The following is a 69296-nucleotide window of genomic DNA, read 5'->3' on the forward strand; positions in this document are numbered from 1 at the left end:
CCACCTTGTCCTACCCCAGCTCCCTTGACGCCCCCCCAGCCCTGTCCCTCCATCAGTGAAGACGCATTTCCTGCCCAAGTTCTACAACCAACCCCCAGCCGATGCCTTCAGGGCACCAACTTGCTCTGCGGTGTATCAGGCTTTGTTTTTTTTCTTTAAGCTCTGCTCTAAAGTATCTAATCATAATAAAATGCAATCAACAAGCATTTACTGTGCACGTACTATGCAAAACACACTGTGCTGGGTGCAACAGGAAATTCCAAAATGACTACAATTGTAAGCTGCTGACCTCAGTTTGTTATGTAGTTGGAGAGATGGGGCATAAATGATTAAACAGTTAACAAACAACAGAATGTGTTACAAGTTCTTAGGTGCTTACTGAATAAAAGTTAGCCAACAAGGCATTGTAACAGGAGCGCGGAAGGGGAGAGGGAAGGAGGTGCAAGCCGGACAGGTAATCAAGGAATAACAACCCAGCTCCAATCTACCCAGTGCTGACACTGAGAAGCCCATGTGACTTACACCATGCCTCCCCACCTCTCTGCCTGATCATGTGTCTCTCCATTCAGCAGCTGAAAAAACCCAGTAACCCCCCACCGGGCCCTCAGCTTTGGGATTTCAGGCTAGAAAGTGACAGAATTGGGAATAAAATCCAAGCGTCTTCACAAGGAAGGAAATCATGGGGCAGCTCCCAAAGGGGATGAAGGGAGAAGGGGTTCTGTCCTCTGAGCCTGCTCCTTGCCTTGTCGCCAGGCACACCCCTTCTTCCGTGAATGGCAGGGTGCCATGCACAGGGGAGGGGAAGGGCAATGGGTGTGCTCCTGGTGTGTGTCCTGCTCTATCCCTCCAGGGAAATCTCTCCACAGAGAAGTCTCATTTGACCCAAAGACACTGTGTTCTAATTGATGGAAAATTGTCCACTGCTTGTCAAGTTATTGTTCATTTCCTGGTCCTTAATGACTGATTTTCCACCAATTAGCCTAGAGTCCCATGCCCGCCACCCTATGGACAAGGCCCAAGTCTCTGAGTCCCTAAAAGTGACTGCAGGGGGCCCTACAAATATCTCCCAGGGCCCAGGCCCGCAGCCAGCCTAGCACCAAGCAGGGCAACTGGGTTCCGCCCCCAGTCCTAAGTGCCCTCCACCTCATAGCCCCTTGGGATGGTTCCCCACACAGTGCATGGTCCTCTACTCAGGGCAATATGGTAAACTGATAAAGCTCCCCCCCCCCCCCCCCCCCCGCCCCCTGGCTAAGAGCCTCCCTTAAGGGGTGTGTGTGTGTGTCTAGAGAGTGTCTTGAGGGTTCCTGGCACAGTTCATTAAGATATCAACCCTTAATGAAATATTTCTTTGTTTAAATCATCATTTATCTTGCGGAACAGAGGCCTTTGTGGCAAAGGAAAAGGCTGCCCCCTCCCATCCCTCCCCCACCTCCACCGAGCACAGACCCGGGGTCTTTCTGAGTCAGAAAGACTGGGAAGCAGGGTGGGGAGGAGCAGCTGGGAAATGAGGAGGGGAGAAGATTCCAGAGTGGAGGAACCACAGGCGGAAAGGGGAACAACTTGATTGAGCAGGAGGCAAAGGAGGAGAGAGAAACAGAAGGCCCCCGGGGGGTGGGATGGAGGAGGGGAGGTGGACACAGAAGGAAGCCCACTGCAGTGTGACCACAATGGCCAAAGGTTGGAAACAACTCAAATGTCCATCACTGGGAGGCTGGGCAAGGAAACCAGGGCACCTGCTAGAGTGGAATGCTCTCCACCAGCCTTTTCAATGATTGACCTAGAGATATATGTAGCAAACCTAAATTAATCTCCCCCGCATGGAGTTCAGTAATAAACACCAAGAACAAAAAGTAAAAGCAAGGAGCAGAAAGATACCTTCTATTTAAAATTTCACGATACCCAAGCGACACTAAATGATGAATAGTATAAAACTTAATTTGGGAGGGCTCCCTCCAACTTCAAGGAAGTGGCTACCTCTGGCAAGGGTAGGATAGAGAAAGACTAAAAGGGATATGGAGAGATCCTCAATTCTATCAGCAACAACGCTGAAGCTTTTTAGTTGAAGCATGAAGAAAGGCACGCAAATCAGAAGGACACATCAGCTCAAGTAATTTTCACACAGTGAGCAGAACCGTGCCACCAACTCCCAAATCCAAAAAACCCCGAACAGGGGCATCTGGGTGGCTCGGTCAGTGGAGCCTCCGATTCTTGATTTCGGCTCAGGTCATGATCTCACGGTGTGTGGGTTTGAGCCCCGCGATGGGCTCTGTGCTGACAGCTCAGAGCCTGGAGCCTGCTTCGGATTCTGTGTCTCCCTCTCTGCCCCTCCCCACTCGCGCACTCTCTCTCTCTCTCTAAATAAATAAATAAACATAAAAAAAAACAAACTCAGAACATGCCCATGCCCAGATCCCCCCCCGAACCCCTTTGTACCCTCTCCCAATCATGTCCCCTCTCTCCTGAGTTCTAATGTTATCAATTCGATCAGTTTTTGAATTTCAGATAAATGGATTCACACTGGCTGCTTTCTCTTACGGCTTGTCTTGTTCTTATGCACAACATCCTGTGCGTGAGATTCGTCCACGGTGCTGTGCGTGGCGACAGCTTATTCATTCTCCTTGCCAAGTACTCGCCCGTGTATGAGAATACCCTGATACGTCTACTTATTGCAGTGCTGCTGGGCACATCCTTGTGTACGTCTTCTGGTGAACATGTCTGCATTTTAGGACTGGAGTTGCCGTGTTAGGCTGGAAAGTTTAATTCCACAATAAGGCTGAGGGAAAAAAAGTTAAGACCCAGTCGGTCAGAGGAACGGAAACATAAAGTATCTGGGCCTAGATGTGTTGGGACTGTGGGATTAACGAGAATACTATTTTTGGACACACACCCACCACCACGCAGGAGCGTCAGGCTGGTATGAGGAATGAGCTCAGCCACTAGCCCACTTCATCCCCACAACAGGGAGGCAGTGGACCCCGGGGGAGGAGCTTCTGCTTGGGAGCAGGAAGATCTGGGAGCCCACCCCTGCTGCAATACCTCCCAGCTGTGTGGCGTGGGGCAAGTTGCTTGACCTCTCTGAACCTCAAGTCCCTCACTTATAAAATGAGAAGAGCCACCATGTCTGGGGTGATAGAGCTCAAAAGCATGTGAGTCAAGTGGCTGGCATGCAGCCAGCAGCTAGTAAGGATCAACGGCTGTTGTATGCATGATGTGCATTTTTGTGAGGTCGGAATTCTGCATTTGAAGGTGAGGAAACTGGGATTTACAAAAGGGAAAGGGAGCATTTGTGGAAAGCCGGATGATTTGCCCGTGCCCTCTCCTGCCAACCATCTAAGGAGCCATTCTCTCAGTGTTGTGGACGAGGAAACTAAGGCCCAGACATCACGTAACTTGCCAGGGTTACGCTGCTGGCAAAGACAGAGGCTGAAGTTCAACCCAAGGCCGCCTCACACCAGCCCAATCTGAAGCCAGCCCCAGGCTCTGAGCTGTGAGCACAGAGCCCGACACAGGGCTTGAACCCACGAACCGAACCGTGAGATCATGACCTGAGCTGAGGTCAGCTGCTTAACCGACTGAGCCACCCAGGCGCCCCCAAGGGCTACTCTTTTGAACCTTTTCTCAGAGCTCTTGTACCAGAAGGAAAAGCTTTGAACTGGCTGCTTTGATTTCACGGTGTTAATTCTGTACCTTTTTCTGGTGAGGCCTCGCCTTCCTCACCAAAATGCCCTTTAGGGGAGGATAAGACAGGATCTTTGCCTTTCCCGTGTCCCTAATGTGACTCACAGGGTGCTGGAAACTGAGTTGGCCTGGAGATGACCGGTAACCTGAAATGAAAGCCAAAACAACCCAGGGAACTCTATTGGGGCAAGGGAGCCCGTGTGGGAGGTACGGAGGGCTGCTGCAAGAAAGCCATGTGGAAAGGACTTGTTGGGGCTGAGAGCCAGAAAAGAGGTGGAGAAGCCCACCCCACCTCCCCTCTGCAAAAATCCCTTCTTTTCCACTGAAAGTCCTCAGATGTCACCCCACCCCAAGCCTCTGCAAAAATGATGGGAAGGAGGCCTGAGGGGCACGGCCACTGCCCAGCTGGGCTTACACGAGGGCCTGCCAACCCCAGGCCTGGCCCAGACCTGTCCACCCATCCTGACTCCCACCAGAACTGACTCCCCATGGAAGATAAATTGGATCACGTTATCAAGAGCTTCCTTCCTCTGCAACCGCACTCCTCCTCAGGTAAGACCCCAGCAGTACTGCTCTAGAAGCCTCCGTGAGGTTCCTCCCTGTCCTCATGGAAGCGGCTCCGGTTGGAATCCTGCTTCACCACTTACCAGCTCTGTAAGCCTGGGCAGATGACTTCATCTTTCCGTGCCTCAGCTTTCTCCTCTGTAAAATGGGCATGACGGCACTATCCACCTCATCAGGTTATTGAGAAGATGACACGTGTCTTCTGCCTGGCCTGTGGCAGGACTCGAACATTTGCTGTGGTTATTGCTACTGCCATGGCTGTGCTGGGAAGGACACTGTGGCGCCCACATGAATGACCCTTAGAACACTCCTTCCAACAATCTCACACCTAGATACCCGGATGGTTCCAGCTGGACCTAAATATGCCCATCACGCCCACACAGCAAGGCAAATACATAGGATTCTGGACCTGGACAGGCACCACTAACTTACAACTACTTCTGACTATTTGTACCCAACAGAAGAGGGATGGAATAATTGATGAACAACCCAAAAGGGAGCCTTCTCTCCTGACATCCTTTTCTTCCAAGCCCCATTGGAAAGACTTTCTCCTCTGAGAAATCCTTCTCTCCCCAGGCCACAGGACTGACTCACCCTGAGGACCCCCAGCTCACATTCCACAGGGGCCTCAATGTGCCTGCCCTATCTCCACCTGCCTCCTGTGATTTGGACCAGGAGAGCCTTCAAGAACCACCGTCTTCCTGCCCTCCTCCCGCAGCAGGGCCCTCCCTCCCTTGCTCACGGGCACTCCTTGAAGATCTCTGGGGGCGTCCTTCGCCTCTCCCCACGCGCAACACGGAGACAGGAGATGTTTGGGGGGTGTTAGATTTATTCAGATTTCCACGGGTCTCTGAGCAGAGCGGCTGCTACCAGCAAACCCTTCTGCGTTGGAATTCGGGCCTTTCCCCATCTGGACTCCCCCCACCCCATCCCTGCCCCCACCGAAACCCAACACACGCCACTGCCTCCACCACTCTCTCTCCAGCCCCCCACCCCACCCTTCCAGCCCCCCAGGCAAAGGCTCTGCGCTGAGCTTTGTTTGTAATCTAATTTGCCCGGATAACTGCCTCGACTTTGCACCTCGCTTCTCCCGCGTGTATCCGGCTTTGGGCCCCTTCTTCACCGGTTCGCAGAGCACTTTCTGGGAAATTCCCCTTCCGGAAAGGGAGTCAGCGCTGGCCGGGGGTGAGCGTTCACAAAGCCCAGAAGGAGCCTCCCCGCCTCCCCCACCCCCGGGTCAGAAAGCTCACCTCCAGCCCCCACGCAGTGGCGAGCAGGAGGGAGGCCAGGAAGAACCCGGGCCGACACCGGCCCCGGGCTCCGAGCCCCCGGCCACTCCCCGCGCCGAGCGCAGCCCGCTGGGAACCAATGAACCGTGTGGGAGCAGGGCTCGGCCGTACCTCCAGACTCCAGGGAAAAGCTGGGGTTTGCCAAGCGCGCCACAGGATTCGCCAGGGCAGAGAGGATCCCTGGGGTCTCTCCACCTCCCGGCTTTCTCAAGTCCGCAGTCCCGTGTCTTCTCCCCAAGTCCCCACTTTCCTTCCCCTAAAGTTCGCTCCACGTGGTGTTCTCTCGCCCGCCGCGGCGGCCTGGCCGGGTGAAAGCGGCTGCACCTGCTTTAGGCGAATTATGGTAGCGCTAGAAGTTGGTCTCCCCTCCCTCCGCCGCTCGCTCGCTCCCTCCTCCTCGGCTCTCCGCGCGCTCCCTCCTTCCCCCTCCACCCCGCGTCCCCCGCCCCCTCCCGCCCCGCCCGCGCGCCGCCCGCTCGCAGCCACTCGCAGCCCGGGCTCAGTCGCAGCCCCTCGGAGTCCAGAGCCGGCCGCCCCTGCGGACCGGACAGCGCGGCCGGCGGCCGGGACGGAGCCCCCAGCCCGCGAGGAGGGCGCGGCGCAGGCGGCGGCGCGGCGGGGAGGAGCCCGGGCCGGAACCAGGGCTGGGCCGGGGGCGGGGACGCCGGGGTCCCGGAGCCCCGGAGCCGGAGCGAGCGAACGAGCGTCGCGGGAGGACCGGGAAGGAGGAGCACCGCCGGAGCGAGCCGAGCTGCCCACAAAGTGCGATGCCCCGGCGGGGCTAAGGCGCGCGGCGGCCGGCGCGGCGCGGCGCGGAGGGAGGACGCCCGGGAGCTGCGCGGCGCCGGGCGGCGCGGAGGGGCAGCCCCAGCGGGCGGCGGCGGGCCCGGGCTGCGACCCGAGCGAGCCCCATGCCCCGCGCGGGCTGACGGGCCGGAGCCCGCACGGAGCGGCCGGGCCGGACAGGTAGGTGGCGGGCCGAGCCCGGGGACGCGGGTGGGGGCTGGGCCGGCGACCAGACCAACTCCCTAGCTCGCGCACTCTCTCCCCGCTCACTGGCTCACTTTGTGTTTGCAAACTGCCCGCCGGAGACGCGCCGGGCGCCGGGAGGAGCCGGGCCCAGGCCGGCGCACTTTGTTCCAGCCGGGGCCGGCTGCGGCGCCCTGACCCCGCGCCGCCACCACACCCCGCCCCCGGCCCGGGCCCCCGCGGCCCAGAGCCGCCTTGGGAACAGGTGGGGGCTGCTGCGCGGCGGCGGGAGGTGGGGGCAGCCGGAGGTCGGCTGGGGCGGGGGTGCTGGCTGGAAAGGCTACTGAGGCCCGCCCTTCCCCCCCAGAATCTGGGCCCCGCCCCCTCCCGGCCTGGCCGCTGGGAGTGGGGTGTAAGGGGGCGCGACCCCCCCCCCCCGGTCCCCCGCCCGAGTCAAACAAAGAGTACTTCCCGGCCCGGACTTTCCAGAGCTGGGGAGGGAAGTGGTAGCGCCAGCTCTCCCAACCCCAGTCTGTCCAGCACTCCCCGAGACGCGCCGCAGGCAGATGGGGGGGGGGGGACCTCGGTGGCACCCGCCGCGTCGCCTCGAGTGAGAGGCAGACTTGTTTTTCTTGGGGTCGCACCTTGGAGGCTCCGGGGCCAGTCAACCCCTTTCCTCCATCGCTCGGTCAGCTCGGAGATTGAGCGGAAAACTTCTTGGGGACTTGAGAACGTCTGGAAACGGCCCCCGTGATTTTGTGCGCCTGTGCTGGAGGGCTGGGGACGGACCCGGCAGATACCTTTATTCACCGCATTTAGGGAGAACCACCCCCACCCCCCCTCCACCTCACCATGGTGGGGAGAAAGGGAGGATGGCAACAGGGTTCTTTCCAGGGAAGAGGGTTCCCAAGTGACCAAGCCCAAGCGGGACGACCCCCCCCCCCCGACGCCTCTCTTTGACCGGCGGTCACCCCGTGGCGCTCTGGCCTCGAGCTCCCCATCAACGCCAAACAAACTAACTTGGAGCTGAGCCCGGGCAAAGCCTGTGGCGCTAGAATGCGGGGCTCCCTGAGCGACCCGGGGTCCCGGCCTCCCCGGCAAAGAACGGTGTGATTTCGCGGGACGCGGATTCTGAGACAGAGGCCCTAACAGCTGCGGATTCCTTCTCTACAATTGGGACACCTCGTGAACACGTCCGCGTCTCACCCAGACTATCTAGGTTGGGGGAAGATGATATGGGCATGCGGCCCCCCTGAGCCTGCAGAGCGACCGGCTCATCCCTTCTGCACCCCCGCTTCTCTTGCCAGCCCCCGCCTGGTGATTTCCTCCCTCCCTGGGCCCTGGGGTTTAAGGCGTCTGGAGATCACCTCGTGCCTCGCACCCTAGCACCGGGTCTCCCTGCGGATTGGCCGCGGAGGCTGAAGCAGGGGTTCAGGTGGGGACCTGAAAGAGCAAACCGGAGTATGAAGCTGTCACGCAGTGGGGGGGTGGGGGGGGGTGTTCCTGAGAAAGCCCAGAAGCGTTTTGGCCAATGCGGGTTTTTACTTGAACTTCAACATCTTTATCCCCCGGCTTAAAGCACCACCTGGATTGTCCCAGGGTGAGCTGTGTTGGGTCTGGGATTAAGGCCCCAGGAGTGAAGCTTGAGGGGCAGCTTGGGGTTGGAGCCAGAGACTGGCCAGGGTGCTCCATCTCCCACGCAGGAAGAAGGGGCAGCCGGCAGTCTATATGGCGTGTAGCTGCTAGAGGGTTTGACCAGTCCCACCGGGCAAACGGAGTGGGTAACCCAGGCTTGAACCCAGAAACTCACTTTCAGCAGAGAACTGGGACTGAACGCTTCCATGCTGAGCATTTCAAGCCCCTGAGTCTCCTGGTGAGCTAGCGGGTGGTCGCAGGGGCCGGAAGGCAGGGATGGCAGTGTCTCCAATGCCCCCCAGAGAGAGACACTGGCTTCAGACAGCCCCTATCCCAGACAAGCCTCGCATGCTACCCCGCAGAAAATTGCTTTGGGGATGGGGGAAGTCTGCAGGCTGGCTTTGTTTTGTTTTAAACTTAAGAAACTTTGTCTTGCCGGGGGTTCTGGGGCTCTTTGTCACCTGGCAGGCTGGAGGGAGGGTCCCGAGACTGTTGTAGGCACCTGGACAGCTTGCTTGCTCTGGCTACCTTAGATCTGAGCCTCTCAAAAGCAGGGATGTGCCCTGGCGGGGGGAGGGGGGGTTGGATTCCCTATGGGGTGTTAGCCACTCTTGTCAACGGGGCAAGGTAGCATGGGGAGGAAGCGATGTTGTGGGTGTCCTGTCCCCCAGACATACTCAGGACCCCAATAGGATCTGAATCTCCTCCCAGACCCTCCGGCCACTACCTTACCCTGGTCCCAGCCTTAGCACTAAGTTAGGGGAGACCACAGGAACCTTCTCCTTTGGCACTAAGCCGTTGGGTCTCTGGGTGGGGTTTTCTATCCTTCTTCCAATCCTGGGCAGGTTTCCCAGGACTTATAGAATTGGGGAACCAGTGAGTCCTGGGGAGAGAAAGGTCTGACACCAGTCCTGGGGTATGCCAGGGGTAGGGGCAGGTTGGGCTCAACTTGTGACAGCCCCTGTCCCTTTGTGGGGGTGCCCTTCTCACACCTACACACCAACACCCCCGCCCCCTTTCCTCCGCCTTTGGCCAGAAACTTCCTTTCTGGCTGCCGGCAGGTAGGTCCCTTCTTGCCAGGAATGTGCATATCCTGCTGGGCCCCTACTCCAAACACACCTCTTCCTTAGGGGGAAGAAAGCCGGAGGACGTGGGGGTGGGGGGCTTCCTTCGATGCAGTAATACCCTAAGTGTTTGCTGAGCCCCCCTACTCTGTCCGGCAGGTCCCAGGCTGGGCACTAGAGTGCCCAAGCCGTGAAGGCTGGGGTCTGCTCTCTGATCCTCGTATTGTCAGGGTAGGAGAGACAGGTAAGGTATCACATCAGGGAGAGGAGAGTGGGAGCAGGGTGTCTGTTTCAGAGGAGAGGTGTGAGACGTGAGGGGAAGGAGGGGTCATTTCCTCAAGAAGACTTCCCTGCTCCGCCGGCCGGGTCTGGCAATGGCTGCACCCGCCTTTCCTATATCCTAACCCTTCACTACACCACCCCACCGCCTTGGTGGTTTGCTTGTCTCTCCAGCTGAAATCCAGGCCCCTCCTCACCTATCCTGAGCACAGCGTCTTTATTTTCCTACTAGCCTAAACTGTGCAAAATACTAATTTCTTCTACCCAAGGAGCTCCACGCCATGTCCCTTCATGATCTTAGAACTCTCCCAGCTTCCCTAGACCAAGGCCAGGCAGATGCCACTTTTGACAGGATTCCATTGGCTGAAATGGTTTCCTTGGACTTGGTTCCAGAACTCTGGATCCCAGGGCAAGGAACTCAGGGCCTGCCCAGGGCAGACCATGGGTCAGAGTGGAAAAGGCTTTGGAACTGGCCAGCAGTGACGGGACTCTGGGGAACTCAATTAAGCTCTTGGAACCTCAGTTTGCTTATGTGTAAAGTGGGTCAATAATATCCACCTTAGAGGATCCTTTTGGGAGTCGAACGGGAGAGTGTATGTAAAATCTGTACCACGGTGCCTGGCACATGGTAGCGCTGACCAACGGTGACTTTTATCATTAGATTCCCAGCACCACCAGCCTGCACAGTGGACAGCATGTTGGAAATGCTTGAGTTTTAACCTCCATCTCATGGGCTGGGAAAATGAAGCCCAGAGAGAAGAAGCAACTTGTCTGATGTTCCACAGCGAGTTAGTGGTGAAGCTGGCAATAAAATATGGGGCTCCCAACTCCTGGTGCAGCCAGTACGGCTTGGGGCTCTGCCATGGGGAAGGGAGAAAGGAGGGGATGCGGAGGGCCTGTCAACTCCCCCCTCACCCCTTTACAAACTCAGGCCTGGGCCGCCCCTCTCCCCTCCGGTGACAAGGCTATGTTCTCTTCTCCTGCCTTCCCTTTAAGCGGGGAGGGTCTAGGTTCAGAATCTGGCATTTCCCACCCACACACAACCCTGGAACAGTCCAGTCATACATTACCCCCCACCCCCCACCATGCCCTTTTAAGGTGCTCATAGAGACAAATAAGAAACGGGAGGGAGAATTCCCCCGGGGTGTAGAGGAGGAAAAAATGGCTGGCACTATCTCTCTCCAAAAAGGGAGACTTCTGGGGCTTGGAACCCTAGCCTACACAGTCTTCTGGAAGTTTGGCCACCCATCTGAGATCAATTTGGGACCTACTATGGATGGATCATCTCAAAGAAGCAAAAAGAAACTTCAACTTAAAGCTTCTGGCTTTTTGCACTGCCTTACTGGATTGTCCATGGGAACGCATACCTTCTTTACCCATTGCCAGTCCCACCTTGCCAGGATCACAGCAGGAAGGAACCCTGTGACTCCAAACCTTGTGGCTGCCGATGCAGTGGTCTGGGCAGGTCCCTCAGGAGTCTGAGCTCGGGGCATGCCTGCCTGAGCTAGAAATCTAGAGCTCCCAGCACAGAAAGTGCACATGTAGACAGGGCCATGGGATGTTGGGCTGTGAGACCAAGCGTCCTGTGCCTTGAGAGGGCCATCCAGGCCTGGGTCTCGTGGAGGCCTTCCTTCCCTCGATCCTTGTCCCAAATCTCCTCCTTTCCGGGCCTTTGCCAGGCTGTCCCTCAGTCCAGGGCCTCCCAGCACCTTCTCCCCACCCTGACCAGAACCATGCAGCCTGGGCCCAGAATCTCAGTAGCTCTGCTGACCTCACCGGTCATCCTGTGCCCATCCTCTGCCCAGCTGGAGCCTCTAGAGCTGGGACCTGAGGGCCATTGGGCTCACTGGTGGTACTGGACAGAGGTAAATAATGTTTTCTCTCCCACTCAGAACTGATTCCGATGGCACCTGACCTGGGCTGCCGGGCAAATGGGGGCGAGACGGTGGGTTTTCCTCAGACAGTAAGAGTGGACTGGGTAGAATAGCGACCCTCTGGCATTTGTTCAAGGTAGGTGGAAGTTACCTAGAATTCTCACTGACAGCAAAGGAGGGACAAATGATGGTGACTAGAAGGCAGGTGACTCAGGGAGTCCTGGTCTCCACTCCACAAACATTGTGGAGCACTTACTGTGTGCAGTGGCAAGCAAGAGGGTCGAGGGGAAGAGGTGACTCGTCCGTGGCAACTTGGAAAATCAGAAATGGAGCAGGTGCCCCAGGGCTGATCTTGCAGATAGGGACTGTTGTGCTCTGGTCCTGATGCCCCCCAGGGGCGGCCAGCTGCCTGCGTTGGCCTGGGAGAGCCCTCAGGAGGGCTGCACTGTGTGAAGGGGAACTGGAGTGGGGGTGGGTGGGAGAAGGGGGCTCCCATTCTTATTTCCTCAACCCAGTGAGCTCCCTCCGATTGGGTCCCCCAGCTCTGGAGCCCACCCTTCCGGGAGACCGAGGCTGAAAGAAAGTGGTCCAGAAAAAGGGTAGCAGTGTACTTCCTCCTTTCCTTCAAAAGTGCCCTGGGCAGATGTGTATCCGCACCCTGCAAGGAAGGGCGTGCGCAAATCTGGGGAGAGATTTGGGGGAGAGATTGAATGGCAGGATTTGTGGGACACCCAGGGAGTGGCTGCAGCTGTAAGCACTTAGGGAGCAAAGCCGGAGCGCTGGAGAAGCTCCCTATCTTCTCAAGGCTTCCACACCACTGGATCGGAGCAGGAGGCGCTTGGGAAGGTCGGGTCTTGTTAAGGATGTAGAGTTGGTCCTCTTGGGAGAATCCCTCCTTTAGGAAGCCTCCGGGATATCCGCCCCACCCCCCACAACCCCTGAGAGCCAGGGCTACTGGTCTCCCCTCCCCAGCTCAGCACGCTTGCTTTGCGTTGCTTGCCTCCCCAGCCTTTTCCTGAGCTTCTGCGAGCGCATCAGTGCAAGTTGCAGGAAGCTCCTTAATCTCTTAGACCTGAGCTCGGGGATGCAGCACGGAGAAAGAGCCTGGGGCACGGGGCCCACTCCGCCCAGGGCCTGGGGGTCTAGGGAACCTTGGAAGGGGGGCTGCCTGTCTTTTAGCCACTGGGAGGGCGGCCTGTGCCTGCGTGCTGCACTCTACTCTCTTGGCGATGACTTCGCAGGTCTGGGTGGTAAACAAGGTCTGGATTCACCAGTCGTCACACTGCTACCAGCTTCCTAATTCCCTCTAAGACTTTAGGCATGGCCAACTTCTCTCTGGGCCTCGGCTTTCCTAACTGCACAGAGGACGAGGGATCACCCATGGGCTCCTCTCCCGGGCCTCTGCAGGCCGAAACTGCGGGTTGGGCATCGGGCAGAGAAGAGACTGGAAGGTCTCAGTGCACTCCCCCTTTGTTCCCGCGCCCGGAGCCTACTGCCTCTGCCACTCTTTCCCAAAAGGGGCGCTGTGGAACATGGGGCAGGCGACCCGAGGCCCAGTCAGGTCTCCTCCTTCCCAATTAGGCAGCGGAGCCTGATTAAAAGGGGGTGCTGCCCGCCCCCCCTCCTGCCCGATCTCCATCGACGAGATTTCCCTTCATCAGAATCTCACATCCTCCAGAAATTAATTTGATGCCTCTTGTTATCAATTAATTGAATCTCGTTGGGAGAGAGAGCTCAGCAAGGCAGGCTGCAGCTTGGCCCTTGTATGCCGCCGTTCTGCCCTCCCCCTCACATCAGGACAGCCTCTCCCCCCCCCCCCCATTTCTCTGTTTCTGCCTTGCTTTTATTCCACTTATTTTCTAAAACCACCGCTGGGAACCCTTTTGCCCAGTTTGGCTTGGATGGTACCCATGGACTGGACACTCCCTGGGCTTCACCCTTTCTGAGCTGGGGAGGGGGATAGGTCCTCTCTCCTGGGCCCTGTTCCACCCCTCCTTAAATCAACAAAACCTCACCCTTTGGGAATTTGGCCCTGACCCTGACCCTGACCCTGTGCACTCCCGGGGCTGCTGGTGAGAAACTTGGAGAGGAGGACTGGGGAGGGAGAACTGGGGACAGACTCCAAGGAGCTTCTCCCACTAGACACCCACACCCTAGATGGGGGAGGGGACACTGGAGGACCAGGCTAGGGACATGTCAGCCATCAGGATTTTGTTCATTCATCTTTTTTTAGAAGAGGCAGTTAGGAGCCATTGCCCCTGCTAGAGCCGATCACTGTAGGGGGCGAGGGCACAGATGTGTGCTACCTCCTGGCTGCCCAAGAGCTGAGGCAGGCATCTGAAGGAACAAGAAGGTAAATGGAAGATGAAAGAGGAAGGTTCTAGAAGACATCCCGATCTGGGAGGGGGCTGTGGCAGGTACAGGGTACAACTAAGTGGTCACCAGACCCTGACTGAGGAGCCGGGCCTTGCCATTTCACATACTTTCTTGTTCTGATCCTCATAACACCCCTGAGAGATCCTCTAGGCAGTGATACGCATTACTCTGAATTGGCGAGCGAGGGACCCGGGGGTAGAGTGGAAATGTAACTTGCCCGGGGCCACATGGTTACCTGGAACCTGCCTCTCTGGAATGCTGGCCACAAGGGCCGAGGTCACAAATTGACTAACTTTACCCCCTATGAGTTTTTGTTGGCCCACACAAAGTTTATTACAGCGGCACGTTTCACGTAAATATCCCCACTTTAGCCTCTTTTGAAAAACCGGAACCCTGTCAACAGTCAGCCTGCATTTCTGGGTGTGGTAAAGACAGACTGGGATTGAGTGCCCTGCACTTCTCACCTGCCCTCCTAGGTGACCAGCCTTGCCCCTGAGGGCATTTTGGTTAGTAGTTCTGTCTTGGAGATTTCACCCGTCTTCAGTATTCTTCGAGGAAGAGCTGGGGGAAGGGGGGTGGTCTCCGAGACTCTGCAAGCTCTCTACTAGAGCTCAGAGAAGACCTTTAAGGACACCCTGACCCCAATCGAATTCCCACACACCTGTTAAAAACGGATGGTGGGGGACAATTGTCCTGTTTTCTACCATGGCGGGAATTATAGGGTCTTGTGTCTCCAGGAGCCTGTTTGAAGCTAAAACCAGCCCATCCCTGCCCAGGTGAGCCTGTCTGTGAAAGTTATCATCACCCTCTTCCCTGTCCCCCAAACTTTACTTTTTGTTGGGGAGAGGGGAGACTCTCTTCCAAGAATGGAATCTCAGGTGGGGACTAGAGAAGAACTAGGCACAAGTCACCTTTCTGGAACTCATTTGGAACAGGGAAAGAGGTGAGGAAGGATGCTGAATCTTATGTATTCGGATGTGGCTGTGTTTTAGATGCCCCTTGAGTTGGTACCCAAGATCCCTGTAAATGCCACACCTAAATATCGTGAGGGGAGACAGAGAGAGGGCCCAGGGCCTGTCAGGGACAGGTTAGGCCTAAAGCAGTCAAGGCCCCAGGAAGGGCCAGACCAGTGATCTGTCCCAGGCTGGCCAGAGCCCCTCCTTTGCTCACGGGAGCCCCCTGGTGCCAAGGGCACTACCAGAACCAGGCTCCAGATGGCCACTCAGGCCCTGGATGAGTCGCCCCCACCCCTTAACCAGCAGGCCCCCCCACGTAAGACGTCACTATTTAATTAGCCATCTCTGATTAACCAAACTTGGCATTCGGCTTCTCTTGCCCTCATCTTTCCCAGCTCCGAATCAATGGCTTTGATATGCTAATTAGGGAGTAATTTAATTTCAAAAGGCCGCAATTAACAAGGGTGTTGTGGACATGCTGTAGTTAAGCGGAGTAATCTAATTTGCATTAGTAACAAGCAGGGACTAATTAGAAGCTTAATTAGACACTTAGATGGCTCTTATGTTTACTTTCTTAATGAGATGGAGTGGGATCTTTGGTTCTCTTTCTTTTTTCTTTCTTTCTTCCTTTTTTTTTTTTTTTTCCATTGTTAATTCTTCCTCTTGGTCTGGTTGTAGAAAGGAGTGTTGAGGGAGGCCACCTTGCTAGGGCCTGGTGGAAGCATTTTAGGGCCAGAGCCAGGGGAGAAAGTCCACTGTGCAGGGGTGGGTGGGTGGCAATGGTGAGGAAAGGTTCAGATCCCAGGGAGATTGCAGAGTGACTGCCCCAAGCGAGGCTTGCGGCTTCTGAGGTGGGAGGCAGGAGAAGAGCACTGGTTTGGGAGTCAGAAGAGCTGTAGGGTTTCAGTTTGGCTCAGACTTCTAGCAGCCAGGTGACCTCGTCAAGTCACTAGGCATCTTCAAAGAATGGTTCCTTCGTCTGTCAAACGCATGCCAGATTCTATGAAGACGGGAGATGACAGGGGTGTGGGAAAGGGCTTCCAAGGACTCTGCGAGTGGAATGGTTGTTATTAAAATAAAATAGAGTCACAAATTGTGTGCCCAGTCTTCACTTCCTTGTGACTCAGCTTAGAAGTCACCTCCCACCGGAGGAGCCTTCCCAGAGTAGGCTTCCCTGGAGCATTCCCTCCAGGCACCCATAGCCAGCCCCCAGCCCCCCCCCCCCCCCCCCCCCCCCCGCCCCCGTGTCAATTTAACATAACATTTGTAAAGTTGTGTGTTGTATAGAGCAGAGGTTCTCAACCCTGGCTGCAGTTGAAGTTTAGAATACTTGGAAAAGATTTTAAAATTATCCACGCCTGGGTCCCACACCCCAGAGTCCAATTTAATTGATCCAGGGTGGAGCCTAGGTACTGTTTTTGTTTTGTTGTTATTGTTTTAACACCCTGTTTGCCTGCATGTCTCCCTTTCTCCTCCACCAACTGGTAAGCCCCCCAAAAGCAAGGGCTGTGCTTTCTTCCCTCCATATGCCCAGACCCCCCTGTGTTCAGAGGGCCACCAGCCAGCTGTACCCTGTCAACTCACCCAGACTTGACAGTGTTGCGTTTTGAGAACTTTATACAGGATCTGAGAGTCTTCTGGAGACAGACCTGAGGAAAATGGAGGGAAAATGCTGAAAAGGTGAGGGGTTTATAAGTCCTCCAGGATATGGGTGCATTGCTGAAGGGAGGATAAAATTGGTACCAAGTTTTTGGACATCAAGTGGGGAACAAATGCATTAACAGCCTTAAAAAGAGGCAGTTCTACCTAAACATGTATCGTAAACAAATAGTTAGAAATGTAGAATATTCCGTTCACAGAAGGGTGTTTATTGCAGAGTCATAGTAAAAAAAAAAAAAAAAAAATTGGTAACGGTCTAGATATCCAACTCTGGGCGATTGGCTAACTAAGTTCTGGAACACGCAGCCCATTCGAGCAACTATGTGGCCACTAAAAACTGTTGCTTAAAATATTTGATGTCATGTGGAAATGGTTATGATAGTAAGTGGTGAGTGGAAAAATAGGAAAATTCAAACCATGTACAGATTATGACCCCAATTTCACTTTTTAAATGTTTATATGCCAAAGAGGGTGAACACGAAGAGAAGGGGTAGATCCCAACAGGCCAGCTCCCTGGGTGGCAGAATTATGGGTACGACTTTTTTTTTTTGTACTTTTTTTTTCCCCCCCTTCAAAATTTTTCTACCAAAGTGTCTGTTACTTTTACGATTGGGAAATAAAGTTATTTGAAACTCAGAGAACTTGGAACAGCCCAGGATGGCGGCTCACCTTCCAAATCACAGAGGCTCGTTGCCGCCTTTTAGAGAGGCATGTCCTCACCCTGCCACCTGCACGAAGCTCCTCGGGCCCTGAAGTTTTGTGCTGAGAGGTCTTGAATGGTCGCCAACATTGGGGCAGGTGGCTGCTAGTGCGTCATTTAGGGAGAGTCGCGAAGTACAGGCAGGACATGGGCTTGGAGAGGGATTAAGCTTTTTCTGGAACCCAGGAGAGCCCCCATCTTCTTGGGGGGAATTGGCTTAGTGAGAAAGCCAGGTAGTGACGAGACTCACATCATCCTTCTCTGGTTTGGGGACCCATTTTGGAACTATAGAGACATTCTCACCCATGGGCCCTACCTCACTTTCCTCAAATGCTGAACCAAGAGCTGTGGTAAGGGGATGGGCTCATAATCCATAGCCCACTCAGAGTTGAGTTGTAGCAGGTCCTTCTGGGCCCCTGTAATTATACTAACTACCCTTCTCTGAATGCCTTCTTCCTGCAGTGTATTTTATTTGATATCACAGCAACCCTGAAAGGAAGGCTTATTGGTATTAGCCCCAAATCAGGAAACCAAGGCTCAGACTGGTGACCTCACTGCTCAGTGCTCTCATTACAAAGATAATAAGAGACCAGAAAAGGGCCAGCAGGTAGGATGGCAAATGAGTGGCTAGCAAAGGAGGGCCAAGGCCAAAGGTGGCTGCTGCCTGAACGAACCCTCAGCTCTTCCAGTAACCTGAGCCAGTAGGCCTTGGGGGCCTGAGCTGAATGAGGGAGGGGGGTCCCAGGGCCTTTGGATGACAAATTGGGAAGCATCCTTCAGTTACTTGTAAGGTCAGTGCTTATTGCTCTGAAAACCCTCTGCTTTATGTCCCTGACACAAGTAAGATCTGATAGTAGGACAGCTAGAAAAAAAGGAAAAGAAAGAAGGAAATATAAGCTGTCTTCATGCTCTGTTCCCTGTGGTACCCACGTCTTTTTATGTAATCTAGCAGTATGTCCATTTCAAGGACTTGTAGCTCTGGAGAAGTCTGAAACTGGCAACCTCTCTTATAAAATAAGGGCCTTTGCATATGCTGTTTCCCCTGCATTCAGTGTACACTTCGCCTGGCCAACACCTACTCATCTCTCATTTCTGAGCATAAATGCCATTTCCTTAAAAAGAAGGCCTTCCTTGCGCCGCCCCCGCCCCGTTTAAATTAGATTCCCCTGTTTATTCCCTGTACTCAGCATTCGATAGAACCTACTTTATTTGAGCCTATCTATTTATTTGCGTCCTTATTTATCATCTGCCTCCCCTCAAGGGAACCATAAGCCCCAGCATAGAAGGTCTGCATACTCAGAGCATGGCACGCTGTAGGCGTTTACCTATATGTGGAACCAGTGAACGGATGGAGGGTCATTGCTGGTGAAATACGCCCCAGGCCATCCACCGGAAGAGAGAGAAGAACTCCGTTCATGGCCAAAACTCTACTAGTGGCTAAATGTTCAAAATGACAAATGCCTGGGGCCCCTGGGTGGCCCAGTTGGTTAAGGGTCCGACTCTTGATTTTGGCTCAGGTCATGATCTCATGCTCTCTCTCAAAATAAATTTAAAAATTAAAAAAACAAGGGGAAATTCTGGAAAAAAAAAGACAAATGCTAGATTTACCTAGTAAAAAGGGGTGCGGGGAGTAGGACCCCCGTTATTACAAGTTGCCCTCGGAGCATCTAGGACACTATGCTGGCCACTACTGTACCGGCTTGTTCAAGATTTTTATTTTTTATTTTTTAAAAACTGTTTTTTAACATTTATTTATTTTTGAGAGAGAGTGAGCAGGGGAGGGGAAGAGAGAGAGGGAGACACAGAATCTGAAGCAAGCTCCAGGCTCTGAGCTGTCAGCACAGAGCCTGACGTGGGGCTCGAACCCACGAACCATGAGATAATGACCTGAGCCGAAGTCGGGCGACTGAGCCACCCAGGCACCCCTTGTTCAAGATTTTTAAATCTGCAAAGGGCAGGGACCAAATTCCAAGTTCCTTCCTGAAAAATAGATCCTCACTGTTTGTCTTTTTATTTATTTTTTTTAAAGTAAGCTCTTTACCCATTGTGGGGCTCGAACTCACCACCCTGAGATCAAGAGTCACATGCTCCACCAACTGAGCCAGCCAGGTGCTGCCCTCAGTGTCTGTCTTAAGCAAGCACTAAATCCCTATTGAATGAATAAATGGCCTTGGAGACGATCATCTCATTTTGGCCACCAGGCAGCTCATAAACTAAAGTCAGTGGCCATCATCGGGGACACCCGTCGTCTTGGATGAGCGGCCTCAACATTTAAGTGGAAACTTTTTAGAAATGAAAATTCTCAGGCTGCGTCCCAACCTACTGAATCAGAAACTCTGGGCCTGTGGCCCAGTAATCTGTGTTCTAACAAGCCCACCTAGGTAATTCTGATGTATTCAAGTTTGAGATCCTCTGGCTTAAGGTTTTGGTCCATTCGTTCTCCCTTTCTACTACCCAGTGACATTGTATTTTAAGAAGCTTCATCCGCCTTTTATTGCAGTCTGCTTCCTGACCTTCCTTGGAAGCTGATAGGGGTGTACATTGTAAATAGATAGCTGCATCTAGTCTAGTTTTCCCCGTTATACAGAGGAGAAAAGAGGGGAATGAACTTGGCCCAAGTCACACAGCAAGTTAGTGATACAGACCTGGGGCTAAGATGCCGGGTTTCCCAACTTCCAGTCTCAGGCTTTCAGCTGTCTCTCCGCCTAGGTTATGGGTTTGCGGAGCGCTGGAAACCGTGTGTACTTATTTCATCTCAAACCGCCACCATTGCTGTGGGTACAGATTACCTGTGGTCACGCCCCCACCGGCTTTGCTCCGTTTAAAGCTAGGAGTGCCTCCTCCGGCTGTCCAGCTGCGCGCATGCACGTGTGCGCTGGGGTCTGCCCCGCCCCCTTCCCTCCCTCCCTCCCTAGCGGGTAAACTCCGGGCATCCATCAGTCTGTTAATTGCACTAATTAGAGATCGCGGAGGTGTTAATTGGAAAACCCTGGTATTGTGCCTGTTTGGGGAAGAAAACGTCAATAAAAATTAATTGATGAGTTGGCAGGGCGGGCGGCGCGGGTTCACGGCGAGGCACAGGGTGTCGTGGCAAATGTTACCGCTCAGATTAAGCGATTGTTAATTAAAAAGCTACGGTAATTAATACTCCCTTCACCATATGTGCCCGCGGGAAAGGCATAAAGGTTTCTCCGCGTGTGGGGCTCCCCGGCCCTCTTCGTCTCACCCCAAAACACCCTAGTCCTTGGGTTCTCCTTTTAGCCGCAAGGTGGGTAGAACTAGTCACTTCCGGCCTGGGAGGGGACAAGGCGGACCAGGAAAGTTACAAGGAGGCCTCCCTTGTTAAGTGCCCCCTGGGGTTCTTCGAAGGGCCAGGAGCCTCAGGGGAAGTGGGAGCCCCCAGGGGCCCGCTGCCTCCCCCAGAGAGGAAGAGAAGGCTGCGGCTTTGACCCAGCTTCCTTCCTTCCTTCCAACAATGTCTGGGGGAGTTTCGGGGCTTGGCCCCAGGCTGAGGTGCCCGGGTTCCCCAAGGGGTTCCCTGAGAGGACACAGGGAGCTGCCTAAGGGCGGGTCTAGAGAACCAGAGAGAAATCCTAGGCCACATAAAACGACCCGGCCTGAGTCGCTTTTCCCTGCCCCCAACACGTGGTAGAAGAGGGGTCAGGGAAGGCGGAGGGTGGGGGATGAGGGCCCCATGTTTAGCGAATCCTAGAAAGATCTAATTTCCCCCTTACTTGCTGTGCGAAGGAAGAAAGACCAACCCAGTGACTTGGGCAAGGGGCAGTGACTTGCCCAAGGTCACAGAGCTGGCCCTTGAAACCAGATGGTCTCCTTCCCAGAGCTTCTCTCCTCATCTGCAGGTGTCTGCTGCTCTTTGCTGAGGAAACGGGTGACTGGGGGAGGAGTGTGTGGAGAGAGAGGGAAGGGCCAGAGTGAAAAAAAGAGGGGGCCCCCCACCCCATTACCAGAGGAGGAAGCCCAGGTCGACGTTGGGTGGAGCCCTTCTTTGGGAGAGGGACCACAGCTGTAATTCAAATGGACCCTTGGTGGCTCCCACCGGCCCTAGAACACTGTGGCTTCAGGTGCACCTGCTGGAAGAGGGAGTTTTACTCCTGGAGCTTCAAAGTTAGATAAGACCTTCAAGACCACCTCTCCATGCAGAGAGGGGGAAATTGAGCCCCAAAGGAGGAGGAAGGCAAAGGATTCACAGCTGGTTGTGGCTGGGGCCAGGCCCCTGCCTTAGCCAGAGTCCGGGCTCTCTGGGCATTGCTGTAAAGGCCTGCGTCTGCACCCCGTGCCTGGCTGTCTGGCCCTCTGAGCCTGCTCACCCACCATGCAGGGAACACCCCAGTGCTGTTGCAATGCCCAGCGGAGAGATGGGCAGGAGGCATGAGGCTGCTGGTGTGCTCATCTTCAGAGGGCAGGGTGTCCCAGGGTAGAGGAGGTGAGGTTGCGGAGATACAGGGAACACGTGCAGGTTTGGGTGTATGTTGGTGGGCGGGTGGGAGCATGGAAGGAGGTGAAAGCCCCGGGAGAGGGCAGAGCGTGCCACATGGGAATTAATGCCATTCATACACCCTGCGGAAATGACTTTTCAAATGCATATAATCTCAAGCATGCAAATGAGAGGCTTGCTTCACCCTGTTTAATATGAATGATCGGCCCCTGAATAGCTATTATTACACGCCACATTGCAGCAATTATGTTGTTCACTGGGTGTCGCTCTGTTACCCCCCCCCCCATAAAAAGACGGAAAAGAAAGGGACACCTCTGTTAGGAGCCTCCTTCCTTTTTTCCTCCCTTTTTCCAAACTTGCTGTCTGATCTACAACTTTATACTGTGTGTGTGCGTGAGTGCTGGAAGGGGGGGCACTCTCCTTTACCCCAGGGAAAGTGCTGGATTCTCTTTCCTTTCTCCTTTGCACACACACACACACCCCTGAGGCTCTAGTCTTTGTCCCCTGGGGCCCAGGAGTTCTCAGATCTCAGAGAAGCTAGACTTGGAATCAAGGCAGGCAGCTGCTCTCCACCCCGAGCAGGGCCAGGATTGGGGGAGTGGAAACAGAGTGGGCCTCTGCTGTCTCCCCATCCCCCTTATGTGTAGCTGGGGCCCAGGCCTGAGTGGGGGAAGGTGCTCTGTAGGCCGATGGCAGGGATCAGGGTGGGTGGCTCGGAGGAGGGGGCTGGGGCCCTGTGCTCTGACGGGTGGAGGATGGCGCCCACCCCATCCATCATTTGGCAGCCACTGGCCCTCGGGCTGACATGGCCATTAAGGCCTGGGACCAAGTGCTCAATCTCTTCCGAACCATCGCCCCCAACCTCACCCTCGCCCCTGGCCCACCTCCTCTCGGAACTCAGGAGTGGGAGCGGCCACTGGGGGTGGGCGCTAGGGAGACAAGCCCTTGGAAACACACAGAAATGCACAAACATGGGACACACTAACAGCACAGGGTCACCCAGGAAGCCACACAGATCCATCCACTAGGACAAAGAAACCTAGAGTCACAGATGGAGAGGGGCCACAAGAGCAGCGATGTGGCACACGTGACCGGCGGGCTCCCCGTGGACCCCTTAGCACCTCTCAGTCCCCCCGCCCCCACCAATCCCTCCAATACCCTCACATGGCTCCCAACTCTGCTTCCAGCAGGGACAAAAACAGCAAGTGGCCCAGCAGAGCGAGGGAAAAGAGTTCTTCTGGAGTGAAGGGAGAGAATTTTCGGGCCAAGAGAGATCCAGAGAAATAATCCAGTCTCTCCCAGCAGCTTTCTGGTCTGCTTCCTGCAAAGGCCCTCATCCACTTACCCGTGGGGAGTCCCATGTGGTTGTGGGTCTGCCTAGGCCAAAAAGGGATCAAGAAGGGAAGAAAGAACACTGGCTGGCTTCCATAGCCTCCTCAAGCTCTATGTGGTCTTGGCCTCTCTAAGCCTGAGAGTCTTCAGCCTTACAAATAGGGCAGGTGGAGAAGGGGTGGATTGGAGTGGACACCCCTGAGTGGTTTACGTGTGCTGTTGTATTTCCTCCTCACAGAACTCTTAAGAGGCTGAAATTAATAACTTTTACAGACAAAGAAACTGAGGGTTAGGGCTGAGTTTTTTGTTGTTTGGTTTTTTTTTTTTTAAGTAATCTCTATACCCACTGTGGGGCCCGTTGAGATCAGAAGTCACATGCTCTTCCAACTGAGCCAGCCAGGCGCCCGAGGTTTAAGGGAGTTTAAGACCTGAGTCAAAGATCAGTGACGGATACCAACCAGGTCCCTTTTAACTGCAATCCTCGTTCCTCTCAAGGGGCTATGGCTTTGGGGATAGCCGGGGACTGGGGACACTGCAGACTTTGAAAGCAGCCCTGGATGCTAAAGCCCCCTATCTGCGTCACAGTGTGCTCCTACATGCCCCCTGCCCCTGCCCCAAAGATGTGGGAACCTTCTTGAGTGGTAGAAGGAAGCTCGGACCTCCTCCTTTGCCTGGCTACCTTTGACTGCTCCAAACATTCCCTCTCTTTCTGGGAATGTTTCCACCACTCGTTGAAAAGCAGCTAGGGATGGGGCGCCTGGGTGGCTCAGTCGGTTAAGCGGTTAAGCGTCCGACTTCAGCTCAGGTCACGATCTCGCGGTCCGTGAGTTCAAGCCCCGCGTCAGGCTCTGGGCTGACGGCTCAGAGCCTGGAGCCTGCTTCCGATTCTGTGTCTCCCTCTCTCTCTGCCCCTCCCCTGTTCATGCTCTGTCTCTCTCTGTCCCAAAAATAAATAAACGTTTAAAAAAAAAAAAAAAAAAGAAAAGCAGCTAGGGAAGGGAGGGAGGGAGGGCACAGGATTCAGGCCTTGACTCTTTGCCCCGAACTCTCTGGACTCTCAGTTTTCCCATCTGTAAAAGAAGGAGCCATGGTGCTTGTAGAAACAGTGAAGGTTATTGGGTGTCTACTTTTGGCCAGGTGCTGGGCTGAGGGCTTTAGAATGGAAGGTCAGAGACGTGGGACCACTGGCTGCCTTCCCTGCGCACCTCCAGGCCCACCTGAGTGGCTCCCAGTAGGTGCTGGGCAAAAGGGCAACCATTTTTACTATGGAACAAACATAGATTAGAGCCTTTCTGGGTCCTGGGGAAGGAGACCCTATAAGGAGGCCCTGCCCTGGTTGGTCTCTATGGGGAACATACAGAGAGGTCATTCATGTTGGTGGGGCTGGGGTGCAACCTATCCCTTTGCTATCCTAGCTGGACCCTAGCTTCCCCAAGGCCCTGGCCTGGAGGGAGAGGCCAAAACAGGTTTCTGACACCACCTTCCCCAGGGGCAGGGGTGAAGGCATCACCTCCCCTTTCCTGCCAAGGTCTCCTGGAAGTCTAGAAAATGTGGGGGAGGAGGGCAGTGGGGCAGCCTCAGCCTGAAGCTGCCCCCTCCCTGGGGCCGAGGGGAGAGGGTGACATTGGGGGGGGGGGCGCCCCCCAAGAGGGTTCCCAGGAGCTGCTTCCAGGAAGTTGAGGAGGAGGCGATGCCCTAGGACTGGGGAGGATGGTGGTAGTGTGATGTTGGGGGGGGTGGTGGTTAAGGGGCTTTTTGTTGGTGTTGAGGGGTTTCGGTGGCCGCCCCTGGGGTAGAACCCTGTCCAGCCTGGAGTCTCAGCCCCTCCCCCACGTCTCTCCTCCCCCACTAGGTCCCGCTAGAGCGACATGATGGTGGAATCCGCCTCGGAGACAATCAGGTCGGCTCCGTCTGGTCAGAACGGCGTGGGCAGCATCTCCGGGCAGGCGGATGGCGGCGGCGGCAGCGGGGCCGGGGCTTCAGGCACCGGCGGAGGCGGCGCGGGCAGGGACACGGCTGCGGGCGCCGACAGCAACGGCGAGATGAGCCCCGCGGAGCTGCTGCACTTCCAGCAGCAACAGGTAGGAGCAGCCGCCCCTTCCCGGCCACCGGGAGGAGAGGGGGCTCGCCTGGCCTCTTCCCTCTCCCTCCTGACGACGACGTGGGCCCCAGGCTTCCTGCCCAGCAGCCTCACTTTCAACCTTCTTGAAAAGAGCCAGCCCTGCAAGGACTCCTGCTCCCTCGAATTCTAGTGGCCACCTTGGGGCACGCAGAGGGAGGGCGGGGGCTCCCAGGAGAAGTGGGACCCAGGAGGCCCCAAGGTCAGGGAGCTTAGGGCAGTCTCAGAAAGACCCACGAAGACAGATGCCTGGGCAGTAGGTTGGAGAGTGTGCATCTGGGATGGCTGGGCGCCTGGGCTCTCCTCCTGCACACTGGCTAAGTGAACAGCGTTGGGAGAGGGAGACCCCGCTTTAGGTGCATGCCCCTTGGAGGAAGGGGGCTGTGTATACACCGTCTTCACTTTATTTGTATTGTAAAACATTCCCCACCTCCATGTCTGCCTGGGCCCCTGACCCAAGCTGTGAAGAAATTAAACTTCCAGGCACCAGAGTCCAAAGCAGCTAGGAAAAGGCCAAGAGCAACAGGCAAAGTCAGGCCTCCATTTTTAGGGCTCAGACTGGGGATCCCTATCTGCGTCCCCCTTCCCATTTCTCCCCTTCGTCATTCCCACCCTCAAATGCAGAGTTCAGGAGTTCAAGACCAGCTGCTGACGTTCCAGAGGCTCTGGGGTGGGGAGCCTGGTTGGATGATGACAGAGCAGGGGCCCCAGGCCCTGGCCCCATGGCCCCACCCCTGGAAAAATGGAGAATCATGCTTGACAAGTTCAGGAGAACCGGCCCAGCCAGCCTCAGCCTTGGGATTCTCCTTCTGTCATTTGACTGCTCAGCCAGGCACACTGGCAGCACAGCCCCTTGGGGGCTCTGCTGGGAATGTGGAAAAGTCGGGTCTACATGTAGTCCCCGCCCATGCCTCAAGCGTGCACAGATGTGTGTACCCATATTGCCCTCACGCTGTCTCCCAGGCTCACGCTGGGGCTCCTCCCTCAACTGCATAGCCCCTAAGGGGCCCTTTCCCACCACACTTGTGGAACCCAAGGTCAGACTGGAAGCCCAGCACCCTGTACTGAGTTGCTCAGCTATCACTAACACAAACTGAACAAACCCAGGTTAAGTCCCAGCCAGCCTCTTACAGCAGTGTGACCTTGACCTAGTCATGGGCCCTCCGAGCCTTGGCCTCCTTGACACCCTAAAGTACAGGGTTTTTAGGATCGGGTGCAATTTGAGTGTGAGATCCCTGCACACAGTGCGTGGTTGATGTGGATACTAACCGAACTGAGGACTTTAGAAATCACTTCCTCTTGCAAACTATGGACAGGGGAACAGGAAGGACCTGTCACCTTTCCCTGGGGAGATAGCAGTGGGGAGTTTGCTGGCATCTCCCAAGACTTCCTAAGCAGGATCTCTGCGGAAGAGACCCTCAGAGTCTGTGCCACCTACCGGGGACAGAAGGTCAAAGGGCAAAACCTACCCCTTAGGAGAATAACAAACACACCCCACCGGAAGTCTCCAAGGCCACCCATTTTATACAGCCACCTCTTCCCCTCCCTCACCTCTATGCACACAGAGCTAGGAAAGATTTGAATGTGGTGGGGGATGGGCTGTGGGGGAATACTGAAACTGGAAAGTGTCTTTTAAAACAATTACTTAAAACTGCAGAGTAAACACAGATATCTCTATAACTGGGGAGATGTGTAGGGCAGGGAGAGACAGAACTGTCTGTACTGATCAGGTTTCTTCATTCTGCATTGCACACAAGCCATGTTTTGCCATCTATATTCCACGTTCTAGTTATTCCTGTTTGTTTTGGGGACTATCCCAAAGTCCTGGAAAATCCTATATCTGTTTCACAAATAACTGGGGTGGAGCTTTGCAGGCAGGCGGACGGCTGTTTTATCCATTTGGGCTCACTATGGGCCTGGGGCCTGGGGCCAAGGAAAATATTTGAGACTTTAAAAAGGTTCTATTGGCTCCAGACTATGAGAGAACCCTGCAAAATTACAATTATAAATGTTTCAATTAAAGGGAAAGTCTGTGGACGGTCCTTCTACCCCCGTACGAGCAAGGCTTTGAGGAAAGCTTCAGGGGTAACACTCTCTGGTACCCCCAACAACAAATGTTCCTGATTGTGGAGTAGAATAACTGTAGGGAAGAAAGCCTGGCCCAACGGGTTCCTCCTCCCTCTCCTCCATCCCATCCAGGAAGTCCTTTGAGGACAAACCAACAAATATCTTGCCTCTGTTTGGTGCTTTGCGTCTTTCTCCTACATGGTGTCATTTAACTGCCTCCCCAGCCCTGGGAAGTGGGTGTTACTATTATTCCCATTTCACAGGTGAGGGGGGCACTGGCTGGTCCAGGTGACACAGAAACAGCTGCAGCTAGACCTCAGGTCTCCCAATTCCTAGTTCAGGGCTCAACACAGCCTCCTTTTGGCTGCTGCCACCTCACACAGTCCCTTGTAGGAAGTGGAGGGAGTAAGGCCTGGAGCATAGTAGGTGCTAAACTAAACGTCTGCTGGTGAGTGTATGAGAGGACTCTATTCCCAACCCTAAAAGCTCTTAAAATAAACAAACAAAAGCAACACTGCCGGCCCTAAGGAGCCACTGTAGAGGGAGGTTGGGGCTGGGTGTACAGTCTGCATTAGTCCCATCCCGCCTCCTTGGGCCGCCAAGCCCCATCTGCCTGTTGGTCTCTGTCCCTCCACTCTAGGTAAACAAGCCCTGGAAGTGCAGTCTTAGCCTTTGGGAGTAATGAGTTGACAGAGGAGAGAGAGATAAACAGGGCAAGTCAGAAGTCAGGCCAGTGACAGGACTTCAGGCTGAAACAAACAGTACTAGAGACGGTGGCCGCATCACTTTGGAACAAGATCAGGCACTCGTTTCCATGCAACAGCAGGCCGGGAGCTTGTTTAAACAGAGGCTGGGGGGTGGGAGTAAGGGGGTGACATGGCGTGGCTGCCAGGCCCCATCTGACTAGAGAGAGGGTCCGTGGCTGGCTGCCCCGTTTCAGCCATCAAGGCCCCAGCTTCCGGCTCCCTCCTGTCAACCCGCTTATGGATGAGTGATAGAGTCACACCACCTCCACTCTGTCCTTGGGGCTTTCGTGGGGTCTCCAATCTCACCCCCTTATGGAGAACATTCCCTGAGAAGAAGGCCTTGGAGTGTGCATTCATTCAGCAAACAAGCATCGAACCTTATTTGTACCAGCACCCTGCTGGCCAGCCAGCTGGAGGTGATGATCCCCAGCAGCTATTAAAGAATACCCTGGACCCAGCAGACCTGCCAGCCACCTCCTGTTGCCGTCCCCTTCCTTCACCAAGGCAGAGTCTCCTTCCTCATGGCTCCTTCCTCCCTTATTTCCCTCTGATGGCTTTTTTCTTTGAAGGTTGCCCTTGCATTTCCTCCTATTCTGGTTTCACCTGTATGAAATGTTCCCAGTGTGTGGGGGCTTTCCCCAGGGACTGCACGGATACCCTTTGAGCTCTGTGATGGGGGGCAGTGAGGGCCGGGACGAGTGTGGGAGGTGGAGGGCCTACAGAGGCCTTGGGGACGGGCCAGGCCGCTCTGGCCCAGGAGAGCTGGACCTGGGGCCCGCAGGGCTGGGCCAGGCAGGGTGGGGGCTGGCAGGGCTGCTGGCGGCTGCGCTGAAAGGCGTCCTGGGCCTCCGGAGCCTGCACTTCCATTGTCCTCGGGTTTCGGGGGTGACAGGTCAGCGAGGGTCACAGGAGGGTTGCCTAGCGTCTGGGAACTCCCACCGCAGTTGCTGTGGCAACCGAGGCCAAATCCCACCCTGTTCACATCCTGTGAGGAGATTCAAAGACGTTGGGGGGCTCTGCACATTAATGGGCTTTTAACTCACCCCCTCCTAAGAGATGGTCGGGGTGGGGGGACGTCAGGGCGAGGAGGAAAAGAAGAATGGAAGACATTTTTGTTTCCTTCCCCCATCTGGCTATCCTCTGCCCAGGCTACTTAGGGGGATGGGGTGGAAAGGGGAGCCTTCTAGGGTGAATTAGCACAGACACCCCCCCCATCTCACACAGTCCTCAGTGGTCTTCAGTCTTCAGGTCTGGGGCCCATTTCTCCCTGGGACTCATGCCCCAGATTTACTCTTCCTCTCTGGTCCCACACCTTTTGGACTCTTCTTTTGGTAGAATGAGCTCTTCCCCAGGAGGCGCGGGACGGCGGGGGGGGGGGGGGCTGAAGGGAGAGTTGGGGCCCCAGCGCCCCAGAGAGGAGACTTAGGAACTTGTTAGTGAAGCCCTTGACTCTCCAACAGCTGTAGCATAGCATGTGGAAACTACTTTCCCACCGCTGCTGGAACAGAGGGCCGGTGAGTAGGGCCCAGCAGGAAGGCATTCTTTGGGGTTGTGCAGGGAGAAGGCCTTAACCCCCTTCTTATATCCTTCCTGGGTTACTCAGCCAAAGGCCACCCTGTTTTATGTGTCTGCCTCCAATTCCCAGGAGGGTGCTAGGGCAAGAAGGGTGGAAAAGGCAGAGGAGAGGCCCCGGGCCCAGGAAAAGGGGCCCAGGTCCTTGCTTTGCTGGGACTGGGAGGGAACCAGCCCACTCTACCGCTAGCTAGCCTTCCCTTCTGGTATGGAATTCTGAGACTTCCTCTTTCCCAGGCCAACCCCCTTTTATGCCAGGGTTCTTGTCCTTACTCATTGGGAATTTGGAGACAGAAGGGAGAATTTGGGGGAGGGGTGGCTGAATGTGGAGGGGTGGCTGAATGTTTCCTCTTCTGAGTGTGAAAGATTAAAGTGGAGAGGGTCACATTCCAGGGCCACCCCTTGGCGGGCCAGCTAGTTTTGCACCAGGGGAGCCCCTTTATTCTGAGAAGCCCGGTGAGAGTCCTTGGGAAGGGACTCACATGCCCCTACATGTCCCGCTCTGTGCCCCACACTTGAGCTCCCTATAGAAGCACTAGTGTGAGGGTAGCAGCTGGGCGCACAGTGGCTCTGATCCCAGACCTGGAGAGACACCCACTTCCGGAGACCCCACAGCTGCTGTGGGACTGGGAGGCGTCCCAAGCGATCAAGCCCCCCCCCCCCCCCCCCCCCGCAGAGCCAGGAGGGAATGAGGGAGCCACAGAGGAGCCCCTTAACCGCTTCAGAGCAGTTGGGGTCACTTGTTAATTCTCATCTCCCGGAGGTGGGAGGCCGGCCATTCCTGGTGTTGGTGAGAAAGGGGGCCTGAAACCCGGCTGTGCACCCAGGCTCTGAGTCTCCCACCCACGTGGGCTGGGCCTGCTTGTATCAGTGCGTTGCTGGTTTTCATTTTAATGGTTCTAATTTGAGAATGCGCCGATGTCATTTTTACGAGGTTGGTGTAAAAAAAATTTACAGCCTTTCCAAAAAGCTTTTTTTTTTTTTTTTTTCCAAGGGAAAAAGGTGTAGAATCACTTCGGGGGTTTTATGGTCTCCTCTTCCCCATCCTCCTTGCCCCCCTTCTCTGTGTCATTTCATTTTTATGTCTCTGCTGGAGGACAAAGCAGGGCTGGTAGAGAACCTGGATCTCTCTAGGTCAGTACCTTTAGTGGTTGGGACCACTGACCTCTGACCCTTCTCCCTGGGCCCCTTTCCTCCACTCTCTGGCCTCAGAGGACTTGCATTTCAAGCAGTAGACCAAAAAATGCTTCCTATTTAATTCAAATCAACAAGTTCTTATTAAGCACCTACTGTTTACTAGGAGTGGGTTATGTATCTACCCTCAGAAATTATATCACTCCCTCCTTAAAATCCCCTGGCATTTTTTTCTCAAGCATAAAGTATTGCCCAGATGCAGTGAGTATCTGACCCTTGATTTCGGCCCAGGTCATGATCCCAGGGTTATGGGATCGAGTCCCCACGTAGGGCTCCACACTGATCGTGGAACCTGCTTGGGATTCTCTCTCTCTCCCTCTCTCTCTCTGCCCCTCTTCCCCACTCACACACACTCTCTCTAAAATATATATATATATATGTATTTTTTTTTTAATTAAAAAAAAAAAAAAAAGAAAGAAAGATGGGGCACCTGGGTGGCTCAGTTAGTTGAGCGTCCAACTTCAGCTCAGGTCATGACCTCATGGTTCATGGGTTTGAGCCCCACATCAGGCTCTGTGCTGACAGCTCAGAACCTGCAGCCTGCTTTGGATCCTGTGTCTTCCTCTCTCTCTCTCTCTCTCTCTCTCTCTCTCTCTGCCCCTCCACTGCTTGTGCTCGTGCTCTCTCTCGCTCTCAAAAATAAATAAATAAATGTTAAAAAAAAATGTTTTCAAAGAGAGAAGGAAAACCATGGTCCCTCCATGATCTGGCTCCTGCTCACCTCTGGGACTTCCTCTTAGGTCACTCAGCACGGCTGAACTGGCCTTCATAGTTTATAATGGTCCCAGCTGAGTCCCACGTCAGGGCTCTTTTGTTCACCGCCAAGACTGTCTCCTGAAAGGGTTCCCTCCCCACCCTCACAGCGGCCTTCCCTGGCCACACGACCTAAGTAGCCAGCCAGCCAGCCAGCCTCCCTGTGTGACGCTAACCACCATGTCTTCACCCGCTTGGCTTTGCTTTAGTATATGCTTCATCCCATTAGAATGTAATCCCCGTTAAAGCAAATGCCCCGTGTCCCCGGTGTCTAGGACAGTGCGAGTGCCCCGTGGGGCTTCACACATACTTGCTAAATTATCGATAAGTGAATAGAGAGCCCTACTGTGGCCATGCGGTGGGGGGGACAGGTGATGCACTTTCCTGGGGCTCTCTTTGGGTTTGGGATAGGCTAACCCGCCCCCCCATCACCTCCTCATGCCCCCTCCCCTAAATCTAGCCAGCCCCAGTTGAAAGTAACTATATCAAGATAATTTCTCTCTCGGTTTTGCCCAAATTAGCTATCTGCAGACAAAGAAGTTTGGATTTTATTTTGGCCGCCACTCACCACGATCCAAACGGAACCAGAATTTGCTAGAAGGTCCTCCATCTTGCCTGGCCGCTCCTGGTTCCTCTTCCCTGCACAGAGCCCATTCAGGCTCTGCTTCCACTCCGGTGTGGCTTCGGGCATGTCGCTGCCCCTCTCTGTATCTCCGTCGCCACCTCTGTGAAGCGAACCACAGCTATGCTTCACAAACCATTTAGCTTAAGAGCTACCGTAAGAGATACATTTTACGTGGAGCCCTAGCACACACCATTCCATGAAACAATACTTCTGCTTACCCTGATAACTCTGATGCTTTCTTATATACGGGTGTATGTGTCCCTATTTTTTGGACCCCCTACATTGATATTATGACCCACCATTAGCTCATGACCAGCAGTTTAGAAAACACGAGACCAGATGGCTCTAACGCTTCCAGCCTGCCAGGTCTGGGTGATTCTGCCGCTCCATTCTCAAAGTTCAGCCCTTCAGGCTTGTCTCTGAGCACCCCATCCCCGCCTTCCTAATCCTCAGCCTGGGGAAGGGGCCAGTGAACAGCCCTGCACCTGGCTCCCATGGAGAGGATGCCTGTCCCTCCCCGCTGAATTCCCAGAGACAGAAATGAGGGTGTGGTCTCATCCTGCGGAGCAGAGACCCTACTGCTCCGAGACTTGTTTTTCTTTTCAGAGCGGGCCCCCGTGGCCCTCAGAGCTCTGGCTTGATTCCCCTCCATCCCAGCCGCCCTCCCTGGATGCCTGTCCGTTATAAGCCATTTGTTCCTAATTGTGGAGATCCTGCTAATGACTTCTGAATGGGCGGTGGGGGGAGGAGAGTTCGCCTTCATTAGCAAGACCGTTCTTAGGCTTGAGGGGGAAAGGGGGGCGGTGTAGCCCGGAGGAGGTTTGGTTAGCAAGTCCTGCTGGGTGGCACTGGACAAGTGACCGGGAGCTGCCTGGGAAGGTGGCAGATTAATAGTAACGACAAAAGTTGATGTCCGCTCAGGGCCCGCTGGGCGCCAGGCACTGTGGTAAGTGCTACATGTGCCTCGTGTACGCTTCACAACAACCCTGGGGGTTAAGGACAGGGTTCTTCCTACTTTGCAGAGACAGAAGCTGAAGCTCAGCGAGGTGAGGTGACTTACCCAAGGTCACCCAGTGTATGGTGGAGCCGGGATGTGCATCCAGATGTCCACCAGCGTCCATGAACTGAATGGCCCACCACTGCCTCCTTTTGAGGAAAACTAGACCTTATCCGCCCAAGTCCCCCAGAGTTGAAGATTAGGTTTTAGGTCCAAGGGGTGGAGAGAGGGGATTTAAGAGGCCAGATGACTCCCAGTTTTCTATTCTGCCCCTGAGCCCCCTCTCCCTCTCCTTCCCTCCCTCCTAGGTTTGCCATGATGGCTCCTCCTTGGTGTGGGATTCTGAATGCCTTTTGCCACCCAAGGCCATCTTCGGATATCTCTGGCCCTCAGGGAAGGGACATTGAGCCTGGCTTTCTGAAGAGTCCTGCCTTGGTCGTGTCTACCGGCCTGAACCAGTTTTACCTCCCTTTCACACGTAGACATCGGAAAGCACACAGGCTTAGGGGAGAGATTCACAGGCCCTGAGAGACCATGCACAGCATCGTGAAGGCCCTCCAGTGGGTGAAGGGAGCTGGGACATCAGAGGTGTGTGGACTCCATTTCCTGGCCGCAGGACCTTGGGTCTCAGTTTCCTTGTCTGTAAGATGGAGACAGTGACCCGTGCTTCAGCAAGATCTAGAAGGCCCTATACCGATGCTAGCTAGCTCTTTGTCCACCTGCCCTGCCAACCCTGTTCAGCCTAGACCAAAGTGAATTTCGCAGGGGTGCCTGCTGCTGGGGAGGGGCTCACAGGTACATTTCATAACATCGGTGTCTTCAGGGGGGCTATGACCTGGTCGGCATCAGCAGAGAAGGTGGGGCTGGATCTGTCCAGGGTTGGGGGCCATCATTGCCCCCGGCTCTCAGCAGCAGGCAGTGGCGATGTCATCAGGCCTCAGGGCCAGCAGCCAGTGTTGAGGATGCCTGGCATGTCAGAGTGGTGGCTAGGAGTCAGGCGGGGCTTTAGAAAGTCTCAGCTCTACCTGATCCCTTGGGTGACTGCCCTGGAGGAGGGAATCCTGGGCCAGAGGGACCCCCTAGTTTCCAGAGTGCTGTCCCCAGCTGGGGCTCTGGATGTGTGGACGGTGGCGGGGAGTGGGGAGTGGAGCAACACTGGAGGACGCGGCAGTCAGGGCCTTCCTTGTCCAGGCCATCTGGGGAGGGGAGCTTGGGCCCCAAGTCCAGGGTCTGCCCATCACCCTTAACCCTGGGTACGCACAGCGTGACTTTTAGATGGCACCCATGCCACTCTCAGTTGGGTCAGGGATGAGCTCTGTAAGCAAATTGCACGAGACAGCCCTGTGTACCTCCCTGTCTCCTCTGAGCACAGGGCCTGTGCAAGGTGGGTGGCCACGAATGTGAGAGACTGAATGAACGAATGAATGAATGAATGAATGAATGAATGGAGTGCCTGCAGGTGCTCTGACCCTAATGACCTGAGGGCCCCTGTGGGCTCCTCCAGCCTTTCCTGCTGCCAGCCCAGGAGTGATTTCAAGGTCCCGGGACTTGCTGGGCCATTTCACTCCTCTGTACGGCGGGGGTCGCTATGCCAGCCTCCTGTCCTCCTGAGGAGCCCGCCCTTTGGGAATCCAGGCAGTGTAGCCAGTGCCGCCGCCTTCTCCGGGCTGTGGTGCCCTGTGCTCGCCTCTACTCAGGCTCTGAGGGGCGGCCGTTGTCACAGCCCCGCAGCCACGGGTCCTGGGGCAGGCTGGCGTTGGCTTCTGTGTGTCTCAGCACCTGGCACACAGCAGGCGCTCAGTAACGTGAAGGAAGAAGTGAGTGGGGCTGTAGCCAGGCTCCCTGTCACCTGGCCTGCAGGGGAGGCCCCGAGTGGGAGGAGGGCACGAAGGCGAGTGAAGGGCCTGTCACTGATTGAGACTATAAGGCCTGTCGTTTTTTCCTACAAATCTTGTAATTTCGTGCTCCAGGGGACCACAAAGCAAGAGAGTCTGTGGGGAGTGAATCTAACTCCCCCCAACTTCCCCTGGAAGTCCCTCCCCTGCAGCTCCCCTCTCCCCACTCTGGGTTGCCTTGGGCTGGCCAGCTTCTCCAAGCCTTCCTCTTCCCCCAGCTTGCCCCCTGACCTCTGACCTCCTACCTCTCTATCCCACCTCCACTTTTGGAGGACAAAGAGCATCTGTCTGACTCCCGTAGACCTGGAGGAGGTCACTAAGGCAGATAGAGGCAGGGGCTCCTTCCTGATGACCACGTGGCCACCTCCCTTCCTTCCCTCACCCCATCTCCCTCGTTTCAAAGCCCCTCAGAGACTTTTGACTCAGGTCAGATTTCTACTTTCTGAAGTCAATCTGGGAGAAGAAAGCCCAGGCCACCTCCCTAGGGGAACGGAGGGGGTGCTGGGGAAGGTCTAGGACCTGGGGGACTGGGGAAGGCATCTGAACTCCAGGTTTGCTGAGGGGCATGTGCCCCGAGGTACACAAGTGAGTATTTGGAAACCGTGCCAAGGGGAGCCTGGCTTAAGCCTGGGGGTGGCTCAGCTGTTCAATGGCAGTTAAGAAGGGGCCGCGAAGGACGCGTATATATGTGCAGTGGGCCCCCCGTGAGCATTCGCTGGGTGGGGAGTGTGTATGAGCGTGTCCATATTGCACTGTGTAAGGTTTGCCTTGGTGGTGGTGGTGAGGTCAGAGAGCAGAAGTCCACACGGGGACAAACAAGTGTGTGTGTGGATAGAGGTGAGGGAGCTGCGGTGAGCATGCTTCGTTACATAAGTGCGCTGGGCAGGAGGCTGTGCTGGGGACTGGCCGAAGGAGCCAAGGGAGAGAGCCCAGGAAGAGAACCGAGATTCCCGAGAAGGGAAGGGGGCAGACGCTTCATGATGCCACCCGATGCCAGGCAGGGGTCCTTTCATCCCCCTGGTGTTTCAGAAATGGGTAGTGTCCTGGTTTCACAGAAGAGACCGAAGCCCAGGGAGAAAGTAATTTGCCCGAGGTCATACTGCTGGGAAGCAGCACAACTGGGGTTCAAACCCAGGTCTGTCTGGTGCCAGAGCCCCCTATCAAAGGCCGGGACACAACTGCCTGGGGTGTCGAAGGAGATCTTTGTGGAATGTGGGGGGAGACAGGTGTTGTGCTCCTGGAATGTGGATTCAGGACAGGTCCCCACATCCCCTGCCTCTACCCCCTCTCCCCCCCCCCCCCCCCCACATAGTGACTCAGAGTCTGGCAATGGAGGGCCTGGCCGTCCTTATGGATGGAGAACTTCCTACGGCTGCCTCCCTGACCCCCCCACTCTCCCACCAGACCTCTCGCTGCTCACCTTCCAGGCTCACGGATGGGCCGGACCTGCTCCACCTGCAGCCTCCACACCCTGCCGGCCCACAGTCCTGTCCAAGCCACCAGGGCCTCTGAGCCCGACTGCCACAGTGAGGTCGGAGCTACTCGCTGGTAGTTCAGACACACCCTTGAGGATTTGACCGAATTCCCCCATACCACGAGGGCCTGCACCCAGATCCCCCGACTCAGAAAGCCACACAGTGCTCGGACCCTGAGATTCCGCCCTCATGGCCGAGTGACTCCGAGTCAATGCCCCTCCCATAGCCTCCAGACCGTCCACCCAGCCAAGGCTTCCTGGGCTCAGATCCTGTCTCTGACACCCGGCTGTGTGATCCTGGGCACGTCCCTTTACCTCCTGGAGACTCCATTTCCTCAGCTGTAGAATGGAACAGATAATCAATCCCTGGCTCCCAGCCTCACAGGAAGGATTCAACGAGATCTTGTGGGTGAAGGGCCTGACTCGTAATGGATGTTCAGCGAGTAGTACCTATTGTTAGTACCTGGGGTCCAAGTGCTGCATTTCCCCTGGAGTCCTTTCGTGGCCGCTGTCCCTTCCATTTGCTGCCCCCACTGAGTCCCAGTAAAACCTCTCAGGTCCTAGAGTCAGGACCTAAAGGCTCTGATCCCCATGCCCTGGCGGCTTCTCTCAGGGACTCCTACTTTGGGCCTTACCTCCAAGCCTAAGTGGGCCCTGGGACCTGGTCACTCACCCTCAGGACCTTCCACCTTAGCCTGCCCTCGTCCCCTTTGCTGCCCCCCCGACTCTCCCTGAAACCCAGGTCCTGCACTGACCCCTGACCACCCCCTCTGGGCCCTTCAGGCCTTTGTTAGAGCAGGGAAACCTTGCCCTGACAGGCCCCTATCTTGCAGGCTCTCCAGGTGGCCAGGCAGTTCCTGCTGCAGCAGGCCTCGGGCCTGAGCTCCCCGGGCAGCAATGACAGCAAGCAGTCTGCGGTGCAGGTGAGGAGAAGGGTGTGGGCTGGGGCCGGGCAGGTCGGGAGGGGGTGACTGGGCCCGGAGGGAGGGGTAGGGCCAGCAGGAGGATTGCTCTTGCCAGTCCCCAGTGCCACAAAGTGCACAGCTTTCCAGAAGCAAATGCAGCAGTGCAGGCGTGGGGTGGAAGAACTTCTCTTTCTCTGGCTTCACCTGATCAGCCAGGCCTTCCTCAGCTCAGCCTCTTTGTGTCTGTGGCTCGGAGTTTGTGGCCGTGCGCTGCAGCTCTCTCTCCCCTGGCTTCCCTTCCCTGGCTCTGCCCTCAGGGTCCCCATCCCTTCTCAGCTTTCTGCTTCCCCATCCTTGTGAATCACTCAGCCTGTCCCTTTCTCCCCAGCTCTCTCTTAGAGGCTGCTCCCCATCTCTCACCCACCAACTCTGTCTCCCCCAGTTTCCTGTCTCTTGGTGTCTCTCTGTCTCTTTTGTTTTCCTTTGCACAATCTGCCCTTTTTTTCCCCCCTCTCCCTTCCCCCAGCTTGCCGGCCCATCTGGCTGGCTGGGGGAGGGGAGATCTGTGGGAGGTGGGGAGGTGGGGGGGTGGGGGGGTGGGGAGGGAAGCCGGGCCTTCTGTTTACCTTTTGTGTCACAAAGAACTTGGGAGAATTGCGGTCTGAGTCGGGTGGGTCATGATTCGGGCAGCCAGCTCCCCTCCCCCGGGCCCTGCAGCCTTGTTTCCCGGCTCCCCTACCCCTCCCCACAGCAGCAGGGGAGGCTTGGAATTGGGGAGAGGATTAAGCAGGGCTTTGAAAGGAAGTTTATCCAGGGGAGGAAGGGTGAGCACGGATCGCTCTGGAGTTTGGGGAGGGGGTGCTGAAGGAAGGAGGAAAGTGAGGAGGTAAGCAGGGGTGGGGTGCACCGTGCTTGGAGGACCCAGGACTAGACTTTGTGGGGGTGGGGGGCGGGGGGAAGATTCTGGTGCTCTGAGGAGTATCTGAGCTTTATGTCAAACAAGCTTATGTTCCGGAAAATGCTTTGAAGAAGTTCAAGGTGACTGACAGATGTGGGGCCTGAGCAGGGGCCCTCTTTTAAAGTATTGAACCTAATGAGACAGCCCTCAAGGGGGAGGAGTTGGGTCAAGATGGGTAGTGGTCTGGGTGGGGAGGTGAGAACAAAATCTGGAAGGTCAGTAATGGGCAGAGGAGAAAGTTCTCACACTGCAATGATGTAGAAGGTTCTCATGCTCGTGTGGTGTCCGGACTGGGTCTCTTTGAATTAGGGATCCCTCAACCCCCCACATATTCCCTGGGTCTGAAGTGGTCTTCAGGCTACTGCTCTGGGTTGTCCTCACCCTGGGCCCAGACTCCCACCTCCTTCTAAGAACAGGGAAGGGTGGGCTGGGGAGCAGGAATGCTCCCCCAGCTAGAGGAGACCTGCTGACCCAAAGGCAAGAAGGAAGGAGCTAGATGGTAGTTGGAGAGACCGAGGTCAGGCATCAAAAAGGACTTTACCGTTGGCCGTGAGGCGTAGGAGATCTGAAATCATTAAGAGGGGAAGGGAGACCATGGAATCTTCCTGAGAAGGGCCCCTTCCGCCAAATAAGGGCGACCCTGGATGGCAGACATTTTGGTCAGAGGGACAGATCAAATGATCCTTTTCTCAGGCCTCCTCTCTCCTTGCCTCCTCGTCCTAATCACTGACTGAGTCATCCATTCATCAAATACTTACTCAGTGCTGACGAAACTAACATTTACAGAGTGCTTACCATGGGGCAGACGCTACGTGCTTTACGAGTGTCCTCTGTCTCCCTCTATCCTCACAACCCTGTGGGGTCTATAGATGCTATTATTATTAGCTGTCTTGCAGATGAGGAAACTTTGGCCCAGATAGGTTAAGTAATGTGTCCAAAGTCACACAGCTAATGAGGGACAGAGCCAGGATTTGATCCCAAACAACTTAGCTCCAGAATTTAAACTTAAATGTCAACACTGTGACATTGTGTGTGCTTTGCACAGTAGTGAACACCAGTAGTCCCCAGGGATGATTCTCTGAGCTCAGGGAGATGGGGTTCATGGGGCCACGTCTGTACTTCCCCAGGAGCCTGGAGCTCTGACTTTGGTCCTCCTTCTCCCCCAACCCTGGATACCTTCCTTGCCTCTTCTCTCTACCCTTAGGTTCATCATCTCTAAGGAGATGGGTCTGACTGGGTCACAGGGCCTAGAAATAGCTTTTCTGTGAGTGAAATGGTTCAAAGAAGGAGATAGGTGGCGGCCCTTTAACAGTGTCCCCCACATGACACTGCTCTGTTCCCCATCTCAAGACAGGATTGGCTGCCCACTCACCTCCCTACCATGTTCAGGACCCCTCTCCTGCAGCCAGCTTCAGAAGTTTCTAGAACCATTGGAGTCTCCACCCCTAGCCTGGAGATGGCCTAGTTTGTGCCCCAGTCTGGGCCCCCAGGCAGGGAGGGGTCAATTATAGAAGGCAGCAAAGGTAGCTGGGAGTTTTGGGGGGTGGAGGGGATGATGGTAGGCTAGGGCCAGGCCCCTTAGCTCTGTCCAGCCTCTGTATCATCTTCTCCAGAATTTCTGGAAGTTCATCTTGGTGCCCCACCACTTCTTTACTTCTTCCTTGCTGCAGCTCCAGCCCAGAACTAGCCTGCGGACTTCCTTCTGGTCATTTGCAAGGGAGTTTAACCTAGACCAAGCTCTGGCCCGTCTGGCCTGTCTGGCCTGGTCTCTCCACCGAGCCAAGGACCTTAGACCCCACTTAAGAGGTTGAATTTGGGTCCTTGATTCTGGCACCAAATCGCATCCATGGGGTGCACAGCCTCCCAACCCTCCGGTCCCAGATAAGCTGCCTCTATGTCAGGCCACCCAGCCCAGCACACTGTAGTCATGGTGGGTGGAGGACTCAGGGGCCTGGGCAGGGTCCCTGAGGGAGGGGCTGGAGGCAGCTGTCGGCATTTAGCCCAGGGCTCGCACTGCCAGGGCTTTAGTAAGCATTTAGCTGTCCTGGCCACTCTCCAGATAGTGACTCACGGGCCTTGCTGAGCTGACAGGCTGACAGTGCCTATCCTGACACATCCTAGCCTGGTGAGGGGTCAGTGGGGACACCAGGGGAGCTCTAACTCAGTTCTCAGAACCCTAAGGGGCATGGGAGGAGGCGGATGGGGTCAGGCAGTTCAGAAGCTCAGCATGCGGCAGCCACTTCGCTGACCTTTCTTGACCCCCTTGGCCCCACTGGACAAGTACACACAAGGTGATCCGTCCACATCTCTGCAGCCGCCTCTCCGGCCAGCTATTCGGCCACTTGGCAGGAATGGCAGAGGCCAGGGAGGCCTTCCAAGGTCATCTCTTCCATTCCCCTGCGTCCAAGTAGGAAAGCCCCAAGGAAGGAAATGCCACATCCTTTCTTGCATGCCACTCACGGTGACTCACAACCCTAGTGGCTGGAAAGATCCCCTGGTGTCTGGTCTGCCTCCCTGCCTGGGCCATGTCCGGCTCTAAATCGAGTCCTCCCTGGGAATGACAGGCCCCAAACTCTGGTCCTTGGGGACCCTCGCCATGCAGTACCCTCCGGGGCTCCAGGCGGGCCTAAGGGGCAGTCATGGGGAAGAGAGAGGGAAAGGGGGAGAAGAGAAAAGAGAAGAGGAAAACCCAGAATGTTTTTAAAAGTAGTTTTCCCTGCATTTGTATGGAATTTGATGGCCTACAAATCACTTTCACTTACCCCTTCTCCCATTGTGCCTTTGAGGAAAGGGCAGGTGATTTGACTCCGCTGGGCCTCAGTTTCCTTATCTGTAAAATAGTGTGAGGATTAGACCCTCCTTCCTCGGGGTTCTGTAAAGATTTGTGAGACAATATGCACAAAGGAGCCAGCTTCAAAAGTTTGTAGAACTTAGGGTCTGGGTGCCTAAAGGCATGTAATTAGCAATTGGAGGTCTGGTAGGAGATGAGATGGGGTACAAAGGATGGTCAGTGTCAGGGACAGGAACTTAGGTCACCTGCCTCAGGAATCCAGGACTGAGCTCAATACCACCATGGTGGGCACCCCCATGGAAGGAGGAAAAAAAGGACAGCTGAGCCACCTCCCAGCTTTGGGGACAGCCTGCAAGGGGCATGGGTCTGTGCCATTGTCTGCCCCCTCGGCCCCGGCCCCTCCGAGGGCAAGGACCAGAAGACCCCTACACCCTGGCTTTCTAGAGTCCCCTCCAAATATGCTTGTAAAAAGGGAGGCTGGCCTTTGGATCTCCAGCCTCATTGACCCCTCAGCTCCCTGGATAAGTTCAGTTTCCACATACTCTTCCAGACCTTCCTCAAGACCTGCTCTGGGCTGGAGAAGGCAGTGTGGGACATAGAAACACCAGGAGCCATGGAGTTCACAGACCTGGGTGTGAATCCCAACCCTGCCATTTAAGGCTCCTCTTTAGAGGCCCCTGGGAGCCTTCATTCACACAGAGCATCACAGCTAAAGAGCTAGGGTGTGCCCCACCCTAGGCTCTTGGCACAGAGATGACTGGGATAAAGGAGAAAAGCCCAGGGCAGGGGCTCAGCCACTAGTTGTTGGTGGGGGGTGGGGGGTGGGGGAGAAGAATCGGGGGCACTGGGACTTCCCCGATGTCCCTGGATCCACCACACTTCCCCTGCTGCTCCTCTATCAGGGAAGCCCCTAATTGGTGGCTTGAGGCTGAGTCCTGCCCCTGCCAGGGATCCAGAAGGGAACCAACTCCTCTCCCTTGCCCCACCCATGAGGCGAGGGGGAGGTGACAGGGCCACAAGTCCCCTGAGGATATAACCTGTCACATCCTGCCCAGGACAAGTCCCTGCAGGATACCCCTCCCTGACTGGGCTGCCCGAACCCCTCCCCACCCCTGGGCTGGCAGAGGGGCCTCTGATCTGCTGGGGAAGGTATTTCAGCTCAGGGGTGCAAACACTCAGTGAGTGCCTGCTGTGTGTGGGAAAGGGGGGGGGGGTTGTGGGGGCGCTTCTAGGGCTTGGCCGTGGGAGGGGAGATTAGACAAGCCGGGCTCAGAGCGGTGGGGTTGGCATAGAGCCCCATCAGGGCACCTGCCCTGCCAAAACAACGGGAGAAGACAACTTTGCAACTTGGGCCTCCCTGGCGATGACTGCCCCAGCCTGGGGATTTCAGGGAGGTGGGGCCGAGAAAAGAATGATGTTATTGCTTTTCCAGGAACCTCTTGCTGGTAGCTAGGTCCTGCAGGCCTCCCACAGAGGCCTAACCCAGGGCAGGGGATAGAAAGCTGCTCTACTTTGAGACTCCTGCACGTTCCTACTGGGAGTCCTCTCTTGTAGTTCAATCCCTGGTTCACGTTTGAGGAAACTGATGCCCCAGAGACGGCAAGTGACTTGCCTAGAGGTCACACAGCAAATTCATTCCAGGGCTAGCAGCAGCAGTGTGCCTCCAAACTCCCTGCCTGGTATTCTTTCCACCCGCGCCCCCCCCCCCCCCCGCCCGACTTAACTACACCTGTGTGTGCCGTCTAGACAGGTATGTGAGAGTCTGTGACGTGTATGGGATCAGAGCCAGAGTCCCCATGCCATGCGGGCCACTTTCTGAGTTTTTCCCATAGCTGCAGACCGCCCTCCTGGCCAGGCCCAGCTTGTAGACAGTGCTGTCAGATTAGACTAAGCAAGAACTGGGAAGGGCCCGGTGTGGCCTGTCCCCTGGGGGAGAAGCATTATGGGTTCTACTGACCGCTCCTTCCTGTTCAGCCACCAGAAAACAGAGAACAGGGAGGTAAGTCACTTGTCGCAAGACACACAGCTGGCAGGTGGCAGAGCCAGGTTTCGAACCCAGGCAGTCTCACTCCAGTCCATGCCGCCATACTGTGGGTGGGATCGAGGTGAGCAGGCTAATGGGGCCAAATCCCACAGGTGCCCGTGTCGGTGGCCATGATGTCGCCGCAGATGCTTACCCCCCAACAGATGCAGCAGATCCTGTCACCCCCACAGCTGCAGGCCTTGCTCCAGCAGCAACAAGCGCTCATGCTCCAGCAGGTGAGTCTGGCCCCGGGGCAGCTGGGAAGTCTAAGAGAGGAGTGGGGGGCAGGGTAGGTGCTGGCTTCCCATCTCCCACCCTGTTTACTGCCAACATCACTGCTGGCCAAAGCAGTGGCAGGAACCAGAGAGACTGCTCAGGCTGGACTGGTCTGCATTCCTCCAGGGCCGCTGGGGACAGGTCAGAGGTCAGGCCTATCCCACAGCAGCACCCCCAGACTCCTCCTCCTACGGACCCCACCTCTATATCCAGAACCCCAGGGAAGGGCAGAGTACTGGAACCTCCTGGCACCTTGTTGTGACCTGTTCAGGAGACCCACCAAGAGGCAGGGAGGGCTCACAGCTGTGGGGTGAAGCCCCCTCTCCCTTCTCCACCGCCTCTCCATCCAGGCCCTGCTGGGGACCCTCAGAGCCCACTAGGGAGAGCAGACATCTCCCTGTGGGGTGTCTGTGTCACCGCCCCAGTGAGACTCCCTCCTTCTGCCTCCAGGAGCCCAGTTAACAGCAGGCTGGGGTTGCTGTAGGGTCATCAGTCCCCTACCCGTGGTAACCCACTCCCACCCCTGCCACCCCCTTCCCCCCTCCCCCCGCTCCCACCCCAACCCTCCACCCAGCTGCAGGAATATTACAAGAAGCAGCAAGAGCAGCTCCACTTACAGCTCCTCACCCAACAGCAGGCTGGGAAGCAGCAACCCAAAGAGGTAAGGGGCTTGGGCAGGGCTGGCTGTGCCCTTGTGTTGTTGGATTAATGAGAGCAGAAGGCTAAGCCCTGCTGTGTTCCTCGCACACAGGCGTGTAGATGTGTGTATGAGCGTCCGACGGTCCTTGCTCATGACCGGTTGCTTTGTTGTCAGCCCCTTTCCTACCCACTTGCACCCCCCCCCCCAGCCCTGCCCCAGCCTCAACCACTTGTCATATCCTGCCCTTCCCCTCCAGAGAACTCCCTAGCCTGCATCCCCTCGCCTCATCTGGGCCACCGCATCTCCTGAGCTTCCATATACCAGGCCCCTTGGCTCTCCCTCCATGCCCAAGACATGAGCCTCCCCTTCAGCTGGCCAAACCACAGCCAAGTCCTGAGCTGCCTCTTCCCAGAAGGCTGCCCTGGTGATGCCTAGTCATTTCCCAAAGCCCAGCAGCCTCCCCCTCAACAGTTTTGTAATTGTTGCATTCTCTGCATTATCTCTAGGCTGGGTTTATTGAATAGCCAGCCCCCCACCCCACCCCCAGGGCAGGCAGGCAGGCAGAGCCGTCCCTGCCTCCCAAGCACCCAGGACTTGCTTGGCTCCTGGGACTCAGAAAAGACTTGCTGACGGCCCGACTTGTCAGTGCCTGTGTGAAGAACTAAGGGGGGGGGGGGGGGGGGAGGCGGGCAGAGAGAGAGGGAGAGAGCCGAGCTCCCGTACAGCGAGCAAGCGTGCCACTGAGCAGTAGCGATGTGGCTCTTCCCTGGGCCTGGGTCCCAATGACCAGCTGATGCCGATCTTTGAAAGTCTCGTCAGACTCTTTGATTCCTTGTATCTAAGAAGCAGGAGAGGAGAGGAGCTGGAGGGGGTAGGCCCCCTCCTCAGCGCAGAAGGGGGGCACCCGGGCATGTGGGAAGGGTGCCCGCCAGGCGGGAGTGGCCCCCGGAGTCTGACAGGCTCATCGATCATTGTGATGAGAGCCCCCCCCCCCTTTCCAGGCGAGCACAGCTGCGGTGCGGGGAGCTGAGGCAGCGGAAGGAGGGGGGCGGGAGCAGGGAGGGCGTCGTGCTGCGTGTCTGGGTCCGCTGTGTGTGTTTGCGCGCGTGCGTGCGTGCGTGCGTGCGTGTGTTTACTGCGAGGAGGCATGCAGCCCTATGGAAGCTGGGCCGGGAGCAGAGAGGCGGCAGCCGCGGACGCCGCTCCCACAGCTCCGGGGGCTGACAGGCCCTGGGAGGGGGTGGCCGCAGGGTGGGGGCCAGACGGCTCGCCCTCGGCCGATGGCACCCCTCTCTGCACGCCCCCTCGGGCCCCCCATCAGGCACTGGGGAACAAGCAGCTGGCCTTCCAGCAGCAGCTCCTGCAAATGCAACAGTTGCAGCAGCAGCACTTGCTCAACCTGCAGAGACAGGGGCTGGTCAGCCTGCAGCCCAGCCAAGCCTCAGGGCCCCTCCAGACCCTCCCGCAAGGTGAGTGCGCCCCCCCCCCCCGCCTGACCTGGCCCACCCCCGCTCCCCTGGGGTGAGGTGGGAAGCCCCGTGGATTCTCGGGGGCCCTGCCAGCCTCCCGCCTTCCTCTCTCCCGCAGCAGCCGTGTGCCCGACGGACTTGCCCCAGCTGTGGAAGGGCGAGGGTGCCCCCGGGCAGCCCGCCGAGGACAGCGTCAAGCAGGAGGGGCTGGACCTCACTGGCTCAGCCACCACCGCTACCTCGTTTGCCGCCCCCCCCAAAGTTTCACCCCCCCTCTCCCACCACACCCTGCCCAACGGACAGCCCACTGTGCTCACACCTCGGAGAGACAGGTGCGGGGCCCAGGTTGGGAGAGGGTGCTGCACACCTGCCCCTGCCCCCGGGGTGCCCCTGGAGCCCCAGGGATTGGGGGGGAGGTGGAGCTGGGTTCTGGATGTTCACCCCTCTCCCAGGGCACACGAAATTATTCCCCGGCTTCTGGGAAACCCATAGTAGGGACAGAAACATCAACGGCCGGGGGTAGGGGGGGAGCCAGGGCTGTTGGAGTCTTTAGGGTCCCTGACCACTGCCTCTGTCCTGCTCTCCTAGCTCCTCCCATGAGGAGACACCAGGCTCCCACCCCCTCTACGGACACGGAGAGTGTAAGTGGCCAGGCTGCGAGACCCTGTGTGAAGACCTCGGCCAGTTTATCAAGTAGGTGTCACCCCCAGCAGCCTTTCCGTGGGGCCCCTGACTCCCCAGCCGGCCACCTAGTTTGCCCCTTTTTGGGCCTCCAGCTGCCAGCTGTCCTGCTGTCCTCACGCCTGGGGTACCTAGCTCCTTCCCTGCCCCCAACAGCTCCCTGATCACTCCCCCCTCCAATATGTCGCAGGGCCTGCAGCCTCTGTGTACCCCATCCTCAGGCTGTCAAGAGCTCAGCAGGGTGGGGGTGTGAGGAGCAGGAGAGGACGCCCCCCGCCACCCTCCCCAGCTTCCCCACAGACTCAGCCCCAGAGACTGATGGCCTGGTGACAGGCCGGAAGGCTGGTGGACAGGCAGGGAGGGAGGCGGACAGGCGGCTGGCAGCAGGCGGCCAGCTGCCACAGCCGTGCCAGGCTCTGTCACTGACTGATTAACTCCGCTGTCTCCCAGACCCTTGCAGCATCAGGGTCAAACAAATTGTTTTCACGCTTCGTCAGAGGTTTACTTAATTAGTTCATTTGCAATTAGATCTCTCTGTAGCTGCGATTTTAGCAAAGACATCAAAGGAGGCTGACGAGAAGGCGGCTTCCTTCGTTGCCCCGTTGCCCCGTTTTTTGTTTTGTTTTGTTTTGTTTGGTGTTTTTTTCTTTCCCACCTCTTTCCCGTTGTATCCCTCGGTCTGTCTACTTTCCAGGCCGTGGGTGGGATTAGAGCATGGGATGGTGGGGCGGGGTGGGGGGGGGTGGCAGGCGGGGGTAGTAGCAGCTGGAAAGCCAGGCCCAACTTTCCCTTCTCTTCCCCCTCCCCCTCCCCCAAGACACCTCAACACAGAGCACGCCCTGGATGACCGGAGCACAGCCCAGTGCCGGGTGCAGATGCAGGTGGTACAACAGCTGGAGATCCAGGTGTGTGCTGCAGGGACCTGGGGACCTCCAGGCTCTGCCCCACCTACAGCACTGACATTCCAGGAGGGGCTTAGAGGGTCTCGTGAAAGGGTCATCTTCTGCTTTCTAGTTCCTGATAGCCAAGATCATGAGGTGATCGCAGTCTGATTCTGAGCAAATCCAGGGTGGGGGGCGGGGGGGGGGTGGCCAGAAGAGTGCCATCCTTATAAAAACAATAAAAACATTAACAGCTAACACGTTGAGCACGCCCTTTGGGCTGGTTTAAATACTTTACCTGTATAACTCGAGGAATCTTCTAAACAACCTCATGTGGCAGGTACTATTACCATCCCCACTCTACGGATACGGAAAATTAAGGCCCAGAGAGGTGAAGAAACTTGCCTCTGGTCACTCACCCAGTGGGTGGCCAAGTGGGATTAGAACCTAGGCAGTCTGTCTCCCGAGCGTGCACTCTGAAGCCCGGTCAGGGCAGTCCGTCAGGCAGCCAGTCAGCATAAACCCATTTCCCTCCGGCACCTAGCAGAGCGCCCTGCCATGAGAGGGCAGTTGTGAAAGATCTATTGAATTTATGAATGGGGGTGAATGAATCATTCATCCATTCCCACGTCTCCATTCATTGCGCGAGGACCCTCTCACACACAAGTGCCACTGAACTTGGGTGTTGTTCAACCACAGCCTCTGCCTTCGATGGGGAGAAAGGCCTGTGCCATGAGGAAGGAGGCCCCTGACTTGTAGCAGCTTGCTGAGCTTTAGCCTGGGACACACAGTGTGGGGGAGAAGGAGGGGGGGCTTTATGCAGTGGGTGGCGGCCCCAGGCCCTGGCCTTGAGGGTGTGAAGGGGCAGGGCGGAGCTGAGGCTTTCCAGCAGTAGGGGACCCCTGAGGTGTGGAGGAGAGGGGTGGTGGGAATAGGGGTTTTCAGGGGTGTCTGGTGGAGGGGGAAGAGGACTGGAGGCCCCTGGGGCTCAGCCCCTGCCCACCTCCCGCCTCTAAACAGCTCGCCAAGGAGAGTGAGAGGCTGCAGGCCATGATGGCGCACCTGCACATGCGGCCCTCCGAGCCCAAGCCCTTCAGCCAGCCGGTGAGTGACTCACCCCTCCCTGCGGCCCTCCCGGGACCCCCACCCTTGGCGCTGGTCTCAGCACCCGCCCCATTGCTCACAGCTGAACCCGGTCCCTGGCTCCTCCTCATTCTCCAAGGTGACCGTGTCTGCAGCAGACTCCTTCCCAGATGGTCTCGTGCACCCCCCCACCTCGGCCGCTGCCCCTGTCACCCCCCTACGGCCCCCCGGCCTCAGCTCTGCCTCCCTGCACAGCGGGGGCCCCGCCCGGCGGAGGAGCAGCGACAAGTTCTGCTCCCCCATCTCCTCAGGTAAGGACTGCCGGGAGGGTCATTTTCCCCCGCAAGCCGGACTCCCCAGCTGGCTACCTCACCCTCTGCCTGTCTCCCCCAGAGCTGGCCCAGAATCACGAGTTCTACAAGAACGCCGACGTCAGGCCCCCCTTCACCTACGCCTCCCTCATCCGCCAGGTGAGTATGGATGGTACAGGGGGTGGGAAGGGCACACAGGCTGCACACACACACACACACACACACACACACACACCGTCACACAGGCTGCACACACACACACACACACACACACACACACACACACACCCTCAGTGCCCCAGCCTCCAGGAGGGTCCTAGGGCCAGAGGAGAGACTTCCCCTCCCACACCTGTCCTGTCCTGGCACGTGGGTTTTCCTTCTCAGCCGTACGGCCTCTGGCACAGGCTTTGCCTCAGCACCTGCTGGTGCAGACATGTCTCTGGGGGCACACGCATTTTTTGTTGCTCATACCCACTGTCAGTCGTTCTGTCACTCCCATGTACGTACACTTCTAGGAGATTATTTTCTCATAGGCTTGCCCTTTGTCTGCCTGCCCCCTCTCCCCCTCCCCCCCAGCCCTCTTACACACACACACCCCTGTGTTCCCTCCCTCATGTCCTTAATGCTTAACGGACGTTTACACGTACGTCCGCTTGCTCTGATCTCCACACGCAGGCACACACATCCTCACACTTATTCTCATATGTGCTGCATACATACCCCATCTCATGCTTTGGGTGCCCTCTGCCAAAATTAGGATAAATTCCAAACGGCCCCCACCCCGAGGACATCTCTTTCCTGAGAACGCTGCTTCATTCCCACTCCAGGGCAGGGGTGCTTGAAACCAGTTTCCCTCCAGAAGGAAGTCATGTGCTGCTTGCACAAGTGCGTAGCCCTGAGGCTCGTGTTTTCTTTGGCCCCTGGCTGGGCCGTAACCAGCCTGCTCCCATCAAGGGACCGACAGGCACCCACCAGTTCTCTTGTCCCACGGGCTTCTGTAGTGGGTGTCCTCTCTCCTCGGGGTGAGAGTTGGGCCAGGCAAAAGGGAGAGAACACAGGCCTGTGACCCCTCGAGGCCCAGACTAAGTCTCTTTGCTTCTCTCTTGCCCATAGGCCATTCTGGAAACCCCCGACAGGCAGCTGACCCTGAATGAGATCTATAACTGGTTCACCAGGATGTTCGCCTATTTCCGGAGAAACACTGCCACCTGGAAGGTGAGGCATGCTCCTTCCTCCTTCCCAAGGGCCCCAGTCACCCTTGGACATGTCCACCTCCCTTTGAGACCAAGGGTACATAACATTTAGTCCCCTCGGAGGGGCATTCTACAGAAATGGCCCCAGCAGGGCCCAGGCTGCACCATGGGCCCCTCCACCCCCACTTCAGCATGGGCTATATAGTATGTTCTCAAACTGCTTCTTAATACTCCCTCCTTTCCAGCCTTGTGCTGCCTTCCTTCTGGGAAGAAAGTTTCCTTTCTCTGGAGTGCTCCCAGACAGGCCCCAGAGACTCCAGCCCCATGAAATAGGGCCTCCAGGAGTCCGTAATGCCCAAGCCTGTTAGGAAGAGCCAGGTTACACCCTCAAGAGACCCTAAGGGTCTGGGTACCTTGGCTAAAGGTACATGTTCTGAAGCGTAGGGTGGGGTGGGCAGTGTGCAGACCCGGACACGTGGATAGACCAAGCAAGACCCGTAGACTGTGCTGGGGCACAAACACAGGCTCTCACACCCTCTCCCCAGCTCTGCCATGGCGGCAGGAAGATAATTGTCTCGATCCAATTAGTCATTTCAACACCTTCAGCCATAGAGTGTTCTCAGGGGACCAGAGGCAGGGAAGGGAGGGACCCTAGAAAAATGGGACACTGAGATGTGGACTGGGGCACTCAGCTATTTGTTTTTCCATAGCCAGGAGGGGATGTGTGTGTGTGTGTGTGTGTGTGTGTGTGTGTGTGTGTGTGAGAGAGAGAGAGAGAGAGAGAGAGAGAGAGATGGGTGAGAGTATGAGGGTCTGTGCAGCAGAGTGGGGAGGTGATATCTAAACTGGGAAGGGGGAGGGGAGAGGAGAAGGGATTGTTGGCACCCTGCAGGGAAAGTTAGACACCCGGGAAAGAGTCCCTGGGTCTCAGAACCTTAATTGGATCCCTGGCTCTTGAGTCCCCCTGCTGGCCAGCTTGGAAAGTGCAGCAAAACAGGCTATCTCCCCACCACCCCTCTAGGTTTCAACAAGTGTCATTGAGGCCCCCTCCCCACCAGTGCCGGATTGGGTGGGGTCTGCACAAGGCCCGGTCTCCTCTGCCCCGAAATGTGCTAACTGCAGCAGGAGACACTGCTCTATGACCTTCCGTATCCCTGTGCCCAGTTCCCAAAGCTTGGGAAAGAGGCTGTTGGGCTGGGACAGCTGCTCTGATTGGCTGTGAATGATGTCATTTCCTGCCAACCACAGTCCTGCCCTCTCCCTGAGCCAGCAGGGCCTTGTGGGGACCACCTAGCCCGGTCTCCAACCTCTAGGCCAGTTTGGATGCCTGGTCTTATAAATGATAAGAGTTCTATGCAAACATAAAGGATCACTACAGTTTTTATCTAACGTTTATGTTAATGATGCAGATTAATCTTCTGTCTTTGGGGGTGAGACTATAGAGCCTCACTTCATAAGACAACCTCCTTCTGGGGGCAGAGTGTCACTCAGCCACCTACCCTCCTTTCCTGTTCTCTTAACTGTATCACCCCATTGTCCTTTCTTGAGATCAGAAGGAGCTGGTTTGGGGGACTTCCTGAAACCCCTCAATGACCGTCTTGAAGCCCCTCCCCTTTAGCCCAGTGCCTTTGGCCTCCCATGCCACCTTCAGTCGTCACCCAGCCAGGGTCATCCCAGTCGCGTGTCTCTCACTCCCAGGTCTTCACCTCCACCCCCCTCACCTAGTGTAGGTCCCAGTGCGACACCAGGAGCTGGGGGAGCAGTTGACCTTCCTAGTTAGTGCCCTGCTGCTGTTTCTGCCACTTAGGGCACTACCTGTGCCCTCCCTACCTGTGGCACAGTAGAATCTGTCCCTGCTCGAGGTCCACTTTCACCCTCAGGATTTTTGCAGCCAGGCTTCATCCCTGTTCCTCAGGAAACATACCCTGTCTACACCCAACTGTTCCCCTTCCACTTTCCACCCATTCGTCTGCCCCTTGAGGCCCCGCCTCTTCCCAACTGTATCTCGTCCCCTCCTCCCTCTTCACCCTTTCTGGCCCACACCCTGAGTTGCTGTCCACTTCAGACCAGGGCAGAAGGGTCGGGCACCAGCGTGGGCCAGGCCAGCTGCCGTTCATCCGGGGACAGAGCTGCCATCTGCCAAGCCAGTGGTCCTCACCAGCCCGCCCCCTGTGTCCATTCCCTCTCAGGGCCCGTGTTGTGGGCCCGTCCTTTTGTTTACGCAGCCCCCCGCCAGACCCCTTAAATTGCCGTTAATGTTTCAGCGTAACGAATTAGTCTCTCATCACGAATCAGGCTTCGAAATGAGGGAAAAAAGCCCCGGTGAGGCCATCCTCGGAAATTGGGGTCATTCTCATTTGCAAAGCGGAGGATCGGAGCCCCGTAATGCGGGCAAATTTATTCCGAGGCAGGAGCCCCGGCGTGATTAGGCCCTTTGTAATTATCGCTCCAAGAGATTCCACTCCAGCCGCCCGCCTCCCTCGTGGATTAGCAAGCGAGTCGGAAAAATACACAGGATTTAATTAGAGGCAAATTAAAATTGGTAATGAAATCGGGCCAGTTGCAAGTGGCAAGAGTTGGAAGGGAGAGAGGGAGAGGGGATCTCCAGGGGCATGGGCTGCCCGCCCTGCCGGCTTTCTTCCCCGTTTAGAAATGTAAAGAGGAGACAAGGATGGGGACAAGGCGGGGGAAGCAGAGGGAGGACAGGTAACAGGGACAGGGATGGCTGGGGGTGGGGGGGCGAAGCCGAGAGAGGAGAGCACAGAGACGGGACTGAGGGCCATGCGGGGAGTGGGTGGGCTAGGGCCCATGTCTAGCCCCCCCCCCCCCACCCCGGGGGAAATTGGGCCAAGCACCCCCGCCCTCACCCAAGTGTCCTACAATTCAGATGGCCTCAATTCCTGAAGTTACCCTGCCAGGAGGAGGTGGGAGCGACAAGGTGACTTTTCCTCTTTTCTCTCTCCTCTTCCTGCCTCCCAGCTACTAAACCCGTGCTCTCCTTTCTCCCCGTGTATTTCAACAAGTATGCATTAGGCCTGCTGTTTACCTCATGCTCTTAATAAGCTGTCTGTTCTCAAAGTCATGGTTCCCACACTCCTAGAGATTGAGGAAGGTTGCAGCGAGGGTTCCTGATTTATGTCCAGAACTTCTAAAGCCTAGTGGAAATTCTGCATGCACCTGAGATAACAGGTCACTGATGTGCCAGGGCCCGAGTGTGATCTCCTGGTGATCAGGAGCCCCAAGTAACAGCTACGTGTGTCTGATCAATGCTGCCGGGAAAACAAATTATTACTACCTAGATAGCATTTAGTTGGTAGACAGGGTTTTCCAAAAGATGGCAGGGAGAAGGGAGCAGATCGTAAAATGGATTGTGGGCTCTGAGGACCCTGGCAGTCCCTGGGTCAAGGGCGGGAGAGAGGCCTGCCTTCGCCCCTGGCTGGGACTCCTCCCTGGGGCAGCCTGCTTGTCCTTGGGCCAGGGGAGGTGGGACAAGGTGGGACAGGGACTTTGCTGTGTGTGCTTGCCTGAGTGGGGAAGGGGCCTCTGAGCACCCGCCCTGTCTCCGCACCCCCAGAATGCTGTGCGGCACAACCTCAGCCTGCACAAGTGCTTCGTGCGCGTGGAGAACGTCAAGGGCGCCGTGTGGACCGTGGATGAGCGCGAGTATCAGAAACGGAGGCCGCCAAAGATGACGGGGTATGTTGGCCCAGCCCCAAGCAGAGGCATCTGCCTGGGGCGTGGACCGGGTCACCCCCCATTTTTCTCCAGGACACCCATGTGAACCCGGTCCTTCCCACTTTGGGGGTGGGGAGCCTAGAATCTGGAAGTGACAGGTGATCAGAAAGAGGACATGTATGTCTTATTCTGTCCCTATTTCTGGCTGAGGGGAAGGAGCCTAGGGGGACCTGGAACCAGAGACAGAGACCCAAAGTAGCCATGTCTGGAGCTGGGACATGGGGAGATGCCAGCTAGGTGGCCATTGGTGAGGGGGCTGCCAGCCTCAGAGTCGTACTCCCCTATCTCATCACAGGATCAGCTGACCTCTGAGGACCCCAGGCCCCACCTCCGTGTTTTATAGGGAGAGGAGACCGAGAGAGGGCAAGGGGCTGGGGGAAGGTCACACCGTACTGCAGATTCACAGCAGAGCTGGGTCTCCGAACTCCCACCTTTGCGTTCGCTCTAGCATGCAGCATTTTCATTGGAAACTGAGGAACCTGGGGGCGCGTCGAAACCTCCCCTTGGCTTCCGTTCCAACACCCAGTGGCCTTTCCACCCCAGATGTCCCTCACGCGGGCCACCCTTTGCCCGTGCTTCTTGGGCCAGAGGCCTGTTGGGAGGGGGAGAGAAGTGAGGCAAGTAGGTGGATATCTATTTGTGTGAATGCCTTTTGCCCTCGAAGATCTTTCTCCTGGGAAAAGAGCCTCTCCACCCCACTCAGCTGTGGGGGCTGGGCAGGGTTGGGGCCTGGAAAAGGGAAGGAGAGCCATCCCCTTCTGAGTGCCCCCCTCCAAACTTGGGGGGATTATTTTTACGTCTCTTTACCCACTTGGTCAGAAGACCTGGATTCAGATGCACCTCTGCGTCTCACTGGCTGGGTGAGCTTGGGTCAGTTCCTTAACCTCCCTTAGATGCTCTGTAAATGGGGGGTAGGGGATTAATTGCTATGGAAGAGGGACAGCCTTGAGCCATGGTTTTTCCTGACCCAACTCCTGAACCCCTTCCTGGGCAGACAAGCCTTTGGCGTGGAGCACCTGGGGACAGGCCAAGCCAAGCCCCTGGGTTATTAGATGTCCCACGATTCCGTATGGCAAGATAGCGTGGATATTACAGACTGGGGAGGTCAGGGCTCTAGCTTGGGTCCGCCAAGCACTGGGAAATGGAGACAGCAGAGAAGAACTGCTGGGGTGGCATGATGTGAAGACAGGCATCGGGAGGGACCCCCGTTCCCACTTGCCAGCTCTGAGACACTGCCCAGGTTCCAGAGCCCCGGGCCCGGGAAGGGGGCTGTCAGCGTGTGACGCGCCATGCCGGGTCAGCTTGAGGGTTGAGGGCGATGGAGCCCACCCAGGGCTCGGCAGACGCTGCTGACCGTGCCGTAGCCTCCTAGCATCAGGAATGGAATATCGCCGAGCACAAGGCAGGACCTAGTCAGGGTCAAGGCCTGAAGGAACGAACGGAGCACTGCCTTCTCTGTCTTCCAGGAGCCCCACCCTGGTGAAGAACATGATCTCGGGCCTCAGTTACGGAGCACTTAACGCCAGCTACCAGGTGAGTGCGCCCTGACGGGAGCCCTTTTCCCTCTTGCCCCCTTGCTGTCCTGCCCACACACACTGCCCTTCGTCCACTCTCCCCTGCAGAGCTCCGATCTGGCTTGGGAGGGGGAAGACCACTCCGAGGGGCCCAAACCCCAGCCCTCTGCCCCACCCCAACTCGGGGCACCAAAGCAGGGAGGGAGGTTGGCATAATCAGCCGTGTCCCCTTCTCTGGCTAGTCAGGCTCGGGGCTCTCTGCCTCCTGGGAAGGGATAGGTCAGGCTCACGTTCCCAGGTTCCCAGGAATGTTGTGAGGCAGTGGGTCAGGGTCACAGTCTGGCCTTGGGAGGGGAGGGGTGATGTGTGGGAAAGGCCGAGCCTGGACTGGGGACTTGCCAAGATAGATCTGCCAGCACAGGACGGACGCCCTGGAGGCTTTCTAGGGACACGGAAGGGACAGCACCTGCCTGGATAGGGCTGGCTGATGGGGTCAACCCTGTGCCCTCCAGGCCGCCCTGGCCGAGAGCAGCTTCCCCCTCCTCAACAGCCCTGGCATGCTGAACCCGGGCTCCGCCAGCAGCCTCCTTCCACTCAGCCACGACGACGTGGGCACCTCCGTGGAGCCGCTGCCCAGCAATGGTAGCAGCAGCCCCCCTCGCCTCTCCCCACCCCAGTACAGGTGAGCACACAGCACAGATCCCCCACCCCCGGGGCCCCTCAGACACCACTGCAGGTGGGGTCTATCTTCTTACACCCCCCCCCCACACACCTGTCTTCCCAGATGAGTGACTTCTCTTTCTCCCTTCCCATGGTGCCTCTCCTCCCCTCTCCCTTCTCATTCTCCTCTCTCCGCTTCCTTTTTACTTCCCTCCTTCCTGCTTTCTTCCTCCTCTCCCCCTGTTCTCTGTCTTCTCCCCAATCAGAGGCAACCGCTGCCCAGCCCAACATCCCCCTTCCTGGGAGGAGAGCTCTGGGGGAGATCAGACCTAAGACGTCAGGCGCCAGTGGCTCAGGGATGATGCAGTCCTAGGGGAGTGAGCTGCGGGCACCCCACTGCACCCCCAAATTCTGGGTGTTTGTGGAGGCCGGGGAACAGCCCCTCCCCCCCCCCGGGTGCCCACACGATGCCTTCTGTCACAGCCACCAGGTGCAGGTGAAAGAGGAGCCGGCCGAGGCAGAGGAAGACCGGCGGCCAGGCCCCGCCCTGGGCCCCCCCAACCCCAGCACCGCGGGGCCTCCAGAAGACAGGGACCTGGAGGAGGAGCTGCCAGGAGAGGAACTGTCCTAAGGGCCTCTAGGGGCAGGCAGGGCAGGGGTGAGACCCCTCCCTCCGGAACCCAGGCCCCACCTACCCCCACTCCTCAGCCCCGCCCAAACCTCAAGGCACTTCCAGGACTCAGATGGGGGGGTGGGGGAGGCTGGGCCAGCAACTCCCAACGTGACCTGACTGACAGACGCTCGGGGGGCAGCGACAGTCCTGCCCCCGAGGGGACACCGAACCCCTGGTCTGGGACCGGCAGAGGAATCGGAGGGCCCAGACCCTTCCTCAGACCCTCCCCTACATCTGAATACAGCCTCCCCCCAACCACCAGCAGCAGGGCCCTCCTCCCCCACCAGCTCTCCCCTACAGGGCCCCTCAGCGCCATGGAGACCCGCAGGCGGGGCTAAGCCACCCCTCTCAAACCCAGGGCCCCTCGCACCTGGCTCTGGCAGTGTTTTCTGGCCAGAGCCCCCCCCCCCCTTTTCCTAATTTGTGCCCCCTTTCACCTTCTTTTCCGTACTGTGAAGAAATCTCCCCAGCCCCCACCTCCTCCCCCTGCCCCGGCCTGGGCCCAGGGGGGAGCTGACGTTCCAGACCATCCCCAGAAGAAACGGGCCCCCTGAGCTGTGCCCACTCAAGAGCCACAGCTGGGGTGTTGCTGCCCTGCGGGGTCTGTGAGAGCAAGGCTGCCTCGCTCCCGGACAGGAACCCAGGCCGAACTGGGCCTCCACCCCATTCACTGGGTGCCCCTCGGCTGCCCCCCACACACCAGGGAGCAGAGGAAGAGGCCCAGTGCTGGCTTCCTCGCAGAGGTCTGTGCAGGGTGGGCCGATGGAGGGGGAGCCGCGAGGCCCTCGAGGCTGAAGCTGCCAGTGCCACCCAGGAAGCATCCTGCCTCTGTCACGGGAGAGGCCAGGCCGAGACCAGGCTTGAGGGGCAGGTGACTGCCGTGACCCAACAGGTCACCCCCAGCCTACAGGTCCCCTCATGGTAGTCCTCCCTCACCCCTCCTCAGCCCCCCTCCCCACCCCCAGTTAAACCGATGACCAAAGACCTTTCTTATGCCGGAAGCAAAAACCAAAACTTTTTGTTGGCTTTTTCCTTTGTGGCCTCCCACCCCCACCCCCACCCTCTTTGCTCCCCGCCCCTAGCCCCAGGCTGGAAGCCCTCCCTCCACTTAAGTTATTGTTTTAAACCAAAGTTTACAGTGTCTGTTGGTGGCCCAGACCCTCTCTCCACCCTTCCTCCACCCCACCCTGAGGACCCTGGGACTCAGTAGAGGCTGGGGGCCCTGCTCACCCCCACTTCTGCTCTTGGCCAGCCAGGAGGAAGGTCCGAGGGCAGAGGGAAGGAGGTGTGCTGCCCTCAGCATCCCGAGGGGCTCTCCTCTCCTCGGGCAGTGGGCCTTGAGCCCCAGTCCCAACCCTGGGCTGCTTCCTGGGGGCTCTACAGACCCCTCGCTAGGACCAAGTCCCCCATCACACTGGGAGTGTGGATTCCAGCAAAGGAGCTGGAAAAGAAGTGAGACTCCACAGACCCCCTATGGGGGACCCCGACTTAGGCCATGGACTGGGTGTGTTGGATGCTCGTGATACCCCAGGCCAGGCCCCTTTGCTGAGAAGACCTCCTTGGACTATTTCCCAAGAACCCCCCACATACACCCCTTCACAAGCCACCCCTCCTGAGAGGCAGGGGGCCCTCCGCCCCCTCCCCTATGTACTCCCCACCTGTGTTCTGTTTGACCAGCACAGAAATATTAAACGTCCTCTATTCACCGGGCCCTGTGTGTGTCACCAGGGTGAGGGGGGAAAGGCACTGAAGTGGAAAGATTGCTCCAGGGGAAGGAGGCCCTGTGGACAGCGGGGGCTCCTTAGGGGTGCTTTCTGGAAGTGCATGAGCAGACCAGGACATGGGGGGGGGGGGATGCGGTGGGGGGGGGGCGGGGAACCTGTCAGCAGCTCCCACCTGCCTCTTCCACTGTCACCCTGGTGGTGTTTGTTCTCTGGTATTTTCTTTCAAACCAGGTCTCTCCATTTTTTCTCCCAAAGTCACTGTTCCTTCCTGCCCACCCCCACCCCTTCCTTCAAGGGTAGGTTCAGCAGGGAGATTTCTTCCGGGGATGGAGACGATCCTTGCTGCAGGACCACCACCCCTGGAGACCTGTGCTTGCAGGCTCAGGTGCCCTTCTGGGCCCATCACTCGGCCTCCATGGGGGCCTGGATAGGGGCTGGGTGTGCACATGCATGGGGGGGGGGTGGCTGTTAGTGGGTGCAGGCCTGCCGCTGTGTGTCCTGTCCGTGTCGTAGTGCTGGTTGGCTCTGCTAGGAAAGGGGGTTAGCCTGACCCACAGGCAGGGGTGCCCTCGATGGTTAGAGGAGGGAGGGAAGGAAATCGAAGCTGTGAACCCGAACGTGTGTCCTGACACCTCCCTCGGCCTTCCATCCCGCAGCACTTCCTGGTCCTTCCCCAACGGGGGACCCCCTCTGGCCTTCTCAGTGCCCAGCACCCACCGGGGTCCTCTACCAGTTCCCTTCTTCCAGCACCTCGAGCACCTTCCAAACACTTCCTTCTTGAGGGCAAGGCCCCCAGACCTCTGTCCTGGGGCAGGAGCCCCCAGAATGTGTGTACCTGGGCGGGGCGGGGGGGCGGGCGCCGGGAGGTAGAGGAGTAGGTGTGGAGAAAGCAACCCTGTTGGAATCTGTTGCCCTTGCCACCAAACTGCTGGAACTTTCCAAAAACAAAGCTGGGGGTGGGGGAGCAAGTGGGGCGGGAAAGGATACAGGATCTGGAAATGGGAGTCTTCACTGACTTCTCTGTCTCAGGACTGCCTTGTCCTTTCCTAGTGCTTTTGACCACTGTCTGTCACCTTCTGCCTCTTTCTCCCCCTGTTTTCTCTCTCTCACTGCTGTCCAGGCCACCTCCTCCCCCTGCCCTAATCCCCTGGACACTTGCATAGAGCCTGGGGTGAATTCCCAGTACCTCCTCCCGGCATCTCACGATGGCCTGGGCGGGTCAGGCCAGGGGAGCTCGGCCTGGAGTCTGAATCTGCCCCCCCCCCCCCCCCCGCCCCGAACCCTCCACCCACAGACTCGCCCACCAGCACCGTATCAAGAAGCAGCAGTGCGATGTGCTGTCGTGTGGCCCTCCCTGCCCTCTGTGGAGGCTGCCAGCCCAGGAGAAGTGGCTGCGTGTGTAGTCTGGGGACAGCAGCATCCCCTGCAATGTAATAAAACAATCCCCCATGATTTCACTGCGGCCACTTCCCCTCGGGGACCCACCAACCCCCTACAAAGCCCCAGAGAATCCTGGGGTGTCTGTGCCAACCTCCCAGCTCCCTTAGTCCACCCTGGGAGACCAAGGTCTCTGTCCTCCAAACTAGCCCCAGAGACTAAAGCGACAAGACTACACCCAGCCTCGCTCTCAGGACAGTCCTTCCCGCAGTCTAACTTGTGTTCTTCTGCTTCAACTAGAGTTTTGTTTTTTGTTTTTGTTTTTAATTCCTCCCTCCCGCCGCCCCCCCCCCCCCCAGAGGTACAGCAAATGTCTGGCCAGTGCCCTTGGACGTGGAGGGAGGACCTATCTCGGGCTTTGAGGAGGAGAGGGGCTTACAATATGAGCAACAGGAGACAGCTGTGGACCACCACTTTCTGAGTGCACTGGGCTTACAACCCAATAACCCATTTTCTCTCTAGTCTCCCAGGTTCCACGTGGGGCGCTCTCCCATTACCTTCTTCAAAAGAAGAACCAACCCCCTAAGCCCTTCATTGTGCTTTGCTGTCAGGATGCCCTGTGTGTGTGGTCTTGTCTCTCCTTCCTCCTGTTCAGGGAGTTGGGGGCAGGTGGTCAGAGCTGGCTGGCAGCTTATCCTGGTCTTAGCATTTCTGCCCTGGTGGGGAGAGGGGAGGCTATCTGCTGAGCCCGTTCTCAGGCTGGCAAACAAACAAAAAAGGGCTACCCCAAGCCAGATATTTTGGAGATGAGAAGGTAGGGCTCTGGGCTCTGCACCGGACAGAAGTCCCCCCTCGCATTCAGAAAGCTCTTCCCTGCCTCTACCATGAAGTGTCCACCCCTGCTCAAGGTCTTTTGCCAGCGGCCAGCAGAGGGCGCTTTAGCCAAAGCCGACCTTGGGCTCCTCCTTTGGGCAAACTTGCGGGACTGAGGAGGTGGGGAGGACGGGCTCTGTCTAGGGTGAGAACAACAACCCTTCACCCCTCTGGCCCAGGGCAGAAAAGGGTTCCGTCCGTTGAGTGGGGACTTCGCGGACCTCTCCAACTTGGTGACCTACGCAGTCTCCTGAACAGAAATGGGAGAAGGCAAGAGAAATACTGAATGATCTAGAAGGAAGTCGTCTCTAAAGACTAGTAGTATACCGGGCAGACAGGCTCAATAAAGATGTTTAATGGTAATTGCTAACATTTAATGGGCTCTCGTGTGCCAGACACAATTCTAGACACTTTATGTTTCCTGTAATCCCCCCGCAACACCTCTGACTTACATGCCATGATTACCCCCATTTTACAGATGAGGACATTGAGACCCAGGAATCAAAGAGATTAACAGACAAAGCATTGAGAATGAGGAATACTGTGGTGGGAGGCTCGCTGGCTTAGTCTCAGCGTTTTAGTGACACTATTTGCTTTGCCTTCTCCCCCCCGCCCCCCCCCCCGCCACCTTCTTGGAGACTCCCAAGGGGGAAACTGAGGTAAGAGCCCCTCAGCTGCCGTTCTTCTCTCGGCAGAATGAGGTAAGTCGGGGCTTGTTGGAATAGCCACTGTGGGACAGAGGGAACGGGAGAGAGAAGGACTGGAACGCCCTATAAAAATAAGCAACCGGGGGCCTTCTGAAGGAGCAGAGAGTCTGAGCAGGGAACACAAAGGGGCCCTTGTCTGAGGTGGGGGATTCACGACGACCACACACAAGCATACACCTGAGCACGTGTGCAGACGCACACGGGCACACACACGTGCCCCTCGCTACTCGAGCTATGTTTACACCGAGAGGTCCCTTCCACCCCGAAAGCCTGCAATTAAGCCTGTGGACACCCAGGGCAGGGACACATACCACACGGTAGTCACAGAGACGTCCCATCACACAGGCCCAGGACCTCTCCACACCTGCAGTCTGCCTCCCTCCTGGGATCAAAAGTTTAGAAAAACAGCCCCTCCCGAGAAGGTGGTCATGGCGGCAGCCAGGGCTGAAAGGCCCTGTGTCCTAGCCAGGAGGGGCCGGGGCCAGGGGGGTGGGGGCCGTTGGGGGTGGGGGCAGGTAGTGCAGAGGTGGGATGGGCATTCGGGAGCTTCCGGCCCGGACTAGAAGGCGTGTAGCCACACTAGGGGTCAGTGCCCCTCCCGCTCTTGAACCGGGAGCTCGGACTGTCTACCTCAGGCCACTGCCTGGGCTTTAGGACGGGCCAAGCGTGTGGGATGGGTAGGGGTGGGTGGACACGAGAGAACTCCAGGAGGGGTCTCTGCTCTCAGAGAGCTGGTTCTCTGGCTGAGAACCTGACGGAGAGGGGCTGAGCGCCCGGTGCTCCGAGGAAGAAAACTCAGGTCCTGCGGGGGTCAGCCCAACAAGGGTCTAAATCCTGCGTCCACTACTTGCTAGCTCTGTGGCTTTGGGAAACTTCGTGACCTCGCCGGGCTTCCGTTTCCTCATCTGTAAGACTGGAGCCGGATAATCATCTCTGGCTTGCTGTTCCTGTGTAGGAAAAGTGGCACATATTAGGCCCACAACACATAATAGCTGTTAATAAAATGTAGTCTGGGATGCCAATCACCATGGGGGGTGAGGGGGACCAGAGTGCTCCTGGAGGAGGCCCTGGCAGAGAGGCTGGGATGTAGGGAGACGAAATGCAGGGGAGAGGAGCGACGTTTTAGGTCTGCGGCGGAGCTTTGCTGGAGCTCAGGGAAGGTTCTCGTGGCAGGAGGCAAAGGGTTCAATCGGGGCGGGAGAGGCAGGGGCAGGGAGTCCAGGGGGCCGCCAGCAGCCCAGCCCACCACTATCATTGCCGAGGCACATCCACATCCTGCGGCAGTGGGCGAGGCCGTGGGCAGGTGAATTGCAGCCGGATTTCCTTATCTCTAACGTGGTGAGGAGACCTGACCTCGCAGAAGGTTAAGGAGAGAATTAAGAGGAACAGCGGATACGAAGCACGCGCACCAAGCTTGCACCTGTTCGTATCCCGCAAGTGCTGACGCTGCTGAGGTTGCCGAAGAAGCTTCCAGGGGTGGCCCGCGTCACTGAGGAGCTCCCATCAGAGGGGGACAGTCTCGTATTTAAATAAACACATAGCGGGCTAGGCTTTCAAGTGGTTCCAGCACTACGTGCTTGGTCTTCGAAGGGCGTTCAGGAAAGGGCTCTTGGAGGAGATTAGGCTTACAAGGAGCCTGGAAGGAAAGACAACGGGAGAGCTTGCCATGCAGGCCAATACGTGAGTCAAGGCAGGGGTGGGACCGGTTCGGATGTTCAGGGAAAGGCCGGAAAACCCCAGGGGCTGCGGTACTGGAAGATGACACTGGAAAGGTGGGAGAGCCAGGCAGTGAGGGGGTCCCACAGGCCAAGCTGGGGGTCCAAGCCAGGGGCGTGGGGCAGCGTGCCCAGGAGGAGCTTAGAGCAAAGTAGTGACGGATCCGTGTCCCGTTTGGAGAGAAAGTAGGTGTGGGGAGGATAGGCTGGGTGAAATGTTGGGGCTCGGGGGCCAACCAGGTGGCCACCCGTATTGGCAGGTGGCAGGCAGGTGGCAAAGTCCCAAATAGGGAGGGTGCTCTGGAGAATGCCAGCAGGAGGCTTTTTGAACAACAGCGGAACAGAAGACGGGACTGGGTTGCTGCCTGAAAGAAAGGTCCAGAATGGCCTCAGCTGGGTATGTCCTAAAGGTCTATTCCAAGTGTGGCACATTCTCACGTGGAATATTAAACTGAAGAGTAAGAGAATGTGTAAGACCTGCCTGTATCCATGGGGTACATTTGAGAGGGGAAGAAAGGAAGGGGAAGAAAGATATGGAGAGAGTATTGCCATTTACATAGTGTTTGAAAACAGGCATAATAATGCCATATGTCATGTAAGGGTGTATGTGCATGTAGCGAACATTTAAGTAACTTGTAGGACAGATGGATAACAAGTTCAGGTCACTGCCTCTCTGGGGAAGGTGGGGAATGCGATGGGAAGGGGCACTCAGGGGGTTTTGAGTATACTGATAATTCATTCTAGAGCTGGGGGCGCTAGGGCAAGAGGCACGGCTGTGAAAGAAGGCAGAGATGGTCGGGGCCGAGGAGGAAGAAGAGGCAGGAGGGAGGGCAGTCCCGAGGCAATGATGGGATTCATGGGCTACAAGGCCTGGGAGATCCCCTCCCACCACCACCATGGACTTGGCAACGGGAAGCCTCTGGCCCCCTCGGACAGCAGTTTCCAAGGACAGGGATGAGCTAAGTAGTCAGTGTGTGGAGTGAGATGAAGGCAGAGGTGAAGTCTCTCTTTCGATGAGTTTGGTGGCCAGGGGAGAGAGGGGACGCCCAGAGGCGGAGGGGAGGAGGACACAGCATGGAATGCCAGGAAAAGGTTTTCTTATTGATTTTCTCAACTGTAATGATCTCGTGTATTGTTATGTATCTTTTAATGTTTTTTATTTTTATTTGGGGGGTGCAGAGAGGAGAGGTTGAGAGAGAGAGAATCCCAAGGAGGCTCTGTGCTGTGAGTGCAGAACCCGACACAGGGCTTGATCTCACAAGCTGTGAGATCATGACCCGAGCCGAAATCGAGAGTTGGACTCTCAGGCAACTGAGCCATCCAGGGGTCCCTGTATTGTTTTGTATTTTTAAAATTTTTTAAAAATGTTTATTTATTTTTGAGAGAGAGAGAGAGAGAGAGAGAGAGAGCAAGGGAAGAACGGAGAGGGAGGGAGACACGGAATCGGAAGCAGGCTCAAGGCTCCGAGCTGTCAGCACAGAGCCTGACGCGGGGCTCAAACTCACAAGCCACGAGATCATGACCTGAGCTGAAGTCAGATGCTTAACCCACTGAGCCACCCAGGCGCCTCAATTTTTTTGTATTTTTAAGTTGGGGAGAGGGCAGGAGAGGATCAAGCTGGATATTCCTATGAGTATCTGTGAGGGTGCACCTTCCCTCCTCCATCAGACTAGCCGATGCTCACTGTCCGTCTTCATCAGCTCTCCCAGGACTCAGGCCCAGATGCTCAGGAAGACGGGAGTCTGGAAACCATCATGGCGCTCACATCCGGCCCGGGGAAGGAGTGGGGGTGGGAATCCCATCCCACCCCTCCTGGAGCTGAGGTCTGGGTCCGGACTGAGGACACGCAGACTGGGTGGCTCCCCCACGCACACTATAAGGTGTGAGGTCCTGAGGAACTGGAGGAAGGCCGGTGGGAGGGAGGGCTGGGGCCAGCCAGCCATGGGAGGGAGGCCTTCCCACCTACTTCAGCCCTCCCACCATTGCACTCGCCACCCTCAACCCAACTGGCACTCACCCCCCTTTCTCTCTGTCACCATCTAACACCTTCCTCATCCTCCGCTTGCTCCCAGCTTCCCAAAGAACGCGTGGCTGTGACCGGCTGTTCCCAGACGTCCTCTCCCACAGGCCGTTACCACCCCCGGGCCAGACCCAGGGCTGGCGGGGCTTACCTGATTTTGCCTCCATACCAGAGACTCACCCCAAACTGGCCCACTTCTCTCTTCCCGTACCCGGAGCACACACAGTCAGTCTACAAATCTTTACTGAGTGCCTCTATGCCCAGTGCTGGGTGCTGAATAGCCAGGCACAGGCCCTGCCCGCAGGAGGCTGACAGAACACCAATAGATCAAGAAGTAAAATAAGAAATCGAGATAAGGCAACGTGTGAAAGAACATACTCTTCTCCCTCTTGCTGTCAGCAATCCTTGATATGGAGACAGTCCTTCTTAGGAGACTTTCAAGGAGTTCAATTACTGAAAATCGAAATTAATAAAATTATTATTAATATGGTGGCGGGGCGCCTGGGTGGCTCCGTCGTTCGAGCGTCCGACTTCAGCTCAGGCCATGATCTCACAGTTTGTGGGTTCAAGCCTCACGTCAGGCTCCATACTGATGGTGCAGAGCGTGCTTGGGATTCTCTTTCTCTCTCTCTTTCTCTCCCTCGCTGGCCCTCCCCGACTTGCTCTTTCTCTCTTTCTCAAAATAAATAAATACACTTAAAAAAAACTATACAACACAAAATATTTTAAAAATACACGGTGACCGTGAAGCCAGCAGCATAGACACGCATGGATAACTAATGCAGTCCAGTTATAAAGTCAATCATTCAGTCAATGCTTACTGAGAACTTATTGCACACAAGGCACCAAGCCGGGCCCTGGAAGACGAGACCCATTCCCTCCCCTCTGCAAGAACCCCCAAGAGAGAGACAGACATGTAAGCAAACACAACATTCTGTTTTGAGTCTGGGGACCCAGAAAGGGTGGGCGCGCTTCCTTGGGGAGCGGTGTGTCGGCAGCAGGGTTTAAGCTGGGTCTTGAGAGGTGCACAGACCAAGTGAACAGAGTCAAAGCGGGGCCAGTGTGTCCCGAGTGACCACGCCCAGCAGAAGTGGCCAGAGTATTAAGCCCAGAGAGGCGGACTGGAGTCATATTGCGGAAACTTGCCTGCGCAACTCAGAAGCATGGACTTTCAGCTCTAGACAAAATCTGTTGGGGCAGAGAGTGACAAGGCATGGCAGGTTGTTTGTTTTGTTTTGTTCCTTCAGGCCTGGGTGTGAGACAGACGATCTGGGGGGTGGCTGGCTTCCTCCAGAAAGGAAGTAGGAAGAAGGTGGGATGCTCCTCAAGCTGGAGGCAGGAGACAAAGGTGTGAAAGAGGCCCTGCGGGGTCCCCCTCAGGCGAGAGAGGGTAGCAGAGGCACCAGCGGAAATCAGGAGAGACGGAAGAGGAGTTTATCCGGGGCGGAAAGGTGACGGATGGGTCCCGGTTACGCTGGCTTTGACATAACAACGGAAAATCCAGTGGGAGCAACTTGTAATGCAAGTTGGTAGATTGGGCTCATGCATTTCCCTTCAAGTCAGCCCGAAGCCCGGCTAAACTCTAGTAGGGGGCCTTTTTTTTTTTTTTTTTTAAGGTGTGGACTTGCAGAAACAAATAGAACAAGCAGAAGAGGACAGCAACAACTTTTGGAGGTTGGGGAGAGGGTGGCACAGGAATCTGAGTCCTGAGCCAGCAGCCAGGAGAGCTGAGACGCACCCAGATGTTGATGGTGGGGAGGTTGTGTGTGTTGGAGGGCAGGGGGGTCTTTGCACCGGGGGACACTGATGTAGTTGAGGCAGGGACACCACAGGTGGATTAAGTATAAGACTCTGACATCAAGATTTCTAAAGAACAGGGCAGGAGAGGCCCACCCCCTGCACAGAGCTTTGAGAGTCCCATTCTTCAGTAGAAATCCAAGGATCAATAGACCTACGAGGAAAGTATCTAATAGGAAAAAGAGACGGGGGGAGTGGGGGAGATCAAAACAAGCAGACAGGGGTGCGTGGGTGGTTCAGGCGGTTAAGTGTCAGACTCTTGATTTTGGCTCAGGTCATGATTTCATGATCTGTGAGATCGAGCCCTGCGTTGGGCTCTGCACTGAGAGTGTAGAGCCTGCCTGGAATTCTCTTCCCCTCTCTCTCTGTCCCTCCCCTGCTTGTGCACTCAAGCACTCTCTCTCTCAAAAATAAATAAATATACATTTTAAAAAAACAGACAAAAGCAACTTGGAGGACTCTGCTATGCAGAGAGAAGGAAAAAATTTTAAAGTCATTTATTCTAAGAGAAATATGATAATACACCCATGAAACTTTTTTAAGAAATGCTATAAAAGTAAATGTCCAGAGAACAAAATGAGGTCTTAGAAATTAAAATATAACAGAGGGGCACCTGGGTGGCTCAGTTGGTTGAGTGACTGACTTCAGCTCAGGTCGTGATCTCAAGTTTCATGAGTTCAAGCCCCACCTTGGGCTTGCTGCTGTCATCATGGAGCCTGCTTCGGATCCTCTGTCCCCCTCTCTCTCTGCCCCCAACCCCACTCATGCTATCTTAAGAAAGAAAGAAAGAAAGAAAGAAAGAAAGAAAGAAAGAAAGAGGAAGGAAGGAAGGAAGGAAGGAAGGAAGGAAGGAAGGAGGGAGGGAAGGAAGGAAGGAAGGAGGGAAAGAAGGAAGGAAGGAAGGAAGGAAGGAAGGAAGGAAGGAAGGAATTATATATATAACAGAAATGGAAACAAACAGGAAAGCTGGAAGTTAAAGATATCCTCTCCAAACTACAACAAACAAAACAACAAAGGAAAACAGAGAAGAGGATGAAATTAGAAGACCGGTTCAGATGGACCATCGTCTAACCAAAAGGAAATCTGGAAAGAGAGAAACTGAGAAAGCAGAGGAGAGAAAATCCCTCAACAGGTAAGTGAAGAGCATTTCCCAGGATTGAATGGCATGAGTTTCAAGCTGAATAGGCCCAACAGTGCGTAAAAATGTGCCCTCACCAAAGCACATGGCCGTGGAATGTCAGAACACAGGAGACAAAGGGAAGATCTTACAAACTTTTAGAGAGAAAACCGAGCCACGTTAAAGGACCAGGACTCAAAATGGCATTGGTTGTTCAGCAGTAGAAGCCAATGGAGCATCTGTTGCCTTTGAAGTTCTAAGAGAAAATTATTTCCAACCTAAAATTCCATACCCTGCCAGACTATTAATTAAGTGTAGGATAAAAATGTGTCAAGACATGCAAATTATCCAAAAGCAGCAACTCCGGTTTACCGGTGACACGGTGGGAGGGGAGAGGGTGTGTTCCACCAAAAGCAAGGAAAAGGAACAGAAGTTCAGCAGCAGAGAGCGGTTAGGGACCCATCCCAGGAGCAGAGGACAGCCGGGTCTGCCAAGAAGAGTCAAAGGTCTCTCTCAGGCAGAGATTTCTTCAAGAAGATTAAATGCACAGGATGCCTGAAATTTAAGCATATCGTGATAAAATCTATGCTACTGGGAAAGATTTGGGGGGGGGGGTGAATCACTCACATGTATAAAGAAAACTAAGCAAACCTGGAGCGCCTGGGTGGCTCAGTTGGTTAAGCATCCAACTTCGGCTCAGGTCATGATCTCGCAGTTCGTGGGTTCGAGCCCCATGTCGGGCTCCGTGCTGACAGCTCAGAGCCTGGAGCCTGCTTCGGATTCTGCGTCCCTCCCCACCGCCCTGCTTCCGCACTGCTCTCCCACTGGGGAAAAGCAGCTGAAAGAGAATTTAATCTACACCTTATAGAGTGAGAAGAACTTAACTGGTACTTAACACTGAAAAACCCAGAAGTAGCCATGCACGTCTCTTTTCTACAGATATGATGACTCAAAGGAATCCTCTAGAAAATTCAGAGCGGCCATGCCTGGGGAGTGGGAAGGGAAGGCCGAGAGGCCAGGAGACTGCCGCTTTTCTTAACAAGTTTGCTACAACACTCTGATTCTTTCAACTGCAGCCCATAGCCCTCTGTGTTGCATTCCGTGCCTCTCCGTCTTCCTGTCTTCTAGAAGGTGACTTCTGTAGGGACAGGGACAGGCCCCACTCATCTTGTTGCCCCAGCACCTAGCCCGGTACCTGTCCGACAGCAAGCCCTCAATTACAGGTTTGTGGAATGAATCATGGTAGGTTCAAGCTGGGAGGGACCTCTCATTTCGCGTCTATCATTTTACAGGTTAGAAAACGGAGGCCCACAAAGAAGAAATGACATGTTCCCAATTGTTCCGGGGGTGAGTGGCAGCTCCAGGGCGATGCTGTCAACCTCCGGAGGCTCTGTCCACTGCTCCGGCAACGCCAGCGACTGCCTTCTCATCTGCATAGAGGCCACCGTTCTGGGAGCTGACAGCTCTCTAGGGGAGAGGCTTTAAAGAGAGAGGAGCGGGAATGTGCAGAGGGGAGACAAGGCATCCAGGAGGAGAGGTTAGACAGTAGGCACGGCTCCCACCGGCATTGTGTAATGTTGCCAAGCAGGGAGAAGAGCATCTCCCAGAAGAGGAGGTGGCCGCTGGGGACCCCCCGGGGCGCTCCTCCCCGCTGAGGCCCCACTGGCTCTCAGAGTTCAAGCCCACTCCCCATGGCTACCATCCAGGGATCAGGAAGAGGCCACTGCTGCAGCCAAACCTGCTTGTCAACGGGCAGGAAGCTCAAGAAAGGCGCCTGGAACAGTGTCGCCGAAAAACTGCACATTTCTACCACCTCATCTGTGAGCGAAAGCAGCCGCAAAGGGTGCTCAGTGTGGCCTTTCCAACAGCACTAAGTGCATCGACACAGGAATTTGCACCT

At 56.2% G+C, this 69296-nt stretch overlaps 1 protein-coding gene across 11 annotated transcripts; it reads left to right on the top strand.

The window, feature by feature from the left end:
* The first annotated feature begins 6410 nt into the window (after positions 1-6410).
* On the top strand, positions 6411-57776 carry FOXP4 (forkhead box P4). Of its 11 annotated transcripts, none has more exons than XM_043591356.1 (19): positions 6411-6497; positions 24684-24912; positions 37107-37196; positions 43064-43186; positions 43801-43887; positions 45188-45335; positions 45454-45667; positions 45924-46028; positions 46834-46921; positions 47918-48001; positions 48084-48291; positions 48374-48450; positions 49405-49506; positions 52372-52422; positions 53059-53180; positions 54039-54089; positions 54686-54752; positions 55246-55415; positions 55877-57776. In XM_043591356.1, the coding sequence occupies exons 2-19, from the start codon at positions 24700-24702 to the stop codon at positions 56022-56024; spliced, it is 2148 nt and encodes a 715-aa protein (XP_043447291.1). In that variant the 5' UTR covers positions 6411-6497; positions 24684-24699; the 3' UTR covers positions 56025-57776. The 11 variants fall into 11 exon arrangements, with proteins under 11 accessions (XP_043447291.1, XP_043447292.1, XP_043447295.1 ...); XM_043591357.1 differs by having other exon boundaries at positions 54042-54089; XM_043591360.1 differs by having other exon boundaries at positions 48120-48291.
* Positions 57777-69296: the final 11520 nt, after the last annotated feature.

The sequence above is a fragment of the Prionailurus bengalensis genome, chromosome B2, assembly GCF_016509475.1.
Source record: "Prionailurus bengalensis isolate Pbe53 chromosome B2, Fcat_Pben_1.1_paternal_pri, whole genome shotgun sequence".
Classification (NCBI taxonomy): domain Eukaryota; kingdom Metazoa; phylum Chordata; class Mammalia; order Carnivora; family Felidae; genus Prionailurus; species Prionailurus bengalensis.

Bases quoted from the DNA above. Each gene is read 5' to 3' on its own strand.
- FOXP4 (XM_043591356.1), top strand. From the start codon at position 24,700: ATGATGGTGGAATCCGCCTCGGAGACAATCAGGTCGGCTCCGTCTGGT. The intron at 54,090-54,685 runs GTCAGTTCCTTA...TCTGTCTTCCAG, and splicing joins CACTGGCTGGGTGAGCTTGG to GAGCCCCACCCTGGTGAAGA. The intron at 54,753-55,245 runs GTGAGTGCGCCC...TGTGCCCTCCAG, and splicing joins CACTTAACGCCAGCTACCAG to GCCGCCCTGGCCGAGAGCAG.